This window comes from Cetorhinus maximus, chromosome 6 (assembly GCF_964194155.1).
Source record: "Cetorhinus maximus chromosome 6, sCetMax3.hap1.1, whole genome shotgun sequence".
In the NCBI taxonomy this organism is placed as follows: Eukaryota; Metazoa; Chordata; class Chondrichthyes; order Lamniformes; family Cetorhinidae; genus Cetorhinus; species Cetorhinus maximus.
The window spans coordinates 50,316,256-50,388,344 of record NC_135884.1 but is presented as its reverse complement, the minus strand read 5'-3'; the positions used below and the strand labels follow the sequence as shown (position 1 = coordinate 50,388,344).

At 46.8% G+C, this 72,089-nt stretch overlaps 1 long non-coding RNA gene across 2 annotated transcripts; it reads left to right on the top strand.

Annotated features, from left to right (window-relative positions):
- Positions 1-34,270: 34,270 nt before the first annotated feature.
- LOC144681323 (uncharacterized) lies at positions 34,271-58,181 on the top strand. 2 transcript variants are annotated; one of them, XR_013576760.1, is made up of 3 exons: positions 34,271-34,629; positions 37,290-37,814; positions 57,423-58,181. It is a non-coding gene; the product is annotated as an uncharacterized LOC144681323 (long non-coding RNA). The 2 variants fall into 2 exon arrangements; XR_013576761.1 differs by lacking the exon at positions 57,423-58,181 and having other exon boundaries at positions 37,290-39,438.
- Positions 58,182-72,089: the final 13,908 nt, after the last annotated feature.

Sequence of the window (72,089 nt, the reverse complement as noted above, 5' to 3'; positions counted from 1 at the left end):
GTCACACTAATAAGATCATCATGGTAGAGTTTCTGCTTTGACACAATCAGCGACCTGGGTGCAAATTGCGAGCCAAACTTTCACTAGTTTTCCAAACTGAAACTTGTGTTCAACTTTATTTGCATATCACCAAACATAAAATCTTCCATGAAGCAGCACAAATGGGCACTGTTTTACAATACAATAGTTTACTTGATTTTTCTTGTATTGAAAATTATTACTTTATATATTTAAGAGTGGTAATCTGGTGCAGTTTTATCAATACAATTGAAAATGTGATTATCACAAATGTTTATTAAGAATGGTTAGTTCATCACCTGTGAGTAACCTGATTTCAAATAACTTTAAAATACTATGCAGAACCATTTCATTATTTCATTAGTTTACATTAGTCAGTTTCTTAGTAAATAAAATGCCATTTTAATATTTAAGAGCTTTTAAAAGGTGCCTATTCATGACTTTGTGCCCCCCGCCCCAAAAGGCTGAATTCAAGGAGCCTCCTCGAAGTTCCACAAATGGGTACAATTAGTGAAAGTTCACAATGGTCATTAGTTCTATGTGGGAGCATGGCTAGCTTAATAGGCGGGGCTAGCATTCAGCACAATGGCCGGAACCTTCCAGCCTCCTGACGGTGGGGTCGGCGAGCTATTGAAATCTCCGTTCACATTGGCAGGATCGGAAGATCCCTCCGGCATGAGGGGCTGGAAAATTCCAGCCAATGTGTTTTTAAACAATGTAAAAGAATGCAGAAACTCCATTTCCACTGAATGAAACTTGCGCTTGCAATTCTTTGACCTTTTGTGCTTTTTGTGCTGGATTTTGGGTGAATTGCACCAGGTGATAACACTATTACATTAGATTTAACTGGTGGCTGACATAGACAGGGCATATAATATCGCTGTGATTTTTATTATTATTGGAATTACCAAAATACTGCTACAGTGCAGATATTTCCCCACCCTGACACACACAAACACACATACAAGCCCGATTAGCATCAAGTTTAATGTAATTGTAGCTTGAAATTTCATCTTGTCAATGTTGATTGAATACCTGCCATGATTGTCCTTCTGAAATTAGATAGTCACAGTAATTCTCCAACTCTTTAATGAACAGTCACAATGAACCTTAATTAGCTGTGGCCGGGCATCTAACAATTTCTGCTGTTAGCTATCTTGCCTTGTATATTTATGATTGACTACCTACTGGAACAGATTTTTTGGTTCGTAGTGGAAACATGGTTACGCTTGCAGCTTCCCACAGATCTATTGTGGGCTTTTGAGCAGCACCTTACACTTCTTAGAAATCCTTTTTCAGCACAACACCCTAAACAAGGGGCTGAATTTTGTGTTTATCGGGCAGGTGGGCCCGACCCAATCGGTGGCAGGCGCGGAGCTGATCACCGTCGGCGAAACGGGCCGCGCCGCCATTTTGCACAGGCGGGCCAATTAAGGCCCGTCCAGCACATTTCAGACTCCTGTGTTCATTGGGAAATTCAAATCTGCGGCAGGCGTGTACAGACCGCCAGTTCCAATGGGGAACCGACAGTCTGTATCAAGAACAGCCAGGCAGCCTCTTTTAGGCTGCTCACCATGGGCAGCGAGTGGGCTCCAGAAGAGGTGAAGGCAGAGGAGGAGATGGGGGGCAGGCTGCAGAATAGGCCAGCGGGGGGACAATGTGCTCCTCGGTTCTCCGATGCCTGCCTTGCTGCCCTCCTGGAAGAGGTGTCAAATCATCGGGGGGTGTTGTTTCTGGAGGATGGGAGGAGGAGGGCCCCCACGTGACCTGGCAGGCCTGGCAGGAGGTGGCGGAGGCTGTTAGCTCTCAAGATGCTGTGCAGCGCGCAGGAACGCAGTGCCGCAAGCGCTTCAATAATTTGTTACGCTCTGGAAGGGTGAGTACCATGTCGGCCTTGGCCCTTTGACCCAGCAGGTAGCCTTAGCCTTTGAGGCCCCCCCCCACCCCACGTCTTGGTGCCGTTACTGCTTTGGGTATTTGGCGCACGCTGGTTGGGCAAACAGATAGTGACCATGCTTACATCAGCCTTAGTGGTTGAGGAGAAGATGGGTTCTCCCCGCAGCATATGTTGGTGTTTGTCGCATTTGAGTAGTCTGGGGGCAACCTGCAGGGGAGGCAGCTAGACACATACTCAGAACTCCAACACATGTCTTATTGATGGTGATGAGATGGTGGAAGGGGAGCATCAGGGTGTTGTGGCCAAGAGCCATCTGCTGGCCTCGGCTCTGCATCTAGTTGTGCCTCCTTGCCATGGGCATTAAGACCCGTTATTCAAAGTGATGGACGCCGAATGTGTCCAAGGTGGCCATTGGGGGAGGGGCTTGGGAGCAACCATACTTTCTTCTGGGGACTGATCACTAGTAGTGTAGACAGGAGCCGCTGGAGGCCTCAGATGGGCCACTGTGGTTGGGGTGCAGCGTGCGCGTGCAGAGTACATGAGCGATCAGCCCCAATAAATGCTCTTCTCTGTTCTGCAGGCAAAAACTTAGAACAATAGTCGGGAGCGTCTGCGGACTGGTGGTGGGCACACCATGCTGCAGCACCTCACCACTTATGAGGAGCAGGCCATGGAGCTGGGGAGGAGGCAGGCGGCCAGGTCGGCAGGTGTTGGTGAGGCTGGGGTGCAGCGGCCAGGTATTTGAGGTCCACAGTCCCATCCACTCTGTCTCCCCACCATCCAAAGCACTGATAGTTGCTGCAATCGTTAATGCAGCAAAACTGCTCATTCACAGACTGATACAGTCAGACGTGTGGGTCATACACAAAGGTCCCTCAGCCCCTTAAGGATGCACGTCTCTAGCACCTTCCAAAGTCGCATTATCCCATTTGTGACCACTATCCCCATGGCCTAACATGCCATGTCATCCCTGCTGCACATCCAAAGGCTTATAGCACCTGAGGAGCGTTTGTACCTCCACCACCCTTTCAGCCAGTGCGTCTCATATTACTCTGTCCAAAAGGTGCTCAGTACCTCACCTGTCAACCTCATGGCACTCAACTTAAATAAATGCCACCACGTTAGTCATCCCTGCGCCAAGGGGAAATGTTGCCTTCTGTCCACCCATTCTATGCCCCTCATAACGGTATGAAGGTCACAATAATGTGACCTGTCAATCTCCTGTGCTCCACGGCAAATGTCACAAGTGTATGCAATGTTTCCTCATCACTCCAACTCTCCAGGCCAGCATGCATCCAGGTCAGGAACCTCTGCACTCTCCCCACTCCGATTCCATCCCTCCCATGAAGCCCAGGTCACAGCTGAACGCAGAAGTGTAGCTGTGGCCTCTACAGCGTTTTCTGCACTTGCAACATGATCTCCCTTTTCCTACATTCCATTCCTCAGCTAATAAAGGCAAGTTTGGCTTTGACCTTGTTAAACGCCTTATGTTCCTGTTGTGCTACCTTAACGGGTCTGCCCAGCAAGGTCCCTGTAATCGTCGTGACTTCCCACAGTCCTACCATTACTCATGAATTCCCGTACCCTGCTTGTCTTGCTCATGTACTTAACCAACACTTATCCACATAACATTCCATGTGGCATTCCTTAGGCCATTTGACCAGCCTGTCTGTATACGTGTGTAATGTTTGGGCCTCCTCTTGACTATTTACCACCCCACCAATGTTCATTTCCTTAGGTTCTTGAAGGGTGAGTGGCTTATGAGGCTGGGGGGGAAAGGGATGAAAGGTGTTACTGACTGAACGCTAACTGATGCACTGTTCTTGTTGTTAATTTCAGCATCACCACCGCATGGCCGCGGCCAACAAATCCAGAGCACCCTCCCTCCACACCTGAGGGCCAACACATGCAACTTGCGTCACATCCTTTCAGCGAGTCAGGCACGAGCGCAGCGACAAACACTTCGGTGGGGATTATGATGTCGGCTAGTGTCCCGGGGCACAGTGGAGAGGGCACTTCACAATCGCTGGAGGAGATGGCACGGACAGAGAGTGCCGATGGCGCCAGCAGCCGGAGGACTGCAGGGGACCAGGCACATGCTGAGTCGGGCAGTGATGATGTGCCTCTGGAGATGTCAGCAATGCAGCAGCTGCAGGACAAGCGGCAGGGTGCGCGGGAGCATCTGGCAGGGTTGCATGAGGGTGTGCTTCACTTGGTCTCTGTGGTGGAGGAATCCAGGCAGAGTGTCAGTGCTGGCATGAACCTCAGGACAGAGCTTCAGGCTTCCTCCATGGAGAGATTGGTGACTCTCATGGAGAAGGGCTTCCAACGGATTGAGAAGCTTCTGATTGGGTTACACTCTGACCTGCAAACCCTCACAGCGCTAATGGCCACAGGTGGTCATTCCCAATGTGGGAGATGTTCTGGGCACCAAGTGTCGCAGCTCGGTGCCCATCCATCTGCAGTGAGCAGGCAGGTCCAATGTGACCTCATGTCGATGCAGCAGCTGCCTGTCGTTGCTGTGAGCTCTTCTCAGGGCGCTCCGGATGAGGGCAGCTGACCCTCTGCCAGTGACCGTTGCATCTGTTGAGGCTGCGACGTCTGGGGAGTTCTGGAACTGGCCACTCCCTCCCAGGCGAGGCCATCACAGGCTCCACAGGCCAGAGGATGCCCGCCAAGGTCATCGATGCCAGCAGGACAGCAGAGTCAACAGGCTGTCTCACAAGCCACTCCGAGCGATGGGGCGGCACCTAGACATAGCACCCGCAAACGAAAGCACAAGGCACGTTAGGCACTCCACGGGTTTGTCCCTGGTGATTTTGTGTTGGCCCTAGATTAGGGAATATATCATTATGTACGTCAGAGCAACATTTGTTGTTTATTTTGGTGGCAATAAAGTCCACTTTTCTGACCATGGCTGAGGGCGTATCCTTTGTGCTGTATTTGTATGTTTCACAGACATCTCATGAGTGTTTGAGTGGACATTGATGTTTTTGTACTAAGCCCTTAATTGCAGCTGATGAGGTGGAAGATGTAGCACCTAAGTGCCATGTGTGGAAGCGCCAGGCAATGCTGGTCCTGCTGATCCATGTGTGTGGAGCTAGCTGAAGGTTCGTTGGATTAAATTGTCCCGGGTGTCCCTGCCTCCTTGGTTTAGTAGCGGGTCAGCGTGCTGCCCCTCATCATCGCCCTATGCTTCCTCATCCTCTGAGCCACTGCTGGATTCATCATGTGCAGCCTCATCCAGTGCGTCAAGGTCTTCATCGTCAACTGCATCCTCCCTTTCCAGCGCAAGATTGTGCAGAGCGCAGCATGCTACCACTATCAGAGAGACGCGATCTGGGAGGTACTGGGGTGCGCCCCCTGAGCGGTCCAGGCAACGGAAGCGCAGCTTGAGAAGACCAATGACTCTCTCCACCACAGCCTTTGTGGAGCCGTGGCTCCTATTGTAGCGCTCCTCAGCTTCTGTTCTTGGACGGCGGAGAGACGTCATGAGCCACCTTCTGAGGGGATAGCCCTTGTCACCCAGCAGCTGACCATCCAGCCGAGCCGGAGCACTGAAGAGCCCCGGCAACTGGGAGTGTCCGAGGATGTAGGCATCGTGGGAGCTACCTGGGTACCTTGCACAGACTTGTAGAATCTGCATCCTGTGATCACACACTATCTGCACGTTCATGGAGTGGAAGCACTTCCTGTTGACGAAGGCACCGGGCTTACCTGCTGGTGCCTTGATGGCCACATGTGAGCAGTCTATAGCACCCTGGACACGGGGGAAGCCAGCAATGGCCGCAAAGCCTCTGGCTCGCTGTGCCTGACTTGCCTGGTTGCAGAGGAAGTGGATGAAGGTCAATGCCCGTCTGAACAGAGCATCTGTAACCTGCTTGATACAAGTGTGGACAGCTGATTGGGAGACACCGCAAAGATCACCCACTGAACCCTGGAAGGAGCCAGATGCATAGAAGTGGAGGGCAACAGTGACCTTCAGAGCCGCTGGCATGGGGTGTCCACCCACACAGTTAGGGGAGATCTCAGGGCCAAATATCTGACAGACTGACTTGAGAGTCGGAGCCTCCTTCGGCACTGCACCTCAGTCATATTGAGGTAGCTGCTTCGCCGCCTGTATACCCTGGCAGCAGGATAGTGGTATCTTCTGTGGCCCCTTCCACCTTGGGCAACCTCTTGGCCCTGCGCCCCTTGTGCCTGCGCCTGGCCTCCCAAAGGTGGCTCCCCTCGAGGTTGATTGTCCACTCCTGGCCTCCTCCTTATTCTATCCCTCCCTTCCTCCTCAGGGGAGCTGCCTCCAGTGGAGATGTCAGAACCCATACCCAGGCTAAATGGAGGCCTCCGGAAAGCTGCAGGCCCGATAAAGGTTACTGTCTGCAGACTGCTGAGCTGAAGCTTCAAAGTACAGAGAAAGCTATTGGAAATCGATCTGAATTCCTAACAATCACACAGGCAAGTTTAAAACACTTTCTGCATTAAATACTTCAGATAAAACATGAACAACCCCTCTGAGCCCACATATCCTGCCCATGGATGAAGTTTGTTCAAAAATCTCTTACCTGCCTGCCCGTTGGGCCCATGCACCGAGCTGAAGTTCACACGGGCTCCTCAAAGTCGGCGTCGATTGCCGAGTTAAGGGCATTAACAAGGCTGTTAATTAATAGCAGGCCCTCGTCGCGCTGCATTGCGCGCCCGCCCACCTAAATATCGCAATGCCACGTGCTGACGTCGGGACGCTCGCCCAACATCAGTGCGCGACATTTTAAGCGCTGACGTGCGGGCTCCACCACCTGCACGTCATTCATAAAATTCTGCCCAAGGGATCTGTGTGGATTGTGCGAGTAAGGGCAAACAATTAATTATCTCTTTAATCAATCAGATGATGTAGCAGTCAGGCATTTGTGCTTAAGGTCCTGGAGTTGAACCTGCAGCTTCTGATTCAGGGTGAAAGTGCCACCCACCGAGCTATAGCTGACAAAAGATCACACCAGTTGCTGCAATTGTGAAACCAGCACTTGCATTTATACTGATTTGCATATATGTAATTTATGAGCTGCTGTAGATTTATCTGCCAAAATGAAGGCACAGCATATTCTGATTTAACTGGGATTTCTATAGTTTGAGAGTGGTTTTCCTCATTTTTTATGGAGGGTGGAGGGGTGGAGGTGGAGCATGGAATTGTCCTTACTGAGACTTACACTTCTTAACCAAAGCACTGCCGGACTCTGTTTTCACGCTCCTGCCTCCTTGTGTGTCAGGAAGCATTAAATAGCTGAGCCTTCCCAATGGGCATATTCTGCATGAAAATAGAGAAATAGAGGAGAAACTGAGGCAATATGCTGTGGGAATGGCGTGCCTTTTTTACACTGTTTTATTTTTAGTTCTGACATAGGCAAATCATCTCCACAGGATATTTGGGACATTCATTTTTGTTGGGGAGAATGGCAGAACCAGCATATATTTCAGTGTAATTTCTGTGTTGGTGCGATTCAGAAAAAATTGACTTGTGATCGCAATGAGGATTCTGTGACCACATTGTTGGAACTGTATTTGAGTGGGCTCCATTCAGTTTATCAGCCCTGAATTTATTGACAAACAATAAATAGATACAATTGAAACTGATGCTAGTGATGGCAAATTATCCATTCCCATTATAATCATAGATTTTACCTTTGAACTTGGTTTATTATTTGCATATTTCTTCGCACTCATTGAGTTCCATGACTGCAGGAATGGCATTAACTTCAAAACCCAAACAGAATTTAGCTACAAGAAGTAAATAAGTATTGCATATGATCCTCTGTTTGTGATAATCTGTGATAATTGTGTGATATTTGAATATTCTCCAAGCTTTTTAATCACTGTATAAGAATGTCTGTGTCTTGCAGCTGGATTTCAATACGAGCAAAACACAACATTGGTAAATTTGCAAGAGCTATGTGACCATGAGTCGATATCTTTATTTTGAGGGATTAGGTTAAATCTATATATCAGCAAGATGCATGGGTTTGCTTCCCAGTCATGTGCTTTTATCAACAGTGTACTTTCAGAGATGGTATGAATGTATTGCTACAAATAATATCAAGTTAGACCTGTTTTCATTACAAACCCTCCATTGTATTCTTGTTTTTGGGAGTGTGGATCAGCCAGTTGTCCACCTAACTCTCTCTGTCTATATATTTATGTACAAACATAGCTTGATTCAAAATGTGTGCTATGTTTTATGGAATTGCAACACCATTTGGTTTGTGTTTCAGTTATGAGTTGTATATTACTGATTAAGACATTTACTTGGAGGAATGATATTATAGTTTACTGAAGCTTAATGATGGATGCAAACTAATAACAGCTTGGTAATCCATTGAAATGAAATTAGGCTGATTTTGCATTGGCTGCATCTTATTCTAGTCATAAATTAATGTCAATATCATGAAAATGTTAAATTAGATGTGGTTCCTATATTTGCAGAATGGACTGAATCTGCCACTCAAAATTAGATTTGAGATAACAGCTGGGAGCTGATTAAGTACATAAATGCAAAAATATAGAACAGGCACAGACTCATTATAAGTCTAGAAAGGGAAGTCTGAAAAGGTAATGAAATTTTAATACTTTCCTACATTCAGTGGCTGCCAAAACTTGATCATCTTAAAGGAGTGCAATGGGCTATGATTAGTATATCCCTTTTCAGAATGCCATTTTCATTCTTATTGCGCATCATTCAAAGGCATTGGAAATTTCTTCACCGCAGTGTTTTTGTTGTCAAATTGAAAATAATACTGACAGCAGAAAAGGTTCACAATTAATTGTGATAAGTGATAGAATAATTGAACATTTAGGACGTACTCATTATATATAAATTTATTTTTTGGGATATGGGGGGACACAAGCAATGCCAGCATTTATTACCCATCCTTAGTTGCCCTTGAAAAGGTGGTGGTGAGCTGCCTTCAACTTGAACTACTGCAGGTCATGTGGTGAAAGGATACCCACAGTGCTGTTAGGGAGGCAATTTCTGAATTTTGATACAATGATGGTGAAGGAACAGCGATACATATCCAAGTCAGGATGGCATGTGACTTGAAGTGAAACTTGGAGGTGGTGGAATTGTGCCAGCTGCCCTTATTGTTCTGGATGATGGATGTTGCAATCTTCCAATATTCTTTCATGGGATGTGGACATCACTGACTTGGCCAGCATTCATTGGCCATCCCTAATTGCTCTTGAGAAGGTGATGGTGAGCCACCTTCTTGAACCACTGCAGTCCATGTGGTGTAGGTACACCCACAGTCCTGTTGGGGAGGGAGTTCCAGGATTTTGATTCAGCGACAGTGAAGGAACTGCAATATAGTTCAAAGTCAGGATGGTGTGTGTCTTGGACAGGAGCTTGTAGATGGTGGTGTTCCCACGCATCTGCTGCCCTTGTCTTTCTAGGTGGTAGAGGTCACAGGTTTGGAAGGTGCTGTTGAAGGAGCTTTCCTGAGTTGCTGCAGTGCATCTTGTAGATGGTACACACCGCAGCTACTGTGTGTCGATGGTGCAGGGAGTGAATGTTGAAGGTGGTGGATGGCATGCCAATCAAGGGGATTGCTTTATACTGAACGGTGTTGAGCTTCTTGAGTATCATTGGAGCTGCATTCATCTAAGTAACTGGAGAGTACTCCATCACATTCCTGACTTGTGCTTTGTAGATGGTGGACAAGCTTTGTGGAATCAAGGAGGTGAGTTTCTCACTGCAGGATTCCTAGCCTCTGACCTGTATTTGTATCCAAATCTGTATTTATATGGCTGGTCCAGTTCAGTTTCTGGCTAATGGTAACCCCTAGGATGTTGATAGTGGTGTATTCAGCGATGATAATGCCATTGAATGTCAAGGGGAGATGGTTCGGTCTCTCTTGTTGGAGATGATCACTGCTTGGCACTTGCGTGGTGCAAATTTGGAAGGTGCTGTCGAAGGAGCCTTGGTAAGTTGTTGAGAGAGTTGGAAAAGTTTCGCCAGAGTGCATCATAGACAGTTGACCTGATACTGCCGGTTTTCCATTCCCTATCAAAATTGCAAGTTATTTCCTTGGTGCAGATGCTCAGTACAGTAGATGATGTTTATTTCTAGCACGTGCTACTTTGCTATGTTGTTGAAAATTAATAAATGTTCAATCACTATTTTTTTCCTTCACGCATTTTGTTAATTGGTTAATGTCAGAAATGCTGGAGACATCTCTTAATCTCAGTGTCATCTCTGGCCTTTAATTAGCCTTTAGAAAGCTTACTTTCAAATGACATAGTAACACATTGTTTTAGACACATGCAGATCGCACAGTACTACGATGATAAGCTCTATCCCTCAGCCCATTTAATTCAGTTATGCTTGCACTAGAGAAAAGCACTTTTTGACAGGGAGTGAGGGGCAACCTGAGGGCAAGGTCATTCTTGTGTAACTTATGACTAAAAGAAAAGTGTCAGACACTTGGGATCAATCCACGAGCCTGTCCTCTAACAAAGAAGTGTTCAAATATGAATCTTTTGGAACGGTTACTTTCAAAGGTGAACAATCAGTGAAACATCTCTAGTTTAAAAGAAAATTTTGAAATTATCAGAAGGTGAAGCTCCCTTTGATGTGCAGCTGATATCCATGCAGACTAGAAGCGACTGTTTGAGCAAACTGTTACGTAAGAGAGATATTTGAATAAATTAAAAATGTTGGCCTGTGTATGTTTTGGTGAATAACAGAGGGACATCTGGCTGTGGAGCCTTCAACAGTCCAAAAGTTCTCTTAGTGTTGAAAGAGCTGCCTAATAAACAATGAGGCTTGTGGCAAGAGAAATATAGTAGTTTTAGTTTTTTGTTTTTTCCAATAATTTATATAGATTTTTCTTTTTGCATCTATTTCCATTATTTTTAAATCTATACCTGTAATGCCCTGTCAGTCTTTCCACCGCACCCCCACTAGAGCTGTACCTTGAGTGTCCTGCCATCCATTCTTAATTAGCACATTCTCTTAGATAATATCACCACCTTTAACACCTCTTTGTTCCTTTGTCTGTCACATCTTTTGATTATCTGCTCCTATCACTGCTTGCTTGTCCCTACAACCACCCCCCCCCCAACTTCTCTCCCCCACCCCCCACCTTAAACCAGCTTATATTTCACCCTTCTCCTAATATTGCTCAGTTCTGTTGAAGGGTCATGAGGACTCGAAACGTCAACTCTTTTCTTCTCCGCTGATGCTGCCAGACCTGCTGAGTTTTTCCAGGTAATTCTGTTTTTGTTTTGGATTTCCAGCATCCGCAGTAGTTTTTTGTTTTTATATAGTAGTTTTAGGATCGGTAGATATATTTGATCTATGCTGGGACAACCAAATGGTAGCTGGAAAAGCTGGTGAGAATAGGAATCTACAGGAAAGTCACAGTTGTATAATAGTAGATGTATAAGCAAAATTAAAGTCCATGGGATTAAATGGACAGTGGTAATGCGGATACAAAATTGACTAAGGAACAGAAAGCAGAGTAGCGGAGAATGGTTATCAGACTAGATGGAAGTAAAGAGTGGTGTTCCCCAGGATTCAGTATTGTGTTCAATTCTGGCCACCACACTTTAGAAAGGATGCCAAGATTCAGGAAAAGGTACAGAAATGATGTACTAAAATGGTAGCAGGAATGCAGGACATCAGCTTTGTAGAGAGATTGTAGAAGCTGGAATTGTTCTCCTTAGAACAGGCAAGGCTAAGAGGAGATTTGACAGACATGGATTTTAGGTGATAGGCAATTGAACCAACGGTGTTATGAAGAAACATTTTTTTTACACACAGTGATTGTTGTTATCTGGAATATATTGCTTGAAGGAATGGTGGAAGCAGGTTCAATAGAAGCATTCAAAAAAGAACTGGGAAATGCCTCATGGGAAAAAAAAATATGGCTATGGAGAAAAAGCAGGGGAGTGGGACTAATTGGATAGCTCCTTCAAGAAACTGGCAGGATGAGCCAATTTGCTTGCTCCTTTGCTGTATTGTTCTCTGATTCTATGATAACAATGGGACCAGAAGCTGGGAAAGAATGGTAAGCATGAATATTTTATAGATAGCTGAAATATTATATTTTAGGCTGAAACAAAGTAATAGTAAAATAAAATTCAGAAAATGAGAACAAGTAAGAATAGGGAAAGAGCAGAGTGTGGGCAGAAGTAAATTCTCTAAAATTTATTACTTTCTTATTAGATATTGTGTGTTATAGTACATGGTTGTCAAGGACCTCCATTGTTCTTTATGTTTACAGTGGTACTATGGCAGCCTACATGTGCCAATGGTTTGCCCATTGTGAATTTATCCCCATTGACATGAAGGAAAAGTGTTATACACCTTTCTTATTTTGAACTGATGAGCTGTAACAACTCCCCTTTAACATTCTGTACAAATCTAGAAAGTTTGCGCTGAACATCAGAAGTGTAGTCTCTGAGGGAACATTTCAACATTGCTAATATAAATTTGTTAATAATGGTTCATTTTGAAGCCCTTAAAGGTGAAGAAAATAGGTTCTCCACATAGGAGAATTTGAAAATATGCATGTAGCATTCCCAATATTCCAAAACTCCAGGTTTCATTCGCATCTGATGCTGATGCCAATCTTCCTGACACTATAATTAACAGATTGGGAGATCCTACCATCAGGATATAGGATATTTTGTTGGGATAAGCTGGCCTTAATAGTGTGAATGTGGTGAGCCTCTGCACAAATGTCACATATGCACAATTCAAGCTAGCCAAATGCCATCATTGGGCTTCATTTTTCCATTGCATGATTGTGAAAGAGGACACTTTAAGCTTCCATAGCTGTTTGTTTAAAACAGATGGGTTTCTTGCAGTAAGCAGATGGTTTGGAATTGATAATTCTTGTCTCTTCTTCTCTCACATATAATAATTTGTCTTCAACTTTTGCACCCATCGAACTCAGTGGTGTTACTTCGTCACATGCTGTTTGTAGAGCTGATATATATAATTAATCCAGTGATACACTAGATAGCTTCATATTTTGTTTACTTTGCAAATATGATTTGTGTTTTCAGAGATGCGCTTTTTAATTGATTGGATAATTACTCTATTGCTAACTGGTAGTATAGTTTACATGCAATTGCTATAAAGGTACATAGGGCAGAATTTTACAAGTCAGCAAGTGGGGGCGGGGCCCACTCGCCAACGCGTAAAATGACGCACGGTGACGTCGGGGGGAACTCCCAACTTCACTTTGCCCCATTTACATTTTCAGGAAGGCGGGGGCTCAGCAAAATCAGCTGCAGGCCCGCAAACCTGTCAATGGCCAATTGAGGCCATTGACAGGGTCAATTAAGTAATTAGTGGACCTGCCCGTCCAACCTTAAGGTTGGTGGGCAGGCCAGGAGCCCCAGTGGGAACTAGAAAAAACATGAAACCTCATCCATGGGCGGGATGAGGTTTCATGTAGGCTTTTAAAAATTTAAGTAAAGGTTTTGTGAAAATTATGGACATGTTCCAACTTATGTGACATTGTCACATGAGGGGACATGTAAGGGAAATTTTATTTTTCTATTTTTGTCTTTTTCACATTTACAGCCAATCTCCCTGAGGCAGCACTTTCGTGGGCATGCGTGAAAGAACGCACTCTTGATTTTGGAAATCCCCCCCGCCCCCCACTCGCACAGGGAGCGCATAATGCTTCCGTGTGGACGTTACGCTGGATGGGCCGTAATTGCCCCACCCATGTAAAATGGTGCCGCGCCTCCGATCAAGGGCGCCGATCGGAAGCGCGCCCGCACGCACCAGCCCACCAACCTCCTCCACCGACAGGGGGGAAATTCAGCCCATAGACTTCTCCCATGTTTGTCACTTTCCTCTAGGGAAGTTAGATTTGAGCATGAAATCTAAACTGACCTGTATGTGGCTTGTGCTGACAGAATAGTTCTGCTTCTCTTTCTGTCACATCAGATCAAGTTATATTAGCAGTTTATTCTTCCAAAGGATATTGAAGATCATTAACAAAAAGTGGTGGTGAGTTTTTTTTCAGTCAGCGAGTTGGAATACATTGCCTGAAAAGGTGGGTGGAAACAGATTCAATCGTAACTTTCAGAAGGAAATTGCATGTAAAAAGGAGAGTTTTTCATGGCTCTTTGGAGCTCTTTCAAAGAGCCAGCACAGGTATGTATGTCTTCCTTCTATAACGTATAAAAAAATCTGGGTCTAAGGTTCAGATGTTTGGATAAGGGAGTTGGCAATGCAAATAGGGGGGGCCTCTGCATGGATGTCACTCACCCACAATACAAATTGATCAGGTGCTAGAAGGCAGATTCGTTCAATAAAGCTGTTGTTTTTGCAATGACAGTAAAACAGTTACTGGGATTCAAGCAGGTTAACATGCTTATATTTGTTTTGTGTTTCAGTACAGTCTCAATGGTTATTATTGCTCCCCTAAAATAGAAACTGTGGGCAGAATTTTGTCTCCGTTGGGCGGGCTCGTTGGGGGTGGGTGGGGGTGGTCGGAAAGCCAACTGCCGCCCGCGATAGGGGCCGGACCGCGATTTCATGCTGTCAGGCCAATTAAGGCCCACCCAGCGTGAATCGCATGCTGGAGTGCTCAGCGGGCACAGAGCTGCCTCAGGGAGATGAACAGTTTTCAAAATAAAATTAAAAAATTAAGGCATAAAAAAACATGTCCCCTCATGTGACCACATGAGCAGGAAGATGTTAGAAATTTAAGATGAAATTTTTTTTTTCCATTTTTTTTAATGATGGATCAAAACCTCATCCCACCTTTGGATGAGGTTTCACAAAAAATACAAAGACCGCCTGGCCTTTTCGCCTGCCCGCCAACCATAAAGTTGGATGGGCAGTGAAAAACTTAAATCATTTCGATTGTTAGTGGCTTTAATAGGCCTTGTAATTGTTGGCGGGCGGGCTGCCAACTACCATGCACGCCCGCCGACCAAAATATTGCACGAGTGCGCGATGACATCGGGACGCGCACCCAACGTCATCGCCCGTCATTTTATGCTCGAGTGGGTCTGGTGCACTCCCGCCCGCTCAGCGAAAAATTCTGCCCTGTGGGTACTTCTGGTTATGTAACTGAAGGTGTGATTATAACACTGCCTGTCCGATGGAAAATTGGGCAAGTGGAAAGTTAAAATCTGTTGCAGGACTTACACACCAACACCCCACTCTGTTCCTGCTATCTTCTGTTTTAACCTGTTCTTCTGGCAGCAGGGGTGACCACCTCAAACTGTCAGAGTCTTTCTGTAAGAATGCAGACCAGGGTCTGATAACTCATTGAGCTTTGACTGCAAATTTAATTGGTGGCGGGAGTGAGAAGCCATTGTGGATTTTACTGCTGGATGAACCTTCGAGGAGAGGACCCAAGGCCAGAAGAGGTCCAAAGAGGTAAGTTCTTTTACCTTCCTTGTTGTGCAGGAGTGCTTATCTTTCTATCACACAAACCTTCTTAAATCCATCTTTCCATAACATTCCTTCAATGTTAGCCAGCTGCTTCCAGCCACCTCACATGCTGCTCCCTCTCGCCTCCCAGACATTGCTCTGGAAATAAAGGGCCGAGTTTTCCGAGGAGCGGCAATCACCATGGACCTGCCACTCCACTCCTATTTACTTACCTTGCACAGGAGCTCCACATTTCTTGCCCAGACTTCCGAATCAGGCCGCCTCAGAAACATGGAGCATGGAGTCCTCCTTTGTAGTATAGGACCTTCGGGGAAAGCCAAGCCATGCACCCTTTTTACAGCGCTAGCTGCCATATTCCAGTAAGCTTAAATGTTCCAAAGCCACTTTGACAAGCTACGGAGAAAAGGTAACTATGTAAGGTAATTAGATAAGGGCGTAGGATGTGTTGGGGAGGAGGTTCGGTGGGGTAGTCAGGGGGGAGGGTCATGGGCTGGCGGGTAATCGGATTGTCGGAGGTGAGTAGGGGGTCAGGGCTGTGGGAGTGGTCATGGGGTGGGGGGTAGTCAGGGTGGGGAGTAGTTGGGGGTTGGGGTTGGTGGTTGCCTTCAGCTGCCTAAGCATAGAACTCTGGAATTGCCTCCCTTCCTCTCTTTCCACCTTTAAGACACTCCTTAAAACCTACCTCTTTGACCAAACTTTTGGTTATCTGCCAGGGTGTCTCCTCATTTGCTTGGCATCAAATTTGTTTTACAATGTTCCCTTGAAGCATCTTGATACATTTTACTATGTTAAAGGCGCTATATAAGTCCAAGTTCTTGTTGTTGTTGATCATTCTTGTTAGTCCTAGATCAGTCAGAATTTGAGCTCAATCAGTACATACTGCAGAAATATATTTCTCAGGCTTCCTCTGGTAATGGGAGTACCTGCATCTAAGGACATTAATCTAAATGACATTGGAGTGGGTTGCTCACTTCAGCTTCTCTCAGTATTTATGGGGGGGCATCCATAAGGATGAGGAATACCCAAAGCAAGTTGGTCTTGGACCTTGTGTCCATCCCTTTCTCAGCTCAGCAGCTCAACAGACAACAAACACAAAAGCTCAAATAGAGCTATCCTTTCTTTCTCTGAACAGGAATATTGGGCTAGGTATAGGCACTGAAGCCCAGCTGAATGCTGTTTATGGACACCTGCCACAAAGCCCTGATCATAGCAATCATTGTCACTGCTACGAACTGTTTAGCTCTGAAGAAGAAACTCTGTTTCTCTCTCCACAGATGCTGCCAGACCTGCTGAGTTTTACAGCATTTTGTTTTTATTACAAACTTCAAAGCTTGATCCACATTTGACCTAATGTTAGGGGAGTGTTAGAGGGGTTCAGGTTATTGCAAGTGAAAGCATCATTGGGTCCATGGCACCTGCTCAGCTCCCGGGATCAGGCACATAGGAAAATCAGTCCAACATTGATGTTCTCCCTGGTAGCTAGACATTATTCATAAGACAAAAGAGCTGAGAAATGACCTGGAGCAAGGCTTTTACCATTGCTGTTTCTAACTGGTTGCTTTCTAGACAGGCTTTACCCTCAGATATTTCCTTCTTCATCATGTGTTGAGAATGAAGCTGCACTATTGGGCTGGCTGATAACCATATTGTGAGAATGGAAGTAAGCATCTGCTTGAGTGCTTCAACCATTCCTGATAATGTTAAAAAGCTTTTGCTCTGCCTCTGGAGAGATTAGCACTCTTCTGATGGAGGTGATTGCAGAACTTTTAGATTTTGCTGTGTAATGTGGCAAGAAGATAAATGGTTTCTGTGTCACATGCTGACATGTTCTTAATGGAAATCATCAGGACAAATCCTGAGAGAATTGTGTTTTACAGTTATTGATTTGTGGCAGAGCCTCAGGCAACAGTCATTTGTTTTGGTATAAGTGTTTGAAATTAAATACACCTATCTTTCACAGAGCCTGTAAATGCCAGCACAGGCTTTATCTTGTAAGCAGGTTTAATGCGATTGTCAAAGTGAAAGGTAGTGACAATAAGAAATCCTCGACCATCTTTTTCCCTTTTGGCATTCGCACGATAGAATGCTGGTTGATAATGAATTCTGTGAGTTGAGCTGTTCTCTATTATAGTGCTGCTCACAGGTTTCATAGAAAGAAAGAAAGAAAGAAAGAAAGAAAGACATGCATTTATATATTTCTTTTCACGACCACCGAATGTCTCAAACCACCTTAAGCCAATGACGTACTTGTGAAGTGGAGGCACTGTTGTGGTGTAAGAAGTTGGCACACAATTTGCACACAGCAAGATTTCACAAACTGCAATGTGATAATGATTGGGTAATCTGCTCTTTGTGATGTTAATTGATGGATAAATATTGACCATGACACCAGGGGTAACTCTCCCTGCTTTCCTTTGAAATAGTGCCATGGAATCTTTTACATCCACCTGAGAGGGTACAATTTAACATCACATGTGAAATTTTGCACCTCCAATAGTGCAGTACACCCTCAGTACTGCACGAGAGTGTCAACATTGATTTTTGAGCTCAAGTCCTGGTGCAGGACTTGAACCCAGAACTTTGCAACTGAGATGTCAAAGTGCTATGTAAGTTGTTATGGAAGCTTGTGCGTATTTACTGTTTGCTGTATATCTTAAGATGTCTGATTTATCTCAGAGCAATGCAGAGGTGATGCTAGTACTAAAGGTACAACAGTTTATTTACAATACTTAAATCACCTCAGACCTTACAGGATTCTTTATATACTCATGGTCTGAGCCCAGAGCCTCAAGTCTTTCCAGAACTTTCTCAGTATTCTCAGCTCTCCAGCTCAACCCACAGACTTAAGCAATTAAGTACAATGACAGAGAGCAGAGAACCTACTAACACAATCAAACACAGATCAATCAATCCATTGAACATTTCAGAACCTGCCTCCATCACTCTAGATGATCATAATGTAGTGCTTAAAACAAGTGCTCATATCCTTTCTGTATCTTTTGTCAACAGCCTTAAATATATTTCCTCTGGTTACCGTCACTCAGGAAAAGTATTCTCAAGTCTGTGGTAAAGAAATAACCCTAAAATTATTTTTAATTTTCAGCCAAATAAGGGGATACAGAGTGTTCAGCATGCAGGTCTGCACCACATCTCATAAGAGTGGCAGGATAAATTGAAAAGGCTTTTAAAAAAAAAAATCTTTGGGTTTATAAATAGAATCTTGGTGGACAAAAAGAAGGAAATTCTGCTAAACCTTTTACAAAACACTAGTTAGGCCTCAGCTAGTGTATTGTGTTTAATTCTAGAACCAGTCTTTAGGAAGGATGCGAGCGAGTGCAGAACAAATGTACTAGAATACTACCAGGGTTGAGGGACTTTAGGTAAATGCAGGCATTAGAGATTATGAGATTATTCATCTTGGAGCAGAATAGGTTAAGGGGGGATTTGATAGAGCTCTTCAAAATTCTGAGAGGTTGTGACAGAGTAAACTTGCAGGAAGGTTGGTAACCAAAGGACACAGCCTTAAGGCAAAAGAAAGGAGGGAGTTTTTTCAAGCAGTGAGTTATGACAATCTGTAATGCACAGACTGAAAAAGTGGTGGAGGTAGATTCAATGGTAACTTTCAAAAGAGAACTAGAAAAATACTTGAATTGGAAGAAAAATACATGGCTATGGAAACAGAGCAGGGGAGTGGGGCTAATTGGATAGATATTTCAAAGAGCTGGCACAGGCAAGATAAAGTGAATCGTCTCCTTCTGAACTATACAATTCCATGAAAATGAAATGGACTTGTGAGCCTTACCAGTTGAAGGAGGGGATATGGAAGACTATGTGATATACTGCCTCATTGATGATCCAGCAAGTTATTCAATTGATATGCCTGCTTCAGAGGATAGATACAATCCATTAGAAAATGTGGTCCAAATAATCAATTGTTGTAGTGGTGATGTGGAGAACATGCTCTTTACAAGCAGGCTACAGGATGTATGTGTTAGGGTCATGGGAAAGAAAATGGATTATATTCTAGATTTATGGCCACCTTCCATTGAAAGGATTTAGACTAAAGAGTTACTTTTAGTGTTGGGATTTTCAAAGCATGGGGGTGAATTTCCACAGAGGATTTACCAGTGGTTATGATAACATTAGCAGATGAGCCACAGAAACCTAAGAAACATTGCCTAAATGGTATTTGTTCCATTTTCCTGACGTTTCTGCAGCTTTTCTGCTGAAGTTACATAATGGGACAATCACCACAGAAATTCACCCACTTAATGCATTCAAACAAGTTAAAAAGCAAAGGCTGGAGAGATTGGTCATTGAGAGACTAATGTGCAAGCTTTGATATTGTTTCCCATAGAAAAACAATTTGTTAGTCTGCCTTGGCAATCAAAAAGGCCTCATTATTAGAAGGTATTTGATTCCTTTTGTGGATGTGAATGGAAAGATGTAGGAGGCAGTGACGAGCCCACCTTCAATTGGCCAAGTCATCCTGCAGCAATCCAATGGCTGTGGGGCTGTTAATTGACTCAAGGCAAGACTTCTGTCCTCATCTGGGAAGAAGTCCTGCTTCTAAGAGCTGTTGACCAATCAAATGGCTGGCAGCTGTCTAGTCCCAGCAGTGCCACTGGAAGCTGTGGATCATGCTAGGACTACAGAAAGTCCCCAACACCAAGGAGCCCTGGATCTGGAGACTCAGGTAAGTCTAGGGTTTCACTGGGGCCAGGCTAGGAGGGTGGTGAGGGCCAGATTTAAGAGGACAGAGGAGGAGCACATGAGGGACGTGGCTTCCACTGGGCACAAGGTGCCTGAACAAAATGGACCCTTCCCTCAATCCACAAAAACAGCTTCGCCATGTGGCGTTGATACCTCCCACCGCTGGTAAAATACTAGTGGCTGTGGGAGGAGACCTTAGGTGGCCATTAATTGGCCACTCATGGGCCTCAATTGGCCCAAGGGTGGTTGGACTGCCCAACAGCTCCCCTGTCACTGGTAAAGGAATATCAGAGGTTGGTGTGTGGTAGTTATGCTCCCCCCACCTATCAGCATATTCCCAGAGGGCCGTAAAATTCTGGCCAGAGTCCGGGAGACAGGCTAATGGAGTTACATTTTTGTGAAGCTGTGAGGTCTCATAAAAGGCTGTGATAAGAATAAAAATTAGTTTGTTTAAATCAAGCAAGATGATCAACTGATCAGGAAAAGTGCAGCATGTACATTGATTTGTATTTTTACATAAGGTTAAGTTGGCTGATGGGAACTGTTTGAAAACCTTAGTCCCAAAAAGATTAATGTAAATTCCACCTAGTATTCAATTGGGGTCTCCATTAGTCCTTTTCATGGGCATCTCATCTCACGTTTATACGTAAAAATATGAAAATAAATGGATAAAACCATGTATGGGCTTTAGATTTCATTGATGTATTGCTCTGATTGCATTTTATTCCAATGTATGATCAGCCAGCCCAATAATGCAGCATCATTCTCAACACATGATGAGGAAGGAAATATCTGAGGGTAAAGCCTATCTAGAAAGCAACCAGTTAGAAACAGCAATGGTAAAAGCCTTGCTCCAGGTCATTTCTCAGCTATTTTGTCGTGTTATCTCCCCAAATGTTTGGACTGGTATGAAAAAAATTGAATTCATATACGTGGAAATGACATAAATATCCTACTTAGGACATGGGGTTTTTGCTACTTTGCTTGTAGCTAGATGGCAATGAGAGTCATTTCCAAATTAAGATGCTCAGAGTTGCTTACAGGGATAGGTATTTACAGCACAATTGAATATGTAGCAAGCCAAACACAATTATAAAATCTTAGCTCAGGAGTGCAATGGGCATGTAGAGAAAATATAAAAACCAGAAAGCTGGAAAAATGAAACTGGAGACACATATGAAATTGTAAATGTTTTGAATGAGTATTTCATTAACCTCCAACTATTTACCACAAAGTACTCAAAAGGGAAGACACAAACATCCCTCCAGATAAAGATATCTTATGAAGGATCAATGACTTCACGACAAATAAAATGGGCTAGGCAGTTTAAATGGGCTCAATACATCCCCAGGGATAGATGGCATTTAACCCAGTGTACTGACAGAGATTAGGCAGAGATCAGTGATCATACTATCATTATGAGGAAGATAATCGACATTTAAAAGGTGTCGGTAGATTACAAATAGGTGAACTGGCACCCATAATCAGAAAAGGTGACAAAACATTAACAGGGAACTACAGCCTCACTAGTCTTAGTTCTATTACAAGTGAAATAATGGAATTAGTTATTAGGAATAACCTTGAGCATTATGTGTACAATAGCCTGGTTAAAAGTTCTGATGAAACGTGGTTGACCTGAAATGTTAACTCTGTTTCTTTCTTTACAGAAGATGCAAGACCTGCTGAGTATTTATAGCATTTTCTGTTTTATTTCAGATTTCCAACATCTGCAGTATTTTGGTTTTGACCTAGTTAACAGCAGTCAGCGTGGGTTCAGCAGGGGAAATAATCTACCCGGCAACCTGCTTGGCTACGATGGGGCAGTGGACTATGGTAAGCTCTACGGCGAAATGTGCCTTGGCATCCATTTCAAAAGATTTTTGAAAAAAAAAACTGAAGTCAACCAAACAATGACAGAGGAAATATTGGCCCAGATTTTCATTCCCGGGTCACGTGTGCAGAGTTGGAAGAATTCCTGGCTCTGCAAACCTGAGTGGGGGCGGGTGGTGGGCTGGATTAGAAGTTGGGCTCGCCGTCTCCGGAACGATTGTGGAGGCTGCTGGGTGCGGAGGCAAGTTGGGCGGAAGGCCTGCCTCTGTGATCCAACACTACTGAATTAAATAAAAAAAGATTTAAAAAATAGCCCTCCAGCCATCACCCCTTCAACCCCCACACACTCCTCATCCCCCATCCATGCCAATCGATGCCATCTCATGCCCCTCTACCCAAACTCCATGGCCCCTCATACCCCTACGCCAACCCATGCCCCCACCCACCACTCTTTGCTCATACCTCCACCATGCCAACTCACCTAGTATTGTTTTCCAATTCTTTGACAGCTTTGACACTTCCAATTGGTGGAATTTTCCATGCCCGCTGGCGTCGGGCGTGTTTGGCGGCGTGAGTGGTCGATATGGCGAGAAGGCAAAAAATCGGTTTCACAACATTGTGAAAGCAGTTTGCAGTCATCTGCTCTGCCCGTCAATGGTGGGTCGTGTTTCCTGCCACCGGATGTCAGGAACTTCATTGTAATACATCTGCATATCATTATAAGACCAGCCCACTAGAATCATCCCTCCATGCTGTATCATCCGCCCACAGCGGCAGGAAAACACGCTGGTACAGAACACGTCTTGACAAGTGTGATATGCAGAAGTTGGGACTTACAGTCAGGGCCTTACTCACATCGCGAACATCCGAGGAGCAAAAGATGCTGGAGCTCAACAGCAGCGGGACCCTGGAGGAAGGTCCATCGCATGCTGGGTGGATTCTCATGGACATGGCCCCACTGTGAAGCAGCTCACGGAAGGTGGAAAGTCACCGTTGAGGATCTGCTGACAACGGATGGCCGTTGAGGGGTTGGAGAGGAAGGTCCAGTTGTGTTTGGGAGAGGAAGATGTACTGGGGGGAGGGGAAGATCTAGGATCGACTGAGAGAGGAAGCTATGTCGGGGGAGGCAAGGTTGGGAGGGGGGAAAATGAAAGTATCAGTGGGTGAGGTTGGGAATGGGGTAATGAAGGAGTCAAGGGGGTGAGGTTGGGTGGGAGGAGGGACTACAGGGGGAGGAGGTGGTAAAGGGGGAGAAGACGGCAACTGGGGAGGTAGGTGTAATGGGGGAGGACAGTGTAAGGGAAGGAGTTCAGAGGGGGGAAGGAATCCGGGCAGGGGAAGGAGTCTGGGGGGAGGAAGGAGTCCGGAGAGGGGAAGGAATCTGGTGGGGAGGAAGGAGTTTGGGGGGGAGGTAGGAGTCCGGAGAGGGGAAGGAGTAAGGCTGGAGGAAGGAGTAATGGTGGAGGAAGGAGTCAGGAAAGGGGAAGGACTAAGTGGGGGTGGGGTGGCGGAGTCCGGGCAGGGGAGGAGTTCCGGGGGGGGGTGGGGGGGAGGGGTCCGTAGTGAAGGTGGGGTGTCCAGATGACCGTGTGAGGGGGAGCTCTGTTGAGTCCATGACTGCCTCCTGCGGAGCGAAATGAGGGTGGGCATGGTAAGAGGGAATGGTCAGAATGACTGAGGGCAGAGTGAGGTGGTAGGGTGGGAGGGTGTGGGTGCATCGCTTTTGGTAGTAGGGATGGCCGAGGGTAGTTGGTGTGGGACCAGAAGCAGACACGGTCCCTGGGGGTGGGAAGGAGGAGGTCGGGGAGATTAATATGGATGCCGGTGGGATTTTTGGGAAGGAAGGGAATGTGGGCATTCACCTGGACATCCCCATATGAAAAGGGTTGTGGCTGGTAGGTGACGGTGGGAAGGTGATAGGTGATGCCAGGGGATCGACAGTGATGGGGGATAGGAAATGTGTAACTATGGGAGGGGAAAGGATGGGGGACCAGAAAAAGAATGTTAGCTGCACCATGCGTGTTAAATCGAAAGTGAAACGAGAGTGGTGGTGGGTGGGATCAGGTTCTGCATGGCAGTGTGATCATAGGCTGGGCGGGGATGCGGGTCAGCTCAGATGGACAACTGAAAGCGAATCCCAGCAGGCAGCATTCAAAATGCTCAGGGCATTGAGATGAGTGTGATGTGGGAAGGATCCAAGTGCATGAGAGAGTGCTTGCATGAGGCTCCGAAAGGCCCTGTCATAAACACTTCTCCCTCTAGAATCACTCATGAGCCAACTGCTCCCTCTGCAGTGATAGAGGATGAGATTGAGAGGGTCACAGGCAAAGGGGACTCAGAGGGAGAGGACAGCCTCTGAGATTCCTGAGCAAATGACCCAGGGATGTCCAGCTGCCGCTCCTCCTCCCTTTGGGTGCCCAAGGGCCCTGACTCAACTCCTTGAGGGGAAAGAGTACCTGAAGGGACATCGAGGTGCCCTGTTTCCCCCTCGCATTGCTCTGCAAGAACTCACCCGTGGCTACAGCAATAGAGTGCAGGTCTGGATGCATCTCCATGCTCTGCTGGACTAGGGTCTCCATGGCATCCACCATCCTTCCCATGGAGGCCTCCATACACGCATATGTGGGCACCACCTCATCGGAGAGCAGGTGGACGCACTCCTCCAACTTGTGAGCCACTCTGCTGAGGGCTTCCAACAGCTCTGCGTGATGTTCCCCCGCCTTCTGCTGACTCTCCAGGATGGGTTGAAAGGCCGAATCCAGAGGCTCGTCATCTGACTCAGACCTCACAGATGCCTCTTCCCCAACAGTCCTCCAAGTGCTGGGGAGCTCGGCTGAACCTGTCTCCTCCTGCTACGGACACGTGTCCATGCGGTGACCACCAGATTGTGATCCTGAGTCTGCTCTAGATCTAGGTCCCTCAGAGGTGTATGTCTCTGCGCTGGTGCAGGGTGTGGGTAAGCGCTGTGACAAGTCTTCCAGGCTGCTTATTTCCAGCTCTTCAATGGAGGAGGTGTCCTCTTGGCTGGAGGTGAGGACATGGATGGAGCTGAGGGACTGGCTGGCTGAGGGTGTTGGTCACTTGACAGAGCTCCCTGTGAACTAAAGTAGAGATAATTAGTGCATGGCAGCAGAGTCAAAATCAGGAGCGGGAGCACTCACATTTGCTTTGAAAGAGGGGTGGTGGGGTGTAGGATCCTCACCAGGGTATTCATCGCTGACCTCACTGTCACCGCAGGCATGGACAACATCCTCACCTTTCAGCGCGATGGCACACTCCTGAAAGTGAGTGACGGGCCTAATGTGGGCCACTCCACCCCTGGTCTGGGACCTCTCCCTGCTGTTGTGAGCCAGCTTCTCCTGCATGAAAACAGATGGAGAGAATGTGTGCAGGACACATAGCACAGCGTTGAATGTTTGTGTGGTGAGCAGAGCCATGGATAGGATGAGGACCAGCTCCAGAGGATATGAGCCTGATGGAGATCTGTGGGTATGTGTGAGAGTTAGTGGTGTTGTCCCTTGAGGTGTGAGATCTGTGTGGATGTGTGATGGGTTTGTGAGTGTATGAGCTGAGAATGATGAGAAGAGTGACTTACCCCTGTAAGTTATCTTGTTGTGGCCCTGGGTGGCTGTCCTCTTTTCCAAAGCATTAGCGCTGACCACCACTGCTACCACCTCCCATGCTGGATTAGTGTACTTGCTTGCTGGCCTTCGCACTGAGTGGGGGTAGAGGACAACACAGCGGGCCTCCACAGTGCCCAAAAGGCACTTGAGGGTCATGTCATTAAACTGAGGGGCTGCAGTCTTCTTGACTTTTGGGGCCTTGTCTTTGATGCAGCAGTCTTGGGTTGGAAGCACTGAAATGTACTCGTGTGGCTGCACTTTAAATATGGTGCCTGGTGTGATGAAGCGGCGAGTTGATGATGTGGCGAGCCCACCATTGAAAGGGCGTGTTTCCTGGGAATGCATAATATATGAGGTGGGATTGGGCCGATGTGGCGTGGAAAGCCACCATTGCAGCCGACAGGTAAAATGTCCTTTTTCCCACCTGTTACCTCACTTAGTGCAAATCTGGGACGATTCCGCCCAATGAGTTTATGCACTTTTTACGCACAATCATGTTTACTTTTAACAATCCCAAAGGGCACCTCACCTCTCCCAAAGAGTCAGAGAGTCATAGTGTTATACAGCACAAAAACAAGTCCTTTGGCCCATCGTGTCCGTGCTGGCCATCAAGCACCTATCTATTCTAATCCCATTTTCCAGCACTTAGGTCCATAGCCCTATATGTTATGGCATTTCAAGTACTCATCTAAATACTTCTTAAAAGCAGCCTGGGATACATCTTATCTGGGCCTGAGGATTTATCCATTTTTAAACCCGCTAAAACCGTTATTGCCTCCTCCCTTTCAATGCTAATTTGTTCAAGTATATCACAGTTCCCCTCCCTGATTTCTACACCTACATCGTCCTTCCCCATAGTGAACACAGATGAAAAGTAATCATTTAAAACCTCACCTACATCCTCCGGCTCCTCTCTCTCACTGGTAAACTCCACTCTGCTCTTTATACAGCCGCTCCTCTCCCTCACTGGTAAACTCCACTCCGCTCTTTATACAGCCGCTCCTCTCCCTCGCAGGGAAACTCCACTCCGCTCTTTATACAGCCGCTCCTCTCCCTCGCAGGGAAACTCCACTCTGCTCTTTATACAGCCGCTCTGCTCCCTCGCAGGGAAACTCTGCTCCACTCTTTATACAGCCGCTCCTCTCCCTCACAGGTAAACTCCGCTCCACTCTTTATACAGCCGCTCCTCTCCCTCGCAGGTAAACTCCACTCCGCTCTTTATACAGCCGCTCCTCTCCCTCGCAGGTAAACTCCACTCCGCTCTTTATACAGCCGCTCCTCTCCCTCGCAGGTAAACTCCACTCCGCTCTTTATACAGCCGCTCCTCTCCCTCGCAGGTAAACTCTGCTCCACTCTTTATACAGCCGCTCCGCTCCCTTGCAGGGAAACTCTGCTCCACTCTTTATACGGCCGCTCCTCTCCCTCGCAGGGAAACTCTGCTCCGCTCTTTATACAGCCACTCCTCTCCCTCGCAGGTAAACTCTGCTCCACTCTTTATACGGCCGCTCCTCTCCCTCGCAGGGAAACTCTGCTCCGCTCTTTATACAGCCGCTCCACTCCCTCGCAGGTAAACTCCTGCTTATTATACAGTCGCTCCTTTGCTCTTTTTTTGTTGTTTTACCTTTATTATTTATTTAATTTCCCCCATCCTTAAGTTACTAATTTAATAATAATCAACAAGTGATAGTTACTCAGCTGCTATTTGAAATCTAAAACAAAGCTAAAAGCTGAAATACTCACCAGCCAATCACCTGCCTGCTTTCATGTGATGTCACTGTTTTTTTTCAATGTGGTTTGAATCGCTGTTTGGGGGTCTCTGACTCTCTCTCCCGCTCTTTATTCACTCTCTCTCCATGCTGTTTTCACCCAGGGCTGCTCTCGCTCCTGCCGCTGATAGTGAGGGTCTCTGACTCTCTCCCCCGCTCTTTATTCACTCTCTCTCCATGCTGTTTTCACCCAGGGCTGCTCTCGCTCCTGCCGCTGATAGTGGGGGTCTCAGTCTCTCTCCCCTGCTCTTTATTCACTCTCTCTCCATGCTGTTTTCACCCAGGGCTGCTCTCGCTCCTGCCGCTGATAGTGGGGGTCTCTGTCTCTCTCCCCTGCTCATTATTCACTCTCTCTCCGTGCTGTTTTCACCCAGAGCTGCTCTCGCTTCTGCAGCTGATACCTATACCTATTTTATTTATCCCAGAGGGTGCTTTACCTTTCCCAAAGGTGTCCCGGGACCACATCCAAAGTGGTACTTTACCTCTCCAAAGGGGTTCCTCTGGCTATCGAAAGGAATCCACCAAGTTCAGACCAGCTCTTACCTGGTGTAATCTGCACACTCTGGGTTTCACACTCTTGGCCTACCAAAATCCCACTTCAGTGTAGACAGCTGCTGATTTAAATGGCAAACTGTCTCTGTCAACTGTGCATACATGAACTCCGGCCTGTCTCCAATCCCGCCTCCATGAAATTGGGAAATGCTGTGTCCGGGGGCAGGATTTAGGATTTTTGTTCATCTCCACCATGGGAAAAATCTGGGTCATAATGTGGGTAGGAATAACCTGAAAGAGATCTCAGAGATTTAATCAATTTGCTGCTAAACATGCCCAACCAATGCGGAGCAACAATCAAGAACATCAATAGGCGTTGAACTACTTAGCCAAAACAATAGAATATAAGTCATTGTGATCACACTACTCAGTGCTCTGGTAAGACCACACCTTGATCGCTGCATTCAGTTATGGTCACAAAGAGAGAAGAGATATGTTCAAATAATGGAGGCAATGCAGTGTCAGGGTCTGGTAGTTTGGGATTATCTGTCTGTGAGAGAGTTCACCTCAGGAATGACCTTGCAGAGGAATATAAAATTATTCAGGGTTAACATGGAATTTTACTTCAAATGAAACTGCAGAAGTGTAACTGGGGGCACATATCCGAACTGGTGAAAGATAACCTTTGGGCGAATATTGTGAAATAAAACCTTCTATGCAAATAGTGATTAATTTATATAATACATTTTCAGGGAAAGAAGTGGAGGCAGGAACCTGCGAATAATTTAAAGAGCAGTGGGATGATACTGTTAGTCATGTCCTGTCCTTCATTTCTTTATTTCTCTAGGTTGACTACGCTGAACCCCTCCAAATATTTCATTAAATTCTGCTAGTCTTGTGAAAAGAAAGAACAATTTACTAATAATGCAATGTTGAGCTAGCTTCTGTTGGAAAGTAAATTACCTAATATATCTATTCATGTCATTATATTACATTTTATAAAATTGCAATATTAACAATATCTGTTAGCACTGATTTATAACCCCCAAAATTTAGCCACTGGCAGGGAGGAAGCAGAGGCAAGTGTTTGCGAGATATGGGCCTGGCAGCCTGAGAATCCTGGGAATGAGAGGCTTTGCCAAATTTAACTGCAGGGCCTCATTATCATATTTTTTTACTCTGTTTCCCACCTGACAGCTAGCCAAGCCAGATTGAGAGGCTGGGCAGCTGCTGTATGGGAAAGCCAGCAGTCAAAGGTCATAAGCAGGGACCTTTGGGGATAGTCCCCAGTGACCAGGAAACATCGCAGATTAGTGGAGGTGTGTGTGGGGCTGGAATCAGATTAACAGTCAGAAGGGGAAGAGGCAGGAAACATTGCAGATTGCTGAGGAGGGAGTTGGACCAGAAATCAGGAGGGGTAGGAGGGAAGGGGTGCAGGGAATCATTGTGAGTTTGGAGAAGTGGAATGGATGATCAAGGCTGAAGATTTGATTGAGGGGATGAAAACAGAAAGTACTACGAAAACTCAGCAGGCCTGGCAGCACCTGTGGTGAGAGAAACAGAGGGCAGAATTTTCTGCCTGGCGGGCAGGTGGGCTCGACCCAATCTCTGGCGGGCGGGGAGCCGATCCCCGCCGGAGAAGCGGACCCCGCCGCCATTTTACGTGGGCGGGCCAACTAAGGCCCGCCAAGCGTGATGTCCGGCGGGAAGTGCTATGCGCTTCCTGTGCGGGCGGAGGAGGGTGGATTCCACAAAAACGAGAGTGCGCTCTTTCGCGCATGCGCATGAACTAGCGCATATCACTCTGAGGCTAAGTGCTGCCTCAGGGAGATCGCTTACACTTTAAAAAATATTAAAAATAGAAAAAAAAAATCCCTAACATGTCCCCTTCATGTGACAATGTCACATGAGATGGGACATGTTCATAATTTACATTATAACTTTATTACAAATTTTAAAACCTTACATGAAACCTCATCCTGCCGGTGGATGAGGTTTCATGTTTTATCTGTTTGCCGCTAGGGCTCCTGGCCTGCCCGCCAACCTTAAGGTTGGACAGGCAGGTCCTTCAATTGTTTAAAGGATCCTGTCAATGGCCTCAATTAGCCATTGACAGGTCGGCGGGCCCGCAGCTGATTTTGCTGCACCTCCACCTTCCTGACAATTTAAATGGGGTGGGGTGATGTCGGGGGTTCCGCCCGATGTCATCCTGCGTCATTTTACGCGTCAGCGAGCGGGCCCCGCCCCTTGATTGCCGACGGCAAAATTCTGCCCAGAGTTAACATTCCCAGTCTGTTATGGACAGGAGAGAGAGGCAAACTGGACTCCTTTATCTTCTTGCTGTCTATCTGTAAGCAGAAGTGTTTTAATTTTTGAAATAGGCTGTGGCCTGTTTCCCCAATCCCGCTGTTTATGACGTCAGTTTTAAAAGTGACTGGTTGCAAACTCTCTTTAAGGTTAATTCACAAGTATAGTTTATTCCTTGATCCAAACCCAGGGGACGGTCACAACCTCATACATACACAGACACACAAAAAGAAGAAAGGAAAGGGGGGTTTTTACAACAATGAATAGCTTAAAAGAAAAAGAAATCCAGATATGGATGTCAGTTCACGTGATTGTCAGTGTCCAGTAAGTGTTCCTTCAGTTAGGAGTTGCGGTTCAGACAGGTTCAGTGAGCTGGAACTAAGAGTTGCAGAATTCCTTTAAAGTTGATGATGACACATCGAGGTGAGGTTGGTTACACAAGACTTGGTCTGCTCAGCAGGCTATGGCAGTAATCTTCTAGAAAACAAGGCTTTGAGGAGGCTTAGACTTAAGGCAGGCTGTTGGTCATCCTGCTGTGGTACTTGCAGGCTGGATGTTAAACAGCAGACTGAGACTAGAAATGTAATAATAACTTTCTAAAGGCCCAGAAGCCTAGGTCATGCGATGTTGCCCACAAATGAGTCAGTGGCAGGCTAACCAGCAGTTTCTGTGCCACTGGTCAAATCCATTGTTCAATTTTGGAGATAGATGGTGGCTATTAGTGCTTCTGCAGGTATAACGGGTTTTGATGGCTCTCCCTTTGTTATAGGCCAGGCTGGAGCCATAAATTATATTTTGGTCCCCAGTTTCGTTGATTGTAGTGTCCTCACAATGATGTGTGAGATTCCACAAGAATGAGGGTTGAGCTTTTGCCCTATAACCACTGTTGGAAATTTCCAGAAACTGTAGCCAACTTGTAAATCATGTGATCTGTAGCAGCCACTGTTTAGTTCAACAGAGTCCATTTTTTAAATAGGCAAAAAGTAAGTTTTGATTTAAACAGTTTATAATCCCTTTCAGTCTTATGGACATGACAAGTCCAGTATGATGCTTCTGCACTGAAGAGAGGAAGAAACGTGATGGCTTTTACACAGTTGAAAATGGGGGGAGGGTCAAATGGAACAGAAGGGAAGGTCAGGGATAGGTTAGAGGCGGGGGAGCTGAAATAACAAAGATGTCATGAAACAGTGGCAATGGGCGACAGTAAAGAAACAAAGCATTGGTCCAGAAAAGGTGCGCATAGCAGAATAGAGGTCAGGTGTGTGTGAAAGCAGAAAAAACATAAGAACAAGATACAGACTGGCACTTAGGAGGGAAAATTCAAAATGGAGGACAGACTACATGGCCTGAAGATGTTGAATTCAACATTGAACCCAGAAGGCTGTTAAGTGCCTAATTGGAAGATGAGATGTTGTTCTTCCAGCTGGCGTTGGGCTTCACTGGAAAATTACAGCTGGCCAAGGACAGAAATGTGAGCATGAGAGCAGGATGGTGAATTGAATGGCAAGCAACCGGAAGGTTGGGGTCATGCTTGAGCACTGAGCAGAGGTATCCTGCAAAGCAGTCATCTAGTCTGCGTTTGGTCTCCCCAGTGTAGAGGAGACTGCATTGTGAGCAGTGAGTACAGTAGACTAAATTGAAAGAAGCACAAGTAAATCATTGCTTCGCCTGGAAGGAGCATCTGGGGCCTTGGACAGTGAGAAGGGATTTTAAAATTAAAATGTAGATGCTCAGACATACTGTATTATGGAAGAAATTTGAAGTAATGCTGCTGAATTTCAATCAACAGCAGCAATTTGCAGTTATATAGAGCCTTTATCATAATAAAACCACTTCAACAGATAATAGGCCAGATGACCAAAACTTGGTCAAAGTGGTAGATTTTAAAGAGCGTCTTAAAGAAAGAGAGCAGGGGAGAGACAGGGAGATTTCAGGTGAGATTCCAGAGCTTAGGGGCTTAACAGCTGAAGGCACTGCTGCCAAGGGTGGAGCGGTGAAAATCAAGAGTGATCAGGAGACCAGAATTTATTTAATACAGTAAATGCATAATTGAAAATATTGGAAAGTTTGAAACATATGAGAAACTATGGGCGAATTTTCACTTCTGGGACTAAGACCCACGGCGGGGGTGGGTCGGAGATGGGGAGCGTTTCCCGCCACAGAGGCTACTGGGAATTTGTGTGGTACCGTGTGTGACCTTGGCCTCATTAATTATATTGTCGGGGGTTTCCCGACGTTTTGCTTGGCAAGGCGGGCTAGATGGTGTGCCCCGCCATCATATCCAGGCACCAAATTTATAAACAACTTACACAACACTGATTGAGGAGATGGCCAGAAGAGGACAGGGATCTCCGGCTCCCAAATACAGCGATGCCCCCCTGGGTATCCTGCTCGATCAAGTGAAGGCCGGGAGGGACGTCCTCCATTCAAAGGTTGGGAGGAGGAGGCTGAGCAGGGACACGATCCCTGCATGGGAGCAAGTCTCCAGGGCAGTCTGTGCCCAGGGCCTCCAGCAGGGGACTGCCCAGCAATGCTGAAAAAGGATGAATGACCTCATCCGCACTGCCTGGGTAAGTAAACCCTCAGCTGCTGACACTCATTTCAACAAATGGTTCAGGGGATATTGGCCTCAGTGGCAATGAGGTAAGGTCATTACCATAGCCCTACTGCAGGTAGAGAGGCCAATGTGGCTCCCTCGCCCTTCCACACAGAGAGCTCACGTGCTGCCTGGAGGGGTGTGGTTATGGAGGGTGAAGGGCTCAGGCATTGAGGGCACTACCAAGCACTGCTAATGAGGTGCCTCTCTGAGCCTTATCCTTATATCTGCATGGGCTCAGCACTCTGGAGGGTGCTGGCCCAGGACCCTTGTGGACAACTTGCAGTGAATCAACCACATGGCACACAATCCAGTGGGTTATTTATAAAACTGGAAGCATGGGAAAGATACATGAAACCCAACTGCTCTCAACCCCAACTTCTCTCTTTGCACAGGAGAAGTGAAGCCATAATAGAAGCGAAAGGGAGAAGACGGGAGGGGACTGGCCACACTTGAAAAAACTGAGCGACTTCGAGGAGCAGACAGCCCAGCTGGCAGGGGCAGAGTGAGACAGATCCATCGGAGATGGAGAGATTGGCTTGTGACCTCTATCCAGTAAGGATCATGCATGTCAGAGAAACCTCAGGGGCAAGGGTGCCTCCATGTTGGAGGCAGCTCATGCATTCACTCGCTCTCTTCTCGCTCACTTACAGGTGCCACCAGGAAGAGGTCAAGGCCTGAGATTGAGGAAGCCCTGTCTGGCATGTACACAAGCCCGGAGAGGAGCGAGGACATCTAAACTTCTAGTTTAGGAAGGGTCTCACATTCTGGTGGTCACTGTGCAGACACAGACAGTGTCCGCAGCAGGAGGGGGCAGGGTCAGCCAAGCTCACTGGCACTTGGAGGACTGCTGGGGAAGAGGCATCTGCAAGCTTCTAGTCTAATGACAGGCCTCTGGAATTCCAAGAAATGCTGGAGAGGCAGCAAGAGACAGGGAAAAATCAGACAGAGGTGTCACATGCCCTCAACATGGTGGTACACGAGGCGGAGGAGTCCGTCCGCCTGCTGGCTGATGAAGTGGTACCAACCTGTTCACACATGGAGGTCTCCGTGGGGAGGGTGGCGAACTCCATGGAGAGCCTGGTCCAGCAGATTCTGCCAGAGATGTGCACAGGCCTGCACTCCATCGCTGTGGCCATGGGAGAGCTTCTTCACTGGCTATGCGAGAGGGGAACAAGGCATCTTGATCTCCCTCCAGGTGCCCCTTCCTCTCAAGGAGTCAGGCAGCAGCCCTTGGGCACCCAAAGGGAGGAGAAGCAGCTGTTGCACACAACGTGGGACTTTCACTCAGGGCTCTCTGAGGCTGTCTGTCCCTTCCAAATCCGCTTTGCCTATAACCCCTTCAGCTTCGTCCTCTGTGATTGCAGAAGGAGCAGCTGCTGCACAGCAGCACAGTCAAAGTAAGCCGGGACCCTCCAGGACTTAGGTCTCCCGAGGACAGCTGCCAAGGTCCATACCAGCTCACCCATTTCATGATGCCCACAGAATCTCTCTCTTTCCCCTACCATCCCAACCTCCCCCACACCCCTCTACGCCTGCACATCTGCCCCATCTCTTCATTCATCTCCTCCCCATCTATTGCCAACCCCTCCCCCACCCCACCCATCCCAAGCACAGACCCTCGCCACCAACCAGTACCTCCTGCAGCCTTCCACTTGCAACTTGAAGATCCAAACTTTGAGAGAAGCTGCTGGTTGAAGATCGGGGCCCTGGGAGAAGCTGCTGGTTGAAGATCGGGGCCCTGGGAGAAGCTGCTGGTTGAAGATCTGTGTCTGGAGAAGTTGCTGGCTGAGGATCTGAGTCTGGAGAAGCTGCAGTGCCAAGAACAACCACCTCCTGGAAGCTGCTGCACAGAGAAGATCCACATGGTTGATGCTGCACCCACCCACTGCTGCACGTGCTGTTCCAGGGCCTGGTCACAGGAGGCCTCCATCTTCTCCTCATCTCCGAGAGCTGCACCAGGCCTTCTTAAGGTAAGTGCAGACATGTACTTCCCACATTGGTCCAGATGTGTCCTGGACCGGAATTTTTTCCCACTGGCACTGCGGATAATTGGGCAGGGGGTTGGTTGTGGGGGGTTGCATTTCTAGTCAGACCTTCATCTTCATCCCATTAGCAGGATGTAATTCCGTTTCACGCTAACCTCTAGTGGGAATTGTGACCTGCCAAGGTGGGTGGGAGCAGAAGACCCCCCTATCATTTTACGCCGGTGGGAAACCAATTTTTCAGCTCCCGCCATGATGTTCCCCCCTGCCCGCCATTAAACCCACCATGCTTCGGGGGTGGGGGCGAGGTGGGGCCACTGGACAATTCCACCCTATGATGCAATTCCCTAAACATAGATGTATGATCCATAAAATATAGATTAGTCAGCAGCCAATGCCATTAATTTAAGAAAACACTCTTTGACACATGTAAAGGCTCAGTACTCCCAGAAAGTGCATAATAAACAGTTTAATTATTTCTCTGGACTTCTACCCTGGTTTCCTAAAAAACAGGATTTTAGTCCCATTAATTAGTGTGAATTTGAAACTTTTACAGCTTTTTACAACCAATAAATAACCTTTGTGGTAAATTCAGTGCCTTGTTTTCAGCAGGAAAATAATTAAGAGGAAGTAAAATAAGCATTGGAGCTATAAATTAAATGGTGTTGGTCTACAGGATACAGCACAAAAGCCCAGTTAGAAAATATATGTAAGTGGGCAGAACATGTTGAACAGAATTTAATTTAGACTTGTGTAAAGTGCTTAGGAAGGAAAAATAGATGATTTGTATATTCTATAGTGTTGAAATAATGAAGGATGAAGCTCAAAGTTATCTAGAAGTCAACAAAGCCATAAACTGTTGAGCTGCATAGCCAAAACAGTAGAATGTAAGTCAGAAGATATAATGATTCATCTTTATAGTGCTCAGGTTAAAAACATTTAAGTAGTGCTGAGTTCTGTTTGCCAAGAAACAAGACAGGGGGTTGTACAGAGAAGAGCAGGATCCTTGAGTTGAATTTTCCCATGAGCTTCAGGACTCCATATAAGGACCAAATGTGAGTCCCAGACTGGCCAGCAGCTCAGGAGCCTTGGTTGGCCCACTGGGAGAGGTGGGTGTTGCTGAGGCAGCTCAAAGAATATGAGGGTGCCTCAAAATGGAGACGGTGTCAGAGCCTATAAAACAAATAAGAATTTAAGAGGGAGAAGGCACTAGAATCCTTGGATTGGAGGAAAACCCCTCATATGGACCATTGGGGCCACAGGGGTATCGTTTGCTGCCTACAACTCTCTCTTTGGGGATGGAGCACCTGGCTCCAATGGCCCCTTGGACAGCCACAGGGAAGTCGCCTCCATAAAGCTGGTGGCCTCTGCATGCAGAGGAAGTCTGCTCCACTGCTGCCAATGTGCCAGTGAGCATGGAAAATCACCCTTAACTGTGGCCTTAATTACTTCAATTGACTGCCTACCTCAATTGTATGGACAGCAGATCTGAAAGCCAGCCCATCCTCGGCAATTTCTAAGGTGGCAGGAATACATCAGGGAGCCATCCTGTAGGGGGTGGTGGTGTGTGTCAGCTTCACCTCTGACTTCTGAGCGGTTTGAATCGCTCCCACTCCCTGGGTTCAAGACCTTGGACTTATTTGGGGGTTGTGACAAAGTGCAGCAGACAACTGGTTTTGGTCCAAGAAAAAAACTGAATTTATTGAAGTCACACATGAACTTATAACATTAGGATTACATTGAGATTATACAGACCTACAAAGTACACTTAGTTAAGAATGGGGAACACACGGCATACCGAGGGAAAATCACGCTACTAATCCCCTTACCCTTGTCCCACCCCCAAAACCTAACTAAATTGAACTAGGAGAGGTCAGGGATCATGCTCACCAACCAGGGTTCCTTGACAGTTCGAAATCCAGCCAGGTAAGCCGATTGCAGTTTTGGGGTACGCTCTTTGTGTCCTCTGGGGCCTGCCGTCCCCACATGGTCCTGGTCTGTGGAATCTGCGAAGGTTCTTCAGTTGGGAGGAGGGCGCGGTTGTGGGTGGTCGATCTTCGTGGAGGGCTGCGGTTGCGGCCTTGTTGTCTTCGGTTGAGCCTGCCACCCCGTGCCCCTTGCCGTGATGTTGCCTGCGGGCCTGCAAACCTCCAGATCTCCTCCCTCCGCTTGGCTCAGCTCGCTGCTTAAACTCTGCTTCAACCGCTCCCAATTGCTCACTGCCCTGTGTCAGCTTTCAAAACTGCTCACCCTTCCATGTCCCTGCCCAGAACTGCCTCCTCTTCATAACTGCTGGCCCAGTTATACTGTTTTTTTCAAATTTCTTATCTGAAACCAAATCAAGGTTAGTTCTTTGTCTGATTTGGGCTTCTTCAGGTGATTGTTGTCTCGTTGTTTTTAATGGGCTCACATGATGTTTATCATTGTCTTCCTGCCCCCGTAACTAGTCTTGAACTGAAAGCCATTGTAAATGTGGAGTACTGATGGGTTCGCATAATTGCATTAATTGTTGTCTTCCTGCCTTAGTAGCGATTATTTATGCAAGATTTTGATGGGCTTTAGTTTCATGTAAGATGAAGTCTTTCTCTGGGTTGATTGTTTTAAAGGGAAGAATGTGTATTTTGTCTCCTCTCGTTGTCTCGTTTCAGGTAAAAGTCCAAATGTCATATCCTTGTTGATGATATGAAAAATGTGGGAATTTTGAGAACCCTTCAATCCTGGCATGGCTTTCCGCTATTTTCCTGGATCACCCAGCCTCCTAGCCCACCATGGGGGCTGGGGAAGTTCAGTCCCTCATGTGAGGGGTCTGACTTATGAGGGAAGATTGAAGACACTTGAGCTTTCCGGTACAGAAAGAATATGGTTCGGAGATTTTTTTTGTAGAGGTGTACACAGTTGTTAAAGGAATGGAGAAAGTAAACACAAAATATTACTTTAAATTCAACTTTGGGTGCAGATCAAACAAATGAAAGCTAACTTAAGGACTCATATGAAGAAATTTTTCTTCACACAAGGAATGATCAACATATGAAATGGGCTTACAGAAAGACTAGTGGATGCAAAAAGCTTGGAATCATTTACAAATTAAATGTAAGCTCCAAATAGAAACTTCAAGATTTCCCTGGATGGATGAAATAAGATAGGTCAAGTGGCCTTCCTCATCTATCTGCCTGGTATGTAGCAGTGGTTCATTTGTTCATTGTCACCATTGACTTAGTGGGGCCATTAGCATTCCCTTGCTTCTTCTCTGGCTTTCTTCAAGCCTCTCTCAGTCCACATCTCAATGTTATCCACCCATCCAATTTTTCTTCTACCTCTGTTTTTGCCCGCAATTTCTCCTTTGATTGTTGCCAGGACAAGGCTGTCAGGTCTTCGTTTCCAAAGCTCGTACTTAACTACCTTTCTCTCTCTAACTGTACTTGATTCCTGACCTTCTACTCTTGATCTAGCCCACTCATTTGCCTTTCTGTCCATCCAGCTGATTCTGAGCATCCTCCGCCATACCCACATTTCAAAAGCTGTTAGTCCCCTCTCATCCTCTTTCTTCAGGGTCCAACTCTCACATCCATAGAATGCAACTCTCCACACTAGTGACAGTACAAGATATTTTTTCAACTTCATGCTGATGCTTTTGAACTTCCAGACACTGCTTAAGATACTGGTCATGCTTCTCACCATTGCTAATCTAATGTGGCTTTCATTCTTTGATGTAACTTTGGTGTGTATCATTGAACCAAGGTACTTGAAATTGTTTATTGCCTCTAGCTCGGTGCTTCCAATTTTGACTTTTCCATTGTCATTTAGAGCCATAACATTGGGCTTTGCCTCATTTATGTTCAGTCCAAAAAGACTGACTGCGTCTTTTGACTAGGTCTGCCCTAATCTTTTAGCTCTCTTTTTGTCCTGGCTATGAGTGCAGTGTTGTCTGCATACCTGAGGCTCTGTATGCTACTACGTCCTCTGTCTGGGAACTCTTCCTGCACCATCCTCATTACCTTCTCCCACACAGCATGAAACAGCCTGCATAACAGAAGCTGTAGCAGGGCTAAGTAAAGACACAGAAAATATTGAGTTTTATAGCATATGGAATAGGAAACAAGTCACAGTGACAACCAGCTAGTGTAGGGCATTCATCCATATCTAATGGGCTACTATATGCAATTTGGTTGTGATATTTAAGGAAGGACACCATGGCACTGAAATAAAGGCAGCAAAATGATGTTTGTTTGAGGCTTGGATTCAGATACCGGAACCACAAAGTGAAGCGACAAAAGCTTATTTACACTAGGGAAGAGAGATTTACAAAGGATCTTATTGAGGTAGTCAAGGTGTTTAAAGGTATTGGCCAGTTCAGTCCTGAGAAACTGTTTACCGATCGCAATAAGAGAATCACAATGAGAAGCCATTTGATAAAGTTCAGAAGAGTGAAAATGAATAGACAGATCAGATCAAACTACCATACAGAAAGTGATAGATGTTTAGAATAGACTGCCAGGGAAATATTGAGAGCTGATAGCATAAGAGATTTTGAGCCAGTTTGGCGAGAGAATCAATTGAGGGATTTAGGTAGTGAACTATCTACTCAGAAGTCTAGGTTGGTCACATGGACGTGGATAATCTTCTTGGATAGCTTATTACTCAGGTGGCAAAGTTATTCCCAACATGTTAAAATTATCAATGATGTTCCATGGGAAAGAGGGATTATAGATTTTAAAATGGACATGTAAAATTACTTGTGTTTTTTGTACATAAAAAAAGGATTGAAAAATCAATAAAGTCATAAACACTGATGTAAAACCAGACTTTGTAATGAAATGGGTTTTGATGCATCTCCTTTCACCAGCCAGCTCAAGACTTGGAAGTTCATAGTAACAAGTAGAGACAGTGTTACTGCTGACTCAGACTGATACCTCACAATGGCCAGGGCTTGTCAGGACTCACTCAGATCTGGTGGCTCTCATAATCAACTTTGCTTCGATTAAAATGGCTTCAAAATAAAACCAGTTTCAATCAAGCACTTGGAAGCAAAATGGCAATTATTTTAGAAATTGGAACAAGTTTGAGAACAAACCAATCTGAATTGATTGTATCTAAAAGATAAATATGGCCTAAGACAAACCATTATTCTAGTGATCTAAAACGCAAGCTAATATTATTTAACAACTGTCACCTTGCTGAGGCATTTGGGGGAGTTTTATTAGAACCAATAAGTTCAGTAATTACATGTTTAGCTAAAGTGATTAGGTGGTTAAGGAATCAATGAGAGTGATTGGATAAAGTGTAACACCAATTTATTTTGACTGAGTTAAGAATGTTGAACATCCTTGAATGTTGAATATTTGCTCCTCACAATTATAATTATATTTCATTAAATTTGATATAATAATGTGAAAAAAATGGAGTTTAGTATAATAAAATTGATTTCTAGATAGCTTTTATAGTCCAACCAGGTCATTAATATTGAAAAAGTCTCACTCGGTGACTCATTAATTACAAGTCAAGACTTTTTAGATTTCTCACGTTTTATAGAATTGTCAGTTTTACAGGAGAAATTTGTTCCGTTCTTACAAGTAACTTCTGATGGTTCAGTCACATTAAAATTCCCTTGTAAAAGCTAGCAGATGATACACTAGGTCAAAATAGAACAATTGTGCACAGTGTACCTCAGTTAAAATCCAGTATAGACTGGTGAGATGTAAATCTCTCTTTGGGCAGGATTCTCCCATCCCACCGGTGTCAGGTTTCGTGGCAGGTGTGAACAGAGAATTCAGTGGCGGGCAAAAAGTCAGAAATCCACCGGCACAAAAACAGTTTGCAATTCTCCCAGTGGTGGGGTACTGACGGGTCAGTTATCATGCCAACCAGCGGCATGAATGTCATTTGCATTCATTAATATGTCATGAATGCTCATTAAAACAGCTGCTCGCTGGAATCTTGTCAGGCCTTCCAATCTCGCTTCACACCAGAGGGAAATCACGTCGGCCTCAAACCTGTTTGAAAAAGGCTGGCGTGCACAAGCCAGGCCTCAGTTTGCTGGTAACTTTGAGGTGAGTGCAACATACATAGCCTACCAGCCACAGCGTTGCACCGGTCTTGTTGAAATGAACGGCAAGCTGCTGGGGCTGTAGAGCTGGTCTGCTCCTACTCTTTGCCTACGTTCTCCCAAAGGACACCACTGTGCTGTGGTACTCAGACAGGCCTCCACTTTCAGACAGTGACCAGTACTGCAGCCAGGGTTGGGGAGTGCAGGGGCCTTCTACTGCCAGTGGCTGAGACTGTTGTCCACAAGGACGCCACTGTGCAGTCGTAGTCAGGTAGAACTCCACTTTCAGAAACTATCACTTCGACTGGGGGTAGGGTGTGAGGCGAGGGTGGGGATGACGAAAACAAGTTGGGCAATGGGGAAGGAAGGTTATGGAAAGGTGAACATGAGGGGGGCCTTCCTGGGTTCGCCCTGTAACTTGTTGTTGCTGCAAGAGTGAACAGGAGTCTGGTTAGAGAGAAAGGAGGAAGACCTCCATGGGAAGAAAGCCATTGAAAGCCAATGGCTTCATTAGCACTGTTAAAGGGCTACTCAGAACTCAGTGGCCTCACATCATCTCAAGAGTGACACAGGAATGTAGAATTTGGGAATGCAGGCAATAGTGAAGGAGGCATAGATGTATCATATATATCATTCCATCACTGAAGGCCTGTCACATGTTCATCAGATTTAACATTCCTTAAGGGCCAATGGACATCCACTCATTGACCATAAGCAACTGATTGGTCATCAGTATGCCACATCAGATATCGCAGCACGGAGCAAGTTTAGGTCACTCATCTCACTGAAACTTTAGCATCCCAAGCAGGGTTCAAAATGCCACATACCTGCGATGCCATCTTGGACACCTAGATGTGTGTGCTAGTGTCTCAGGGACAAGGCGGCATCAATCACCATGCAAGTAGGGCAGGAAAAATTATGGACGCTTACAGTTTCCAAACGTTTCATCTTCTGTGCTTCACATTCTTGCCCCTTGAATCATTAATGTCTTCAATGTTTCCTTTCAGAAAGAAGGCAAAAACAGATATGGATCCAGGGCTCAATGCTGCCTTTCTCAGGGTCCTAATACAATGGAGGGGGCGAAGGAGGGAGAGGGTTTCTGTGTGCAGCTCCAGCAAGAGGGACATGGTCAAGCGGTGCCAGAGCTTGAACAGGAGGGTCAGGAGGAGACACCCAGACAAAGGAGGCAAATCACCAGACCCAGGGTTTATCGTAAAAGAGTTTCCTATTTTCACATGAGCGAGAGGCAATGCTATGCATGTCTGTGCTTGTCCCGAGCTCTGGTACATATGCCACATTCTATATGAAGACCTGATGCCACATGGAGTTGGAGGGTATCCCTGGCCAGTGGCTTTGAAGGTGACCACAGCGCTCAATTTCTTTGCCCTGGGTCTTTCCAGGGACCAACAGGGAACCTGTGTGACATCTCTCAGTCCGCAACACATCGATGCATAAAAGAGGTCACAGGTGCCCTTTACAGGAAGGCCCATCATTATGTCAGGTTTGCTGTGGATGAAGATAGTCAGGCTGTGAAATTCAGCAGCTTTGCCGCCATCTTAGGCTTCCCAGGAGTGCCGGGTGCAATAGACTGAACCCATGTGGCTGGACAGGCTCCATGGCAGCAGGCCCTAACGTTTATAAACCGCAAAGGCTATCATTCTATCAACATACAACTGGTGTGTGATCACCGGAAGCACATACTGCAAGTTTGTGCACGGTACCCTGGGAGTTGCCATGACTCCTACATCCTGAGTCACTCCCAGGTGCCTGAGATTTTCGAGGGACCATTATGTCTGCAGGGATGGCTGCTTGGAGATAAGGGGTATCCACTGAAATGCTGGCTGATGACACCAGTGTGTCGCCCTCAGAGTCTTTCCGAGGAGAGGTACAACGCTGCTCTAAGCTCTACATGCTCCCTTATAGAGCAGACCATAGGGCTCCTGAAGGTGTGTTTCAGATGCATGGACTGCTCAGGTGGCTCACTCCAATACACTCCCGACAGGGTTTCCCACATCATCGCAGTGTGTTGCGCCTTTCACAATCTGGCAATGCAAAGAGGTGACCCCCTGCCAGGGGATGAATTGGAGGAGGATGAGAGCTCATTGGAGGATGAAGATCCGGAGGCCCAGGAACCTCAGGAGGCTGCTGAGGGTCAGGATGAGTGTGAACACGCCATGAAGGAAGCAAGATGTGGGAGGCGTGCCCGTGATACGTTAATCGCTGACAGGTTCCAGGAAGAGTAAAGTTAAGTGAGGGAATAAGTCCACATCTCTCCTAGCCCTCAGTGCCATTTTCTTTCATCTCAGGGGATGTCTACCCACTTGCAGTGAGAACGAGCCCCACATTCACACTTGAGCATTCTGACCTTATGAATCGCCAGATCTTTGCTTTGGTCCATGGGGCCCTGTGAGTGAGCTCACTCTGGGAACTGAGAGTCCACTGAGGAACAAGAGCGATGTGAGAGAAGACTTGAAGCCTTTGCCGGCATCTAATGATGCAAACATTGCTGTGACTGAGATGTGGACATGCCTGTGGATCTCCTCCTCCTGTGCATGTCTTTTCTTCTGCCACTACCACTGAGGAGACACAAATGCTGCTAGAATATCAATGCTGATGAGCTGCCCTCACTCAATGGTGTTCCTTGAGGAAGAAGGGTGAGAAACGCTTGCATCGCACATTTCCAATAAAGATTTAAACAGGTGCGGAGACTAGTTCAACTGAGGCTGACATCACAGGAATATGAATCTCACAGTGGGACACTATCACTGAATGGCTAAACCTCGAAATAAGAGGATCCAAAAGTGCAAAATCACAACAACCTCAGTTGCCAAGAACATTCACACAACCATTAAATGTATTAACAAAAGTGCAATTTATTTCCATGTATAACACACCCTTGACCCAAAATTGACATCAATTTTTCTTAACTTTCCTAACTCTCCCCCTATGTCGGGGGACATCCTCTAGTGGCCCGAGATCTGGAGGGCCCTGGCCTGATATGGTACATCTGTTCAGGGACAGAAGCCCCCTCGGCAGCTTGAGAAGCTGGATTGGATGGGGTCACAGGCAGAGGGGACTGTGAGCGGCTGCACATCCTTGGAGTATCCTGAGAGGGGGCCCCAGGGTGTCCGGCTGATGCTCATCCTCCCTGTGGGTGCCTGAGGGCCCCACCCTGACTCCTGTAGAAGATGGTGCACCTGGAGGGAGGTCAAGGTGCCTCACCCCCATGTCGCTTACATCTTGATGATACCTACCAGGGTGTGTGGCCATGGAGTGCAGGGCCGAGCGCAAATCCAGCAAGACCTGCTGGACCAAGGTCTGCATGGTGGTTTCCAGCCTTCCCATGGTGACCTCGAGGTGCTCGCATGTTGGAGCCACGACATCAGACAGAATGCGGACAGACTCCTCTATCGTTTGCTCTAGTCTACTGAGTGACTGTCAAATCTCTGCCTGATGTTCTGACACCTGTCGTTGCATCTCCAGCATTGATTTGGCGGCCACTTCCAGAAGCTCATCATCTGACTTGGACTGAGTAGGTGGCTGGTCTCCAGCAGTCCTCTGAGTGCCGGAGACCTGGGCTGTCCCTGCTTCCGACTGCTGTGGGGACATGTCAGTGAGGTGTTCCCCAGAAAGTGAGGCTGAGCTTAATCTACAGCTGTGCCCCACTGACCTGTGTGTCTCTGAGCTGGTGGAGGGTGTGGGTGACGGTCCTTCCAGAGTTTCCTCTTCAGATGTAGTCTGGGGCCTCAGCCTCGTGCTCGGCTGCCTTAAGGGCCTTGATCTGCTGGTGCCTAGAAAATAGAAAATAGAGTTTCAGTTGCTGAGCATGAGCTAGATAAGCCTGTATGTGACTCACTGTGATTGTCAGGATTTGATGAAGTGATGGAGCTGTGATCTGTACTAGATTGCTGGGAGAGGCCGATCTCCCCCTCCCCACAGGAGCGATCCCTGACCTCCCCAGTCAGCTCGTCTGCAGCTTCATCAAACTCAGTGAGGGCAATGATGTCAGCCGTCCCTCCCCCAGTCTGTGATCTCTCCGCTTGTATGAAGAAGAAAGAAAGGCATGTGCTGAGAAGGGATGGAGCAGAGGTTGGGTGAGATACATGTCCCCTGTGTGCGGTGAGCCCTCCCCAGAAGGGCCAGAGGATGGAGTGTGAGCAACATGATAGATGGGATGGTGGTGATGTGAAAGTCCCGGTGAGAGACTGAGTGGTGATATGTGTCCCCCACTAATGGTTGTGTGAGATTTCTGAAGAGAGTAGCCGTTTGATTGCATGATGCCATGATGAGAGTTTGATATTGGAGGGAGTTGAAGGATGACTTACCCTGGCGAGGTGGATGAGATCATTCATCCTCTTCCTGCACTGGATGGTGTTTCGGGCGCAGTTGCCAGTCATACTGATCTGCTCCGTGACCACCTCCCAGGCCGGAGAGGTGAGGCTGCTGTGCTTCCTGCACTCATCCCTGGGATAGAGGATGTGCCTGTGTGCCCGCACTCCTCTGATAAAGTTCTGAAGTGCCTGGTGGGCGAAGCAGGGTGCTGCCTTCTTCTTGAGGCTTTCTGCCTTTTTCTTTTGGCTGAAAGACATCTCTGCAAGTGTCCTGAAGATAGGTGGGCTGGAGAGGGTGAGGTTATGCGTTGGGCTGGCGGTTAAATGTGGCGTTCGGGCCTTTGACCCTGCCAGCTGACAGTGGGTGGATGAATCAACTCCAAACCCACCAGGCGATTCGGCCCAATACTCGCCTGTGCGTAATTAACGATCCTCCAAGCGCAAAATCGGGCGTGAGTTCACGCCATTCCAGCCAGCGGGATTGGCGCTGCTGAAACCGCCTACCACTGCACTTAGTCTCATAAGTGGAAAATTCGACCCTTTATTGGTGTTTCTATAGAACCCAGTGAAAATGACTTTGGACATTTTCAACCCCACCCCTGAATCCACAGAACAAGCCTGCCCTTGAAATATAATTAATTATCCGTCGTTTTCCTGTCTGTCTCAGATAATCTACTATGTGTGGAAAAACTGAGAAGTGAGAAAAGCATATTTGGGGTGTTATTCTGTGTCAGAGGTTGAGATGATGAGCTGGAGCAGAATACAGAAACATTTCACCCGTTCCATAGCTAACCTGAAAATGTTTAGAAATGGGATGTAAAAGTTGTTCTCATTGATGAGCACAAAATTCACATTCTAAAATAATTAATAAAATAATCCAGCAAGTGTCCTAAACTGTATACCATCAGGCAGTGGAGATATCTAGTTTGTAACATGTATTCTCACCACTGGAGGGTGCCCTTGCTCCCCCCTTCATAACAGCATTCCGACATAAATATGCCATCATGGCAACTTGAGCTTTATAACCATATAATATGTAATTTTTATCACATAAAAAAATCAATATCTGAAATCTACTCCTTGAAAAGCAAAGCTGTTTAATTATAAACTGTATATTTTACTGATGGTAATGTCACTAGTACTGTATCTAAAATCCAAGCCTTTTGACATGTCTTTCCTTTACAACCTTCCATTTTCTTAATTTATTGTAACCTAAGTCGGCCTTTGATAGGTGTCAGAATAATGGAGATGGATCCTCAGAAGAAATCAGAAAAGTCCTATTCAGATCACAGGATCATGAACATGGAGAGATAGAAATTCCTCTCTTATATTTTTTCAATTCCACCTTCAGTGATTCCAAAGATCTGGCTCCGCAACAATGAAATAATAACAGGGCAGAGAAAAAAAAAATATCCTGGCTTTGTGAAATGGCCACCAGCAGATCTTTTAATGGCCCATTTGTTAGATCACTGAGGACCCGCAATCCCTGCCTATCTGCTGACCAATTTGAATCTGAGGTTCTACAATCAGTGTTAGGGTCCTGTTTTCCACGTGCAGGGCAAGTGACATATCTTTCGGGTGGCTGCTGTGCACACTGAGCAGTCACCAGCTTTCAATTTGGTTGCCTTTTTCCAGTTTCCAGGAGGAGTTCAGATATCAGAGATTGTAACCCGATACATTGCTCTGTCCCCCAACCACCATTTTATACCCCATCCCCGCCTCCAAAAAAAAAATCAGGTGGAATGGAGTTCAGTTCCTGCCCCCATATCTTTTGCCTTCTCGTAACAACTATCATTCTGGATTTCTTTTCATGATGCGTGTTTGAATTTCTGATTTAAAGCTTCACTGTACAGAACATCAATATCAAAAAATTGTCTTGGTTCCCAATGGACCACCTTCAAAATAATGTAATTTGTGGCTCATTTATATGGATGTTGATGCAGTTCCTGCAAATTACACTTTCCTTTGGTACAGCAGTTTGATTCCCAAAGCTGTATAATCATTTAGTCAGGTGTTTCAAAAAAAAAGATTAAAATAGATTGGAAACATGGATCAAATATTAAAACCAGCAAATAATAGCAGGTTGGCTGCCATCGGCAGTTTATCAAGTTATATTGCACATAGTTCACCAACATTTCAAAGGCTGGAAGACAAGTTTGAAAGAGCTAATGGAGTTGGATGTTAATTGAATGTGTGCTGTACTCTGCAGTGTATGAAAGATATTCTAGTGTGCATCTGGTGGCTGTCCATTTATCATCCATTGGGACCATTTTATCTATTGTTTCTTGTAAAAACTGGCACAAGGAATGTCATTTCACTCGCAAAAGGATTAAAAATGTGGTGGAGAGCATATTGTACAGTCAGTGTGGTACAATGCATCTGGTAAACGTCAGTAACCAAACTAGTGGCTATGATAGGGACTTTAATGGACCATCTTCTGATTTGATGTTATTGGTTGAACTGTTCAGAATACCAATAAACTCATTATAAATTTTAACTGAATGCTTTAAAGCACAAGTCACTCCAAAAGAATTGATTTCTATAGCCTTACTTCACATTACTATTAAAATCTGCCAAATTAGGCTGATTCTCCTGAACAATTAGCTTAATTAAAGGTACAAATGAAAAACTAAGGATTTAAAAGCAGCATGGTTGCCATTTTAATATAAACAACTTTAAAAAAGATTTAGACTGTATTAGGTGCATCATACACAACACTTAAAGAGTGAGTGAGGGCAATATTTGTTAGCTCCGGGATGACGATGGATGATTAACCTGTGCTTGCTGCTTCTGATTAAGGCAGCATGAAACCTTCAAATGCCAGTTCACTATAAAGAGGGTAGAGTGCAGAGTAACCTGAACTTCACTGCTGAGTGGCTGCATGTCACAGCACCCAGAAGGGTAAAACACAATTCAACGGGAACAGGTGAAACTGTTGCCAACTGTGAATTGGGACCAGTTGAAAACAGCTGATTCCGGTTGCTGAGCAGCTGACACTGGTTGCTGAGGGGCTGGCTGTTGCCGGTTGGGAATAGTTACCATCGGCTGGCTTTTCCAGGCTGTGGAAACAGTTGCCACCTATTTTTTGTTTTTGCTAATCCTGATTGAGGCGAACTTGTGAAAGATAATTAGCAAGCTCACCCCTAGGGTGGAACTTTTCCTGAAATCGGTCCTGCACTGCTGCAGGAGCTATACTCCATCACTGAGGCACTTGCTGACATCCATCAGTATCAACGTGAGGGAGGGTGGGCGTGGCATCTTGATCTCACTCCAGCTTCCCCTTCTCCCCAAGGAGTCAGCCAGGGGCCTTCGGGCACACATAGAGAGGAGGATCAGCAGGTGCACACCCCAGGGCCATTCACCCAGGTGACTCTGCGAGTGACTGGCCCATCTGAATCCCCTCTTCCTATGACCTCAGTAGCTCCAGCTCCACAGGCCGAGGAGGGTGGCACTGCCACACAGCAGGACCCGAAAAACATGCCAGGGTCCTCCAGGTCTCAGCCCTCCAGAGCACGCCCACCAAGGTCATCGCACACAATCGGGCGTAGCAGTAACATCCTCTGCTGTGGATGTCGGGAATGCACCAAGCTGAAGATGAAGAGGATTTAGTTGCACAACATGGGCACAGGTATTAATCACTTGCATGTAATGTTGACCATTGTAATTCCACTCCCAAGAATGTTTCCTTGTCTATTGGTTCCTTGTTTGTGTCGATCAGATGTGAAACCTTGCTTCCTACACAAAATGAAGGCTAGTGTCACAGTCCAGGGCCTCTCCCCTGTGCCGTGTGTAACCTTTTGAACAAAGTGATTGTCTGGATTCAAAGTCACTCTCCAGATCAGTGATGCCTGAACCTCCATGTAGCTTGTGTTTGCTGCAAGAATCTCATACCCAAGCGTCACTGGGCTTTGTGATGTTCTCTGTGTGCTCTCAGCACCATAGAGGCAGGGCTGCCCCTCCCTCCAATCCCATCACCATTCCTGACAGGTGAGGGTGTGGTGCTGATGGGAAAAGGTGATGAAGCTTGCCAAAGGATCAAGTGTTGTTAAAGTGCACGTGCCCGCTGTATCTCAGCAGTGTCTCCATGATATGAGCCTCTTCACAGAGCGTATGTGTGCTGCCCTCAGCCAGACAGGTGTCAGACATTCCCAGATGCAATGTGAAGATCTCAGGAGTGTCCTCACTGCATCTCATCATCATCCTCCTGGAATCTTGTGGCAATGAGGGCCTCACGAGTATGCCTGCCTCATCTGGCCAATGTAATGGCCTCATCGCCTGCACCCTCGCCTTCCAGGACCTCACCACCCTCACTCCTTCAACTTCCTCCTCATCAGAGGAGACGTACAGCTCTGGCATCTCCTCATCATCCATGTCCTCCCCCCATTGCATCACCAGGTTGTGTAGCGTGCAGCAAGCCACTCTGATGTATGACACCCTCTGGGGAGTTACTGTTGTGCCCCGCCAGATCTGTCCAAGCACCGGAACCTCATTTCAGGATGCCAACAGTGTGCTCCACCACACTCCGTGCTGTGGTATGACCCTCGTTGTACCTTCTCTCAGCAGCAGTCTGAGGCTGCCGCACAGCATCACCAACCATGTCCTTTGTGGGTAACCCCTGTCCCTGAGGAGCCAACCCTGCAGCCTGTGTGGTCCCTGGAAGATGTCAGGGACCTGAGACCTGCTGAGGATGTACGAGTCATGCACACACCCACATGATCCATTTTGTTATGGTCGCAGAGCAGCTGAACATTGAGAGAGTGGAAGCCTTTGCGGTTCACATACTGGACCGCTTATTGCCAGGGAGATTTAAGAGTCATGTAGGTGCAGTCAATGGCACCCTGCACCTGTGGGAATCCGGATACCTGAGCAGATCCCAGAGCTCTTGCTTCCTGGCTTGCCTGATCACTGTCAAAGTTGACAAAGGTGTGTGCCTTGGAAAAACGGCGTCAGTGAGTCCTGGATACATTTGTGGGTGGAGGCTTGCGTGATCCTGCAAAGGTCCCAGTGGAGCCCTGGGAGGAGTCACTGCCGTAGAAATTGAACGCGGTGATAACTTTCGCTGCCAGTGGTAGTGGATGCCCTCCTGGCCCCCTGATGCTAAATCCTGCAGAATGTGACATATGTGAGTGACCAGTTCCCTTGACGTGCGCAGTCCGGTTCTTACACATCTGCAGGTTGCACGTGCGCTGTCTATAGACCCTGAGTCTAGTGAGGCGCCTACGAACAATGGCTCTATGGGTTTCATCCTCTGTGTGTGGAGGAGGTTGTCCCGCCCCTTGGTCTTCAGGGTTCTGATCCTCCCCTTTGGCAAACCAGGTGCCTCTATCACATTCTTCCCCTTCTCTCCTGCCAATAAGCAATGAGGCAGAGAGCAAGATCACCAGGCTCCATTTTCCTGATGGTCTCCTCACTGCAATATCAAAGAGAGAGAGAGACGCAAGAGTCATCAATTGTCTTCTAAGGGCTACTCTTGGGCAAGTCATCGCCTACAGCTGCCTCTCAAGGTCCCTTAACGCATGCCGGAGAGTCCTGGCCACCACATGGATGCCGAGTGTTTAATGTGCATGATGGTTGACCATGCCCACACCTAGCACCGCACCACACCACATAACTGAGTGGCAGCAGCTTCAGCCACTTGACTGCATCCTGAACTCCCATCTCAGGCGCAGGCATTGCCCTAACCTGCACTCCGAGGCTTCACAGTTTGATTGGACCATGAGGTTGACTTTTCAACGTGAACTAAAACATAATGCAAGGGCGAGGAGTTCACCCCTCCATCAGTGTTCCATGGCCGCCTTTCCCAACAGGATCCTCAATCTTGCCCAGTTGCCCAATGGTCCTGCAGCACCACAGCACTCATTCGAGTTTGAACTGTGCCCACAAGGGGTTAACGGTAGAGGAGCAATCATTGGCACCCTCAGAAATTAGCACTGCTTGAATGTGCACAATCGCTTGACTAGCCTGACTCCAAGCATGACAACTGAGCTCAAGCTACACGCTCTCAGCTGCGGAAGAGTGCTCATCTTTGATATGTTTTTCTATTTGCTCAGCCGTTTTCTCCCCCCGGCCAGCATGTGTTAGTGTGCGACCTTCAGTGTGTGCTACCATGACCATCACCCCACTGACCCCCTCCCCCTGGGGAGGGGACAGTCGCTTCCTGGATTTAGTGCCAATCTCACCACTGAACACCCCCGTCCCAATTGGTCTTGGAAAATCCCGGCCCTAGAATTAATACCTTGTGCATCGACATGATGATGTAAGCAATTGTGGAAAACCAGTGAAAAACTGAAAGACACCGACTGCAACTGCAAGTTCCAAACTTTTATTGGTAAAATGCAATTAAATTAAACGTTACATTCCAAATAAAGAATTCATCCACAGGCCATGAGCAGAATTCCAGAGTTGCTCCAGGATCTTGATCCCACCCAAAAATTACACGTGCAGGAAACTCAAGCTTGGGCAAGGGAAGCACCGTTTAAAGCTAGCCTGCACCACCTACAGGCAGCCAGCATTTCTTAAAGGGAGAGTGCATTCTGGCTGTACCAGGTGCTAGGAGTGGGTGGAGAAAACATTCTGAGCACGACTAATAGCACGATAGGGAAGAAAGTGATGCAGCACTGGAGGCCGTGGTGAACGAGTTGGACAGGAGGAGAGATGTCCTCTAGTCACAGCAGGGCCAAGTGTCCCTTCAGACAAACTGCGAGAAGGCAATGGATGCAGGTAGCTGTCACAATCAATGCAAACTATGTAGGCCTGAAGACCTGGATGCAGTGCCGACAGAAATTTAATGACCTCACGTGTGGTAAAGGTCAGTGTATTCTTTTCACGTGCCGTATCTTAATATTTGAACCACGAGCCTCAGACACTGCTCAATTCAACACCTCTGTTTCACTCACTACCAACAATTTCTATCATCATTCAGAGCTTCACCTCATCCCACACTTTTGCCACAGCTGCAAGTCCCACCCAAGTCTCACAACTTACACACACAGCCAATTGTTCAACCCTGACAGCACGTTGCCCAGACAGATGGCACCACACTCACTGACACACTTCTCCATCTCTTGCAGGACAAGGAGGTACATAATCAAAGGCAACAGCATCTCACCAGGAGGGACAGGCACAATGGCATTTCCTCACCCCCATTGAGGAGACAGTGCTTTTCAAACAATGACTTAGGCCAGGGCCAGCAGTGGGGCTAAACCCATTGAAGATAACAGTATGTCCCTAGGTAATCACCCCCACCTCTCACTTCCCCCTTATCCCACAAGCTCTTCTGATTTACAAGCTGCAGGCAGTCCACATCTAACTTTCCCCCACTCCCCTCATCACAACCCTACGCTTGTTCCTTTCTCCTTTCAGATACCCAAGAACGTCAGCCCGGCTAGGCAGTGGTGGAAGTGCAGAAATACAATGATGGTGAAGAAACACCATAATTTGTTCTCACACTCGTAGCCACCAGCTTAAGTATTGGCACTGCGTCTACTTTAAAGGGTAGCTTAGAGGTGGGATCTGCACATGGTGAGACACCAGGCATAAATAACCTGCAGCCAGGGCGGGACACAAAGGTAGCACAGGTGCCAGCTCCCTGGTCACACAGGAGTTCCACTGCAGAGGACTTTGATGGGACAGCATACAGCAAAAGGCTGATGGTTATGTATACAGAAATGGTTGGTTCATTGGCAGGCCTGCCAGAAAGTCAAGGGTCACTTTCAAGGTGTTTGGAGGAGTCTGGCATCAACTTTGCACAGGGCTTTGCACAGAATTTGGAGACAACCCTTTTCCATTTTGGAAATGGTGGCCAACACTATAAAACAGCTTGCTGACCCAATCGCAATGCAGCATGTGATGTCTCAGTTTCAATTGCAGCCTAAGCAGAAGCCACCCGACATCTGACAGCTGCAATGGAAGTTCAGACTATGGACACACAAACTCAATATGCTGCCATGCAAGCTCAGACTGCTGTCACCATAGCTGTCAGTGTGGAAAGGGGTTTGCAGGGTGTTGAAGCATTTCAACTATCTGTCCTCCTAGACATTGCTAGGATTACAGCCTGAGGCAATGACAGTGGCTCTGTGCAACATGAAACTGCTGCTCCCTCTCAGGATGACGGCATTGATCGTTCCATTATTGTCACTCTGCCAGTGCTTTGTAACTGCCTGTCAGCCAGCCCGCCTAGACTGCTGCTGCCTATGAGAAGGTGGTGTAGTCTAGACAAAGAGCTGCTTGAGGTCATTGTACAGGGCCAGCTGCAGTCTCCCCCAGTGAAAGTCAGCAGCCTTTCACTAGTCTTGCTGCAGCCCCTGGGCTAACACTACGTAGGCACCAGAACAAGCAAGCACACGGAAGACAGGCACTAATGGAATGCATAATGGTGAGTAGTTGACTTTTGTAAGAAATATTGGAGGAATTGATTTATAAATTTGGTTTGGAATGTTTGTTTTGTTCTGGCTTTTATTACAGTATTGTAGTCTTGTGGACGCTGTGATAGTGACAGAGGCAAGGTAAGATGTGGAGCTATTGGTGAATGGGGAATTGGGAATGTAGTCACTGGTATTGCTGTTGAATGGGCTATCATGGACAGCCTGATCAAAAAGGTCCTATTTTGGTTACCTCCTCCCTTTCACTCTCTTCCTCCTTTTTTCCTCCTCCTCATCCTTCTCAGCTGGTAGCAAAGGCTGTGCCTCATGAAGGTGAGATGAGGCAGCAGACCGTGGAAAATCTTGACACACACTCTGGCGAGCACTGCAGGGCTCCACCAGAGAACTCCAGGCAGTAGAAACATTGTTTAAGCACCCTAATAGTCTGCTGTACCACATGTGGCAGTATGGCCTTCATTACATGGAGGCTGCCCTTGTATCGTTGTATTGCACACTGGAGTCACAAGCCATGTCATCAAGCTATGCGTTCTTTCTGCCTGCTTCTCTGGCATGAGAGAATGTGTTCAGCTCTCTTTACATACAAAGCCCCGTGATCTCCCTTATGCAACAGTGGACAATGAATTGTGAGATGTTGCTAATATTGCCTGCTCCAGCATGGAAGGGACCCAACTTATAGAAGTTGATGGTCACAAGGACCTTTACAGCCACTGGTAATACAATCCTTGCTCTACTCTGAGGTTCCAGTTGTGGCTGTAGCAGTAGATTTTAGTAAGTATCTCCACTGTGAAGTGTGATATCTGAAGCATTGTTCCTTTCTGAGGTTGAGGTAGGGTAATTGCTTCCTGAAGACCCTGGGCAGATATGACTTCTTGCTGAGAGTCCTTCTCCTCTTCCTCCTCCTCTCCCTTCCAACAACTTGACCCTGTCTGCGTCACCTCTGACATTCTCTCTGCCAGAATGCTGTCCAAGGTGGATGCAAACCTTTGTACCCACAACTTGGAGAAAATGCTTTATGCAGAACCCTTAAAATCTGAACCAAGTCCTTCAGCACCTGTTGCAATCAATAACCACTGTTTTGGGCACAAAACAGAAACATAGAAAGATTTACAACACAGACCGACAGACCGAGGCCATTTGGCCCATCGTGCCACTGCCGATTGAAAAAAATCTATCCAGTCTAATTCCACCTTCCGGCTCTTGGTCTAAAAGCTTGTAGATGAGAGTGCCTCAAGTGTACCTTCAAGTGTTTTTTTATTAAATGTGATAAGAATTTCTGCCTCTACCACCCTATCAGCCAACGATTTCCAGAACGCCACTATCCTCTGGGTAAAATAATTACTCCTCAACTCCCTGCTAATTCTTCTACCAATTACTTTAAATCTGTGCCCCACATAATCTAAATCAGAGCAAGTCATACTTAAACATACAGGTCTAGCTTTCCTGTGCCTTTGTGCACCGGAGTGTGTAATCTTGGGGAAACCAATTGCATGGCTTAAAAGTTCACAGGGCCTTGGCTGTAGGTGGGTTACGCAGATAAATACATTTACATCAAGTTACCTCAATCTTTTATGGCCACCTATGAACCCCTTTGCCTGAACAACTCTCTGACCAGAAATCATTCCCCTGATTCTCAAAGGTGAATAACCATTGGATCAGAGACTTACTTCACATTGTGACTAAATTTACCAGCTCACAGGAAGGAAAGTGATTCTTCTGATGTATTTTTTAAAGTAATTTTTGGAGCATTTTAAAAAAAAAATCCTGCTCTGTACTTTTTTGTTTCCTAAGAATGCATTTTTATGGCCTAAGTACATTCACTTTATAAATTGAAAAATATTTCCGAGTTGTAGGTTTCTAAATGTGCCACGCCAAATGTACATGAAACTTTCATTTTCATATGGGCCGGGATTTAATGTGAGTGATGAGAGACCCCCACGCCCCCGCCCACCCCACTGGTTGGAGAATTGATGGAAGCCCTGTGTAACTGAGGCCAGACATGATTGAAGTGCCTGAGGGCTCTTAACTGGCTGGTGTCGGGCGTTCCACACAATCAAGCGCTTGAGAGTTGCCAGTTAGTTAGAGGCCAGCTGGTCCATTGCCAGAAGTGCTGCTGAGAGCAGTGGCTGTTGCTGGTAATGCTCCAAGGCCCAGCTGAGGATTGCCACAGGATCCTTGGACGCAGGTGAGTGGGGTGAGATGGGGATCTCGGGGAGGGGGGGCCACCAGAGATGAGGAGGCTGGAGGCAGTGTGGGAGAGTGGGGGGGGGTGTTTGTAGAGAAGGGTTGGAAGCAAGGGCAGAGGGGTGGCTTTCAGCGGTCCCCTCTCCTCCTGATGCTTGGTTCCTCAATCTGCCTAACAATGAGGGACCACCCCTACGAAGCCACTGGCAAACCCAATGAGGTTTGCTGGGCGGCCTTCAGGGAGCACAAAAGAGTTGTGCAAGCCCTATTAATCCCTGAGCCACCGCTAATTCCAATGGGCTCAGGGATAATTGCTCTCAAGAAGCTTATTAATCAGCTTAATTGACATCCCGCTGCCACTGGGTGGGATCCCCACACCAGGCCCTGCCAGCTCACAGTTTAAATGGAGGCAGATTTCCTGACACCAGGAATCCAATGCAGGTACCCCTGCCTAATTCACCTCCACCTACACCATGCCCATGGGCATGACATATGTCATTCTGCCAGTGGTGTCAGTCCTGGTGCTTTCCTTGGGCCCAGATTGTTTAGTCTGATTTACGTCTATTTTAAGGGCCTGTGCACATTCTAAGAAGTTCAGGAAGATGCCTGAGTCAATTTGACATCAACAAAATGGGCATGACATTGGGAGCATTTTAAGGTCTAACTTCTGAGTTGCACCCTATGCTGCTCTGGTTAGATTCATGCTTTGTGTGCAATGCTCAGCTCTAGCCATTGAGACACTAGGAGATAATAAGGCATTGGTTCATACAAAGAAGCACCTAAAGTTGGAGAAACTTGGAATTTTCAGTCTTGAAGAGAAGGACCTCTATTAGCTACATCTATGAGATGGTGAGAGTGTAATAGAAACGTTTCTTCAAATGACAGTACAACAGGGAAGCACAGATTTAAAGTAATAAAAAACAATGCAAGATCTGATAACACACAGACTGGATTTCTGGAGCAAAATCCCTCAAATCATTTTTTAAATTAATTCATGGGATGTGAGCATCACTGGCTAGGCCAGCATTTGTTGCCCATACCTAATTGTCCTTGAGAAGGTGTGGATGAGCTGGCTTCTTGAACTGCTGCAATCCTTTTGTTATATGTATACCTATACACTGATGTTGGGGAGGGAATTCCAGGATTTTGACCCAGTGGCAGTGATGTATTGGCGATATGGTTCCAAGTCAGATTAGATGGTACGATTGGAAAAAAAAATGTACCAGCTTTTTAGATAGAGAGCGAGGGTGGGCTGAGTGACCTTCTTCCCAAATCTGATTCTGTAATCTTGTCTTTTAACAATGAAGGTAATGAATCTTTGAATGGAAGTAACTATAGCACTGAATAAACTATTGAAGAACAGGAAACTGAGTCATCACATTTGGAAATTTGAAAGCTAGGAACCGTTTATGAACAGAGTATCAAAGATACTGTTTTTAAATATCTAAATATAGATTATTAAGACAAGTATATTATAAGCAAAACCTTACACGTGGTTTCTTATATCTTTACCCTCAAGAAAATACTCAATTAACTTATCGAATGTCTTTCAATACTTAGGTCTGTGTTCTAATTCATCATTTTCTGTATTCATTTTCAAAGTGGCAGTCATTAATTACTTTGGAAAATATAAGTTTGTCTGTCAGACTGATGTCTGTCAGTTGTTTTCACTTCAATTCTCATTAATATTTCATGATTTCCAAATTATAATTGGCGGATATGCCAGTTGCGGTGTCTTTCTAGAATCTTGTGCTCTTTCTTTTGACAGCCGTACCAGATATAGTTCTGAACCTCTTGAGTGCTATGTGGACGTACATCTTATTAATCAAATTTTGGTTATATTAGGTGAGGGAAGAATGTGAGCCATGGCACCAGCACATCTCCATGTTCAAAGGTGGTGCTGTGCAATCTTTAATGTTCACCTGAACCGTGGAACAAGCAGTGATATCATGCCTTAGCTCATGCATGAATACTGACAGCCTAGGCAACGTACCAGACCGCAGGGCTACCACGGAACCATATTGTAACAAGATTCAGCTACTTCAGGGGAGGAAGTTGAACGAAAAAATCCTGGCTAAATGGAATTAAAACTAGGATTAATTTTTAATAGCAGGTGACAATGAAGTTTTGACGTTCATTTTGCATGGAGGAAGGAGAAAAACACAGGCCGGGATTTTCCAGCCCCACTGTGGCGGGATCCACCGTGGGGGATGTGGTGGGCCAGCCAAGACTTTCGGCGGGACAGGAAGATCCCAGCGGCGGGCGGGGCTGGAAAAGCCCCGCCACATTAATTTTAACCATGTGGAAGACCAGAAGTATTTGAACCAGCAGAAAACAATGTGATATAATATGTAATCAAAAGTGGTAAATGGCCACTACCAGATGACCTGAAACCTTTCCTTATGGAACCTTCTTGTCATGTAGATGAAATATAAGCAGTTCTTGGTGCTGAAGCTTAGATACTGGAATGATGCAATGTGCATTAAGTGTGTACTGCTTGAAGCTGGGAGTATCATAAAGTCTCAGATAACTATTGGAATGACAAGAAATAAAGTGGATCATTTTATTCATGGCAGGGCCTGGGTCTGTTGCTATGGCAATGGTGACTGCACTTTTCTTAGCTTCTCAACATGTTTCTGGTTCCTCCTGCAAAGAATTCGTTTCATCCAAAGTAAAATATTTTGGACCAGTAAAAAAATGTCAATGGAATTGTCTGTTCAAATATAAACAAAAAGTCATTATAGTCATATTTAGGCTCAATCCAAGTTCTGTAGGTCTTGCTCATAGGGAAATATAGACAAATATCCAATGCTTTAAAGCTACACTTGGGCCTGAAGCTCAACCTTACCCCCTCCCCATGAACTCTTACCCAATGGGCAAAAAAGGAAGTTAAAATCCTAACAATTGTGATCCGACATCCAAGCCGTGGCATTGCCAGCCACAGTATTGTTCCCGGAGATGATTCAGGGCCTGGATGAAGCACCTTCTAAAAGCAGGCAGGGTGTAAGTTAAGATTCAATAGTCACTGCCCGATGGGCACTACAGCCCGAAAAGCTGACTGGACTAAAGCGGCTCAGGCAGGTTTTAAAACCTTGCTTCTCTTTGAAGGTTTTGTGGGCCATGAGGAGCAGGAGCATTATCCCCCCAACCCCTTACCCCCTTTCCTCCCCTGCATCCCACTCCAATCCCCGCCACTATAACCCTCCAAGTCTCTCAAGGAGTTCTTGGGCCCATTTACCTCCAGCAACCCGAATATTTTCAAGGAATCCCCAGCCCCGACATTCCTCTAATTTTTCACTAAGAGGAATCTTTGATCTGCTCCTCCCCACTACAAAGACAGGGAATCCCTTCCACCACTGCTTGACAAGGATGGTTCACGTGGGTCCCTGGCTGTGGCCTCCTGCTACGAGATGCCCAATTCTGCCTCCTGACAAGGTAGTCAACTGGTCTGCTATCCAGTAGGACCCATGAAAATATTTATTCAAATGGGACCCTGCCGTTTAGATCAGCAGTGCCTCTCCATTCCTGAACTTGCCATGTTTATCTCCTATGTAACTATGTTGCCCTTCCCCTAAGGAAAATCAAGGCTGGAATTTAATGCCCTCCCCCGAGGTGAGTTTGGTTTGGGGGGGCGCATTTAGTCGGGTGGAAGGGTGGCGTGTGGGGACCCCACTGCTTTTCCACCTTGCCCCAATTAAGTCCAGGGCAGGAAGGCTCATGGGTGGCCTTCCTGCTCCACTGCCAATTGAGGCCCTTAAGTGGACAATTAATGCCCACTTAAGGCCCTCATCCCATTGTCACTGGTATTCACCCAGTGGCAGGTAGGGGGCTCAGCATGCGAGAAGCCCAAAAAGCACATGGTCTTCCGGTTTGGGGTGGTGATGGTAGTCCCTTGTTGTCAGGCATTCAGTGCCGAATCGAGGGATCCGGCATCTGGGAGGGGTACACCACTGAGGACCACTTTGCCGCTGATTTCCCTCCTTCCCTGTGACCTCCCCTCTTGCCATCATCCACCTGTGGCCTGGGATCCTGAGAAATTCTGGGCATCGGGTGGGCACATGATCAGCAACAGCCACCACTTCTTTGTGCCATTGCTGAGCAATGCACTATGATTGGTCAGCAGCTTTTGGGAGGTGAGATTTCCACTCCTGGGGTCTTGATCCCAGGAAAGGTCTGCAGCCTCCCAGTGAAGTGCCTGACTGACAATTAATTTGGAGGGCCTTCCAAAAGGAGCGACATGGGGCTCTCACCAGCTCTCCAGCTTGTGGGCAAGACCCCGGTCACCTCCATTAAATACCGCCGCAAGGCTTTTGTTCAGAGTATGATGGAGGTTTATTAAAATTAAACATTTAGCACTGAAAATACAATGAAAATAATATGTATATTGAAGACTTCAATTTGGGAACTAATGGCTTGATTACAGTGTTGGAAAGATTAAAACCAATTTCAAAGAAAAAAATCAATCTTTGAGATCCTGTGGGTCATATCTTTTAATTCTGAGGTGCTCCAATGAACAAATCTAGGTATCCAGCCAATGGAAACCGTCACCATGTTATTTATATGCTGGTCTTGCTAAGTAATAATGTTTTTATCATTTGTCCTAATAGTTGCTCAATATAAATACTATTTCTAAACTAACTGCTAACTAAGGTCGACTAGCAGACTCTGAAAGCACACATAGCTGCTTTAACATAGCTATTTAAATAGTCCCAAAGTGGCTCTGTCTGGGAGATTGTGACTGATTTATAAGAGGTTTTAATTTGCAGATTTGTAGCAATAATGGACACAGTGTAGCCCATGCACTCATAACACATGAATGCATCTGTCAAATGTAGCTGCACTTATATACTAACTCACTAACTCATTTTCTGGAACACTAACTGTGATGTGCCATCACAGAGTTGCTGAAGTACCTACATTTGTTTATTGAAAACACTGATTATATCAATGATGTTTCAGTAAAGCTATTTTAACACAAATACCTGGAATCATTTCCAACAGATAAATGCTTTCTATATAATAGTGGAAATGGTATAATACTAACACAAGTCAACCATTTTGGGGTATAATTTATCAACACTGATAAGATCACTGTTAAGTATTTCATCAAGGTAATGCTGCATCCTTCAAATAAACAGCAATTTGTTTTATGTAAGATATGAGGAATGAAGATGGAAAGAATTCCTGTTCGGTTGGGGTTCTCTCTTTGTTTTCCCCAATTTGTGCAGGATACTCGTGGTCCAAAATTGGTGCTGCCAGAAGTGAGGCATGGCAGTACTTCTGCCTGTCATGTCATGCCAATGTTAGCCCTGCCTTAAATTGTGCGGTCAGATAATAACAATATGGAGAGGTATATAGGTTGTAATGTCTTAGATATGCTAGAGGGGAAGGGGTATGAAATAAAGAAAGGACAGGACTCAGGCTCAGAATGCAATTTAAATGTATCTGGGGGTGTGAGGGAGGATAGAGGGGAGAAAGGCAGCTGAATCACAGATGGAGATCTGGTACATTAACAGGGTCTAACACTCACCTGATTAAAGGGACAACGGCAGCACTGGAAGAAGTAGAAGAACTTGGGGCAAGATTCCATCAAGGTGAAAAAGAAGAGCAGCCATTTCTGAGGAGATGAAAAATTCCTCAAATAGATGCAGGGTGGGGGAGAGGGGCTATTTGTGGCCAGTGAGCAGAAACCTGAAGTGAATTTGGTGTGTACATTTGGCAGGAGGTGGCTGTAGTAATTAGTCTCACCTCCTTCCTCTGCAGAACTACTGCGCATTGCTGAGCAGCCAGGGTGAACTATCTGCTTCCACTGACTCTTCCTTGCAGTTTCTTTATATTAACTTTATTCACCATCATTACTCTAGGACTATAGTGTAAACCTCTGGGGCAGGATTTTACATCCTGCAGACAGGCGAGCGCCTGACCCAATTGGGCGTAATATCACGCACAATGACATCGGGCGAGTGTCCTGATGTCATCGCACTCTCTCACAATATTTCGATCGGCAGGCGCACACGAAAGTTGGCAGCGTGCCTGCCGACCATTAAGAGGCCTAGTAAGGCCCTTAAACAATTAATTAAAAGCTCCTTTCCACTGCCTGTCCAACCGTTCGGTTGGTGGTCGGGCGAATCAGCCAGGTGGCCACTGCATTTTTTACGAAACCTCATTCTCAGGCAGGATCAGGTTTCCAGCAGTGAATGAAAAAAAGCAAAAAAACTGTTCTTACTTCATTTTTAACATGCCCCTCTTCATGTGAGTCACAGGTGGGGATATGTTTATATCATTTGTGAAATCTTTATTTTCATTTGTCCAATTCTTCAGCTCCCTGAGGCAGCTCTGTGCCCTCAGGGAGCTTTCAGCATGCGCTCCCCCATGCATTCGCAGACTTCAGCTCTCACCCTCCTCACCCTGGCAGCACTGAGGTCCTCAGCGCACGTTTCGCGCTGGCTGGCCGTTAATTGGCTAGCCAGAGTGAATTCGCAGTCGGGGCCCAGTCGTGGGCTGCTCTCTGTTTCGCGGCCACTTCCAGGCCCGCCCACCCCACTCGCCCGACAAACAGAAAATCCTGCCCCTGATTCCTTCACCAATCCTATGTGACCTGATACTCATAACATTACTTTCCTTCACAGCGTTCCATGTGTGAACAAACGTTCCTAATTCACCACACATATTGTTCCCTAAATTTAACTCCTCAAAAAACTGATTATATCCAACTGTTGTAGCAAAAGACCCTGTCATAGTTGCACTGTAATATTCTTGCCTTTTCACAGAAGAAGGTGATGTGAGAGAGCTGGGAAATTAGAGATAAAAGTGAGATCTGACAGTGAAGAGTGGAACTTCTATAGAATTCACCCCCTGGTTCCTGAACCTGAAGACTGCAATCTCTGTGATCCTGTTCAAAGGAAAATGCTGAATATATATAATGCTCGCATGGAGGCCCTAAGGTGCATCTCTGAGAACCTGCGATGGTTGACGAGCCAGAGTCCTGTGTCATCTCCTGCATAAATATATGAAAGGAAATTGACACATTGCAGCGCCATGTGGAGGGGTTGGGGCACCAGGAACATTAACACCAATAGCTCCTCTCCCGTTTTCCTGCCACCCCCATCAAGAGACCTCCACATTAGTCAATGAAACTCATGCAGATGCTTTAACCGTGAGATTTTGGGCCCTGAAGGAGGATTTTGGGAAAGCAATGGGAAGTACATTCAGGACGCCAGCTCTCAGAATCTGGAGGATCTAATTGTGAGCACTCTGACCCAAGGCCCAGTGCAAGTGCAATGGCTAAAACTCACTTTCATGATGCCATCCTGGTGACAACTCATGTCATCTCTCTAGCCAGCCCCCTCAAATACCTGCTCAGGTATGGTGCCACCTACTTATGAGAGAAGGATATCTTGGAGTCAAGACTATTGCTAACAATGCACAGCCAAACACCATGGATGTCCTTGTCTCTCAATATCACCACAGGCCAGCATAAGGATAGTCGATTAGCACTATGATTAAAAATAGACACTTGCTTGAAATATATGTGTGCACAATAAAACCGTGGGCAGAGTCTTTCTGTCGGCGAGCAGGGGCGGGACCCGCACGCCGACGCATAAAATGAACTTCCATGGAGTGGCAAGCACTGTCGGATTGCCGTTACTCTGCTCATTTTTACTTATCTTAGTCGGGAGCTGCACATTCCTCGACCGACCTTCTGTCCTGAGCCAGGTGAGAAACGTACAGAGCAGCAGCTCCGAAGGCCTTCCTGTGCAGGGCAGCAGCATAGGGGGAGGTGGAACGACGCCCCCTTTTTACGGCACTAGCTGCCATAAAGCAGGTAGGTTTAGATGTCCCAGCCACTTTGAGAAGGCAAGGAGAAGGTAATTGTGCAAGGTAAGTGGGCGAGAGGTCAGAAAGGGTTTGGGAGGGTAGTTGGTGGGTAGGAGGGGTAGTGAGGGGGTGGGGAGTAGTTGGGTGGGTCAGGGCATGGTTGGAGGGTAGGAGGGGTAGTAGGGATGTTGGGGGATAGTTCGGGGATGGGAGAGTAGTCGGGGGTGTGGAAGGGTGGGGAATAGTCAGGGGCCTGCAGGTTTGTCGGGGGGGTGGTGGGTGGAAGGGTGGGAGGGGAAGTGCGGTGGGTGGTTGGGAGTAGGGGTGGTCAGGGGTGTTGGGGTGGTGTGGGGTAGGGGTGGGTTAGGGGTGGTGTTGCGGGGGTTCTTTGGGTGGGGAGTCAGGGTTTGGGGTAGTTGGGTTGGTGGGGGCAGTTGGGAGGATAGTCGGGGGAGGTGGAGGTTAGTTGGGGTGGGGGTGTGCTCTGGGAGTGGAAGGGTCAGGGGGTGTTCCGGGTGGTCAGAGTGTGTGGGTGAGGAGGGTAGTCAGGTTTTAGAGAGGTCATGGGGTGTCGGGTGCTCAGAGGGTGAAGTTAGAGTGGTTGTCTGGAGATGGGAATGTAGTCGTGGGGTGAGTAGGTACTCAGGGGGTAGGGAGGATAGTTGAGGTGGGGGGTTGTGGGGTTGGGGGCTGGTTGGGGGTTGGGGAGGGTAGTTGGAGGTGGGGGGTGGTCGGGAGGTCAGGAGGGTAGACAGGAGTTCGGGAATGTAGTTGGGGGTGGTGGGGGTAATTGCAGGCTTGGGGGGAGGTCCAGTGCATGGTCATTGGGGGCTGGGGTCAGTGCCATAAGTTACCATAGTTAGAAGTGGGTACCTCCAGGGTACGACTGCCTGGAGGTTGGAAGTTCTGGACCCATGAACTTCCCAGTGTCCAACTTAAAGAATTGCATGACAAAATTTCACATCTTGAGACTTTTGCTGTAACAAACACACAGAAATAAACATAGAATAAACATTACCAAACTACGGCAAAAAATATTTTATTAACTTCTTAACTCAACTAAAACCCCCACACATGTTTATACATTATACCACACTCTCAGCAGAAATGTAGTCTATGTTTAAAAATCCCAAGCTCCTCTCACTTCTCCCTGTCCCACCAGGGTTAATCTTCCAGTATCCTTTTAAACAAAGTCCCCTTCACTCAATATCCTGAGCATAATTGAATGGACTTCCAGTAGTAGCATACTCTCTGGTGATTGCTTGGTTTTTACTTCTCCACGAACTTGTTTCCATGAACAGGGGTTTTGTGCACACCAGCACACTGCTTGGTGATTAACCCAAAGGCAATCCTTCTCTTCTTCCTGGCATAGTTGCATATGTTTTCAGTCTTCTCCCCCAAATCGTTCAGTCTGATTCACTCTGAGAGTCCATAAATCTACATCTGGCAAGGCCAGCTGCTTCTTCCTTCTTCCTTAGACAACATCTTGCAAACTCACAGCCACTACCATCTAGAAGGACAAGGGCAGCAGATACATGGGAACACAACCACCTGGAAGCTTCCCTCCAAGCCTCCTGACTTGGAAATATATCTCCGTTCCTTCACTGTTGCTGGGTCAAAATCCTGGAACTTCCTCCCTAACAGTACTGTGGGTATACCTATACCACATGGACTGCAGTGTTCAAGAAGGCAGCTCACCACCACCTTTTCAAGGCAATTAGGGATGGCAATAAATGCTGGCCTAGCCAGTGACACCCACATCCCATGATGAATAAATAAAAAATGTCCAGGTATTAAGTCTTGCAACTGTACCCATGGCAACAAGATCACATGAACCTGTCACTGGGCAGAGTTTAATACAACTTCACACTATCCCCCTTTCCAGGACATTCTGTTTTACCTTAAATTAAAAGAGACAGTTCAAAACATAACTGTCTTATAAACCTCATGTACATAACAATACCCTTACTGAACTATTACCTCCTTAAGTGCACCACTTTTGAGACACCATTCAGGGCCTGGCAGTATCTGTATACTCTGGTGCAAGGATACCTGCTAGTTCCTCTTCTCCTTTGGGTTTAGACTTTCCTTGCTTGCCTGCATCAGTTCCTTTACCTCTTGCCCTAGTTCTGCAGTCATTATAAGGACGTAAATGGAATTGTCCATAGTGAATGCAGTTTAAGGGTTCAATTACAAACGGAACACAACAGATCTATCTGTTCATTTCTGTCAAAGCTGATATTTCAGACAAAGTTTGGTGACATTTGAAGCCTGCTGCCATTGATTTCTGAGTTCCTTTTTAGGTATCATCAGGGACTGACAAGTGTTGCCCAGAGAGTCTTTCGTTTTAAGTAAAAAAAAAAGTGGCTTGTAGCAGAACAATTTATCGATGTATACACAGGCCATTATGAGTATGGTGCCATTCTCCTTCTTTTATGATCTGGCTTGCATGGCCTCAGGTGAGGGGAACCACAGGCTTCCTTGACAACTGCTGAAGAAATTCCTCTTCTGAACAACAAACATATTTTCCTCTGTAACAGAGTAATTATCCTTATTATACAACTGGAAAAAGAGACATTTTTTGTTAAAGCTTTTCATCTTGCACTCATCAGGGCAATTTTCAAGAAAATACCAATGTCAAGGGAATCAAATTATTTATACTGTATAAGAAAAGAGTGCTGATTGGTTGGCAAGTCTGATTGGTAAAAGTTTTTCCATGGAGAATGCACCAGTTGATGGTGACTGACAGTTAACAGCCAAACATTGTTGGAAATTTAAACCAGGCAGTTTGACTCTGATTGGTCAAGACATTGCCCTGGGGAATGAAACAGTGAATGGCTGTCACTTATTTTGTTTAACTGAATAAAGGCACAATGTGTGTACATGCTCTTTCTGTCTGCAAAGAACATTGCGCTTGTTTCAGCTAAACAGGAATAAGTGACAGACATTCACTGGTTCATTCCCCAAGGCAGTCTTGACAATCAGAGTCAAGCTGCCAGGTTTAAATTTCAAACAATGCTTGGCAATTAACTGTCAGTCACCGTCAACTGGCGCATTCTCCATGACAACACCTCTACCAATCAGAGTCCACCAATCAGCACTCTCTTCTCATTCAGTATAAATATGTTGTTTCCCCTAACATTGGTATTTCTTTGAGAATTATCCTTATGAGTGCAAGATGAAAAGCTTCGGCAAAAAATGTCTATTTTGAGCAATACTCAAGTTCTGTTCTACCAAACGACTATTGGATAACTGTTCAATACCAGTAATAAAAAGAGAAATGTCACCATCAACCCAGCACCCAGCTCTGTTCCCACACTATCATTCTTCCCACCCACAATTGTTTTGCCTAGTCTTCAGTTTAATGCTCGACACTGCAGTGTCATCCTCTGTCTAGCTCCCACTGAGACAGATAGCAGGGTGTGCAGACTCCTGCATGAATTACTACTGAAACCTCAGCCTAGCTGGTACAGCAGCATGAGCATGTTGACAGGAGAAAGCGCTTTAAAGAAAACAGGAGGAGCAGAGACACATAAATGATAGCTTCTGACTGGGAAAAGTGGAATTCAGCACTTTTAATATGTATAATATTGTAATTTATCAATGATTGTATTGTTGAATTGCTTCCATATTTTGAAAGTTGATTGACCAATATAATCCTTTTTTCATGCAAAGGAGAAATAAAATTGAGAGAACAAAAAAATGCAATATTCTGGTAAGAGCTGTACATTTTCAATCCTACTACAGATGATTATGTGGCTTTTTTCATAAACTATCTAGAATTAGTCAGAATAAAAGTTAGGTTGCCGATAGATAAAACTTGCCAAACACTATATTGCCGCCTTTAAGATGACATGGGTGCCCACACTTTTACATCATTTTGGCCTGCATTCCGTATGGTGCTCACCTGTAATACTTAAATTAGGAATAATATCTAAATTAGGTCTGATTGAGTATTTGGGCACTGAGTTTGTGCACTTGGTACGTGTGGTGCCCGAATCGTTCCTGGTCAGGTCCCAGTTGGGGTTATATATCTTTAGCAGGAAGTATAAACCCGATTAAAATTCCTATAGTAATCCTAGTTGTGGCTCTTTTGTCAGTGGGGAAGGCTCTTTCATGACTACAAAATACAAATCAAATATGGTATTCAGGATCAAAGGTTTCCTAGAAAATGGAATTGAGTGATTTGATTAACTCATTTCAGGAAAGTGCTTTTTAATATTAATATTTGGCAGATAAATTTTAAATTATAATGTTTAATTTTTTTCCTTCACATTTATTTGAAGGAATCAAACAAATAGGTTGTAAAGTCTTGTAACATATTAAGCTGAAACCTGAAAATTGGCAAACATTTAACAATTGATGATTTTATCCAAATTATATCTTTGGAGACGTGGGTCAAAGCTCATCTATTATTGTACATGTCTACAAGAAGGGAATCTAGCCTGCTTGCATATTCTCCTGGCTCATAAAATCATAAAATGTTATAGCATCAAAACAACCATTCATCTATCAAGTCTACACAAATTATTTCCTCCACATGAGCTCCTTCAATCTAATCCAACTCTTCCACCTACTCATCATATCATTTAATATTCCCCCTTGTCAAGAAAATATTGACTTCCCTTTTAAAATAGTTACATGCACTCTGATTTAACAAAGTGAACCAATGATGCTGAATTCCACAATCTAACCATCTTCCCTGTGAAAGATTTTTCATTAAACCTCCTCTAATTCATTGAGGGGAGCACTGAAAGAAAGGGTTCCTTAATTGGTTGGCTGGTCATTCAGATATCAGTTTAAAAAACCACAGGGTCAACAGGAAAGCTTGAAAATGTAGATACATTTTTAATGTTTGTCAATATTCTATTCAGCTGATGATTAAATGTGCTTTACTTCAACGGTCTTGATTGGTCAGATCCTTCAGGGAAATATGTGGTTGACTCTATGATCTAGATGCCAATCTGACTATAATTCCTGCTTTTATTTTCCTTGTGTGTCTAAAGCTCAGGTAAAATTATACAAAAGTGCATTGAGGTTGAATAGAAAATAGAAGTTGTAGCCTGGTGTTGTCTACCCCCCTGCCACCACCCCACCCCAAACCTTCTGTTCCTTTTTATTGCTACTACCCATTCTTTCTAGCTTTGCAATAGGTTTATCTTGACTAATATTGTTGTAAGACTCTGGGCGGGATTTTCCACTCCCGTCAACGACAGGTGTAATGGCGGGCAGGAGGGCAAAAGTCACATTTATGTCCGCGTGAGAAAAGGTCATGATCATCCACTCCAGACTTCAATGGTAGTGTGCGTTTCCCACTGTGCCATGTTGGGAGCGGCATTTGAATATCATGAATGCTCATTGTGAAGGCAGCTTGCCAGAATCATGCCCCCAGGCTGGATCAAAATGCCACGCTGGCGTCTAATTAGACTGGCATCATTCACGATCGGATATAAGGGACATGCACCTGGCGAACTGCACTTCACTCGTGACTTCGAAGTTTGTTCGCTGACTTTACATCATGCATCGCTTGCAGCTCCTCCAACTCCGCACCAGGTTTCACAGGCAACAGCACAATGATTTCAGGGAGGTTTCAGAGCCAAGTCTATACGTACCAGACCAGTGGAAAGGCTGTTGGTGTGGTGGACATGAACTGGAGGGCAAAGGCTTGACTAGGGGGTTGGGGTGGGGGGAAAGACAGGACAGAGGCAAAGAAGGGGCTGGCGGGCAAAGGCTTGACTGGGAGGGGAGGGGGGGAGACGGGGCAAAGGCCTGGCTGGGCGGGGAGGTGGGGAGACAGGGCAAAGGCCTGACTGGCGGGGAGGATGTGAGACAGGGCAAAAGCCTGACTAGGCGGGGAGGGTGTGAGACAGGGCAAAGGCCTGACTGGGCGGGGAGGGAGTGAGACAGGGCAAAGGCCTGACAGGGTGGGGAGGGTGTGAGACAGGAGAAAGGCCTGACTGGGCGGGGAGGGTGCCAGATAGAGCAAAGGCCTGACTGGGCGGGGAGGGAGTGAGACAGGGTAAGGGCCTGACTGGGAGGGGAGGGTGTGAGACAGGGCAAAGGTCTGACTGGGCCGGGGAGGGTGTGAGACAGAGCAAAGGCCTGACTGGGCGGGGAGGGTGTGAGACAGGGCAAAGGTCTGACTAGGCGGGGAGGGAGTGAGACAGGGCAAAGGTCTGACTGGGCGGGAAGGGTGTGAGACAGGGCAAAGGCCTGTGGGTGGGGAGGGGGTGAGACAGGGCAAAGGCCTGTGGGTGGGGAGGGTGTGAGACAGGGCAAAGGCCTGTGGGTGGGGAGGGTGTGAGACAGGGCAAAGGCCCGACTGGGCGGGGAGGGTGTGAGACAGGGCAAAGGCCTGACTGGGCGGGGAGGGTGTGAGACAGGGCAAAGGCCTGACTGGGCGGGGAGGGTGTGAGACAGGGCAAAGGCCTGTGGGTGGGGAGGGTGTGAGACAGGGCAAAGGCCTGACTGGGCGGGGAGGGAGTGAGACAGGGCAAAGGCCTAACTAGGTAGGGAGGGAGTGAGACAGGGCAAAGGCCTGTGGGTGGGGAGGGTGTGAGACAGGGCAAAGGCCCGACTGGGCGGGGAGGGAGTGAGACAGGGCAAAGGCCTGACTGGGCGGGGAGGGTGTGAGACAGGGCAAAGGCCTGACTGGGCGGGGAGGGTGTGAGACAGGGCAAAGGCCTGACTGGGCGGGGAGGGTGTGAGACAGGAGAAAGGCCTGTGGGTGGGGAGGGTGTGAGACAGGGCAAAGGCCTGACTGGGCGGGGAGGGTGTGAGACAGGACAAAGGCCTAACTAGGTAGGGAGGGAGTGAGACAGGGCAAAGGTCTGACTGGGCGGGGAGGGTGTGAGACAGAGCAAAGGCCTGACTGGGCGGGGAGGGTGTGAGACAGGGCAAAGGTCTGACTAGGCGGGGAGGGAGTGAGACAGGGCAAAGGTCTGACTGGGCGGGAAGGGTGTGAGACAGGGCAAAGGCCTGTGGGTGGGGAGGGTGTGAGACAGGGCAAAGGCCTGTGGGTGGGGAGGGTGTGAGACAGGGCAAAGGCCTGTGGGTGGGGAGGGTGTGAGACAGGGCAAAGGCCCGACTGGGCGGGGAGGGAGTGAGACAGGGCAAAGGCCTGTGGGTGGGGAGGGTGTGAGACAGGGCAAAGGCCTGACTGGGCGGGGAGGGTGTGAGACAGGACAAAGGCCTAACTAGGTAGAGAGGGAGTGAGACAGGGCAAAGGCCTGTGGGTGGGGAGGGTGTGAGACAGGGCAAAGGCCTGTGGGTGGGGAGGGTGTGAGACAGGGCAAAGGCCTGTGGGTGGGGAGGGTGTGAGACAGGGCAAAGGCCCGACTGGGCGGGGAGGGAGTGAGACAGGGCAAAGGCCTGACTGGGCGGGGAGGGTGTGAGACAGGGCAAAGGCCTGACTGGGCGGGGAGGGTGTGAGACAGGGCAATGGCCTGTGGGTGGGGAGGGTGTGAGACAGGGCAAAGGCCTGACTGGGCGGGGAGGGTGTGAGACAGGACAAAGGCCTAACTAGGTAGGGAGGGAGTGAGACAGGGCAAAGGCCTGTGGGTGGGGAGGGTGTGAGACAGGGCAAAGGCCTGTGGGTGGGGAGGGTGTGAGACAGGGCAAAGGCCCGACTGGGCGGGGAGGGAGTGAGACAGGGCAAAGGCCTGACTGGGCGGGGAGGGTGTGAGACAGGGCAAAGGCCTGACTGGGCGGGGAGGGTGTGAGACAGGGCAAAGGCCTGACTGGGCGGGGAGGGTGTGAGACAGGACATAGGCCTAACTAGATAGGGAGGGAGTGAGACAGGGCAAAGGCCTGACTGGGCGGGGAGGGTGTGAGACAGGACAAAGGCCTAACTAGGTAGGGAGGGAGTGAGACAGGGCAAAGGCCTGACTGGCCGGGTAGGGGGAAGACAGAGCTGAGACAAGGGAAGAAGCAGGAGGGCAAAGGCCTTATTGGGGGGTGTGGAGAAAACAGAACAGAGGCAAAGAAAGGGGTTGGAAGGCAAAGGCCTGACTGAGCAGCAGAATACTGGGGAAGGGTGCACTCAGACACTTGATTGTGTTTGGGGTGGGGGTTGGATGGAAACATCCTCAGGGCCACAATGGTAAGGGTCTGGTGCAGTAGAAAACAAAACTATGGGCGGAATCGTCCCAGGATTGCACAAAGTGCGCTAGCAGATGTGAAACACCACATTTTACCCGCAGGCCAGTGGTAGGTTTTCTTGTCATATTGTCCTCTTCCCGCCTCATAAATTAAGCAGTCACGGGAAACACGCTGTCCCGCTGGTGGGCTGTCTCTAATTGGCCCGCCATGCAGTTACCTCATCGTTTCCTCACTCCCGAATGTCATATTTAAACTGCAGCCGCGTGCACAGTTTTCAATGCTTGGAGCCCAGAACTGCTCCAGTGAAGACATGGCCCTGAAAGCCAAGAAGAGTGCAGCCCCCTGATCCAGTGACGCATCCCTGGAACGCCTTTTGGAAGCTGCGGAGGTCTGCTGAGATGCCCGCTACCCCTGCTCTGGCGGCAGGAAGCCCAGCAATATCATCACTCCAGCTTGGGAGGTGGTGGCAGAGGTGGTCAGTGCCAACGCTGCACAGAAGAGGTTGGCCACCCAATGCAGAAAGAGGATGAATGATCTCATCCGTGCCCCCAGGGTAAGGAAACCATCTCATCACTCTAAACTCACACACTCACA